Source organism: Gossypium raimondii, chromosome 13, assembly GCF_025698545.1.
Source record: "Gossypium raimondii isolate GPD5lz chromosome 13, ASM2569854v1, whole genome shotgun sequence".
Classification (NCBI taxonomy): Eukaryota; Viridiplantae; Streptophyta; class Magnoliopsida; order Malvales; family Malvaceae; genus Gossypium; species Gossypium raimondii.
In genome coordinates this window covers 48,655,998-48,728,086 of record NC_068577.1, presented here as the reverse complement: position 1 = coordinate 48,728,086, position 72,089 = coordinate 48,655,998, and the positions used below count along the sequence as shown (strand labels likewise).

Below are 72,089 nucleotides of genomic sequence, written 5' to 3'. Positions count from 1 at the left end.
TTTAACCAAATTAGGGCATGTGGTAATCTTGTTATACCTGAATCAACAGGAAAGGGTAGGCAACATTTTGGGGCATCGACAAAGTCCTGTAGATCTCTTAAACACATGTCAAACTCAGAAAGGTCTTCAGAAAGTTTGTACAAAGAAGTTCAAGCTGCGATATCTGGGGCACCTAACCTTTATATTGAATTTGTTGTTCTTGGAATACTTCATTCTTTTTCAAGATACGTGTTCCAATCAATTCCTCTTTTATTCTTACTATCCTTGATAATTTATTTTGACCTTGGCTCCCAAATCAATTATGTTTTATCTATCGTTATGATCTTTTGCAAGCATGTTGCATTGGAATAATGATTAATGGACTAATAATACTTTCACAAGGGAAGTTTTGCATATTACTCTAGAAGTTTCTGAATAATATAGGAACCTGAAACAGGACTATTGTTTAGAAAACACCAAGTTTAAAGGGTAAAATATCTAATAAGGAAGAGTCTAAGTTAAGACTATCTTTTCATATTTTTCTTTCCAAACATTGGTTGAACAAAATGACAAGATGCCGTGTTGGTGACAAAGCTTCAATGAACAAACAAGAAATGATCACCGAGTGATAAGAAGAGGAAGTTCTGCAATTGTGCAAAATCATTTGGTACGACACCTTGGGAACGGTGTAAGGCCAAAGAGATTCAGATCCTGTATCTTTGAATTGCAGTGAGAAATTTGAGAGAGAGCCAGATCTTATACTCCTAAATTACAATAGGAGGAGGATAGTTCAAATTTTATATCCCAAAATTACAGTGGACTTAACCTTGAAGATTACAGCGGATTGAATTTTAAAGATTTCAGTGGGGGCAATCCAGTTAAGTAAGAGATGAATGTTACCAGCCAACCAGGATAGCGCTCTGACGTGTTGGCAATAAAGCCTTATTGAACGATAAGCAATAACAACTCGAACATCGAGGGATCATTCCTCATGACATTTCTGCGTTCATTCAAATGTCATTCATACACGTCTAGATAGGAGCATTTGATTCATTTTGATCATGTCATCCTAATCACTAGGCACAATTAGGTTCATACAGGTCATGTTCCCCAGAGAACAGATCAGTAAAGATAGCAGATCTTGCCTTCCTGTACTGGCAGTGAAGCAGATTGAAGACACCAGCCTTGTATTCCTGTACTGACAGTGAAGCAGACTGAAGATAGGAGATCTTGTCTTCTTGTACTGACAGCGAATCAGATCGAAACCACTGGTCCTATCTCTCTAAGCAGTAGCGGAGTAGGTCGAAGATTGTAGATTCTGTCTCCCTAAGCAGTAGTGGAGCAGATCGAAGATGGCGAATCTTATTTTCCCAAGATAATGGAGAAGCAGATTTAAGCCATTAGTCCTATCTCCCTAAGCAGTAGTGGAATAGGTTGAAGATTGCAGATTCTGTCTTCCTAAGCAGTAGTGGAACAGATCGAAGATTGTGAATCTTATCTTCCCAAGATAGTGGAGAAGCAGATTTAAGCCATTAGTCCTATCTCCCTAAGTACTAGTGGAGTAGGTTGAAGATTGCAGATTCTGTCTCCTTAAGCAATAGTGGAGCAGATCGAATATGGCGAATCTTATCTTCCCAAGATAGTGGAGAAGTAGATTTAAGCCATTAGTCCTATTTCCCTAAGCAGTAGTGGAGTAGGTTGAAGATTGCAGATTCTGTCTCCCTAAGTAGTAGTGGAATAGATTGAAGATGGCGAATCTTATCTTCCCAAGATAGTGGAGAAGCAGATTTAAGCTATTAGTCCTATCTCCCTAAGCAGTAGTGGAGTAGGTTGAAGATTGTAGATTATGTCTCCCTAAGCAGTAGTGGAGTAGATCGAAGATAGTGAATCTTATCTTCCCAAGATAGTGGAGAAGCAGATTTAAGTCATTAGTCCTATCTCCCTAAGCAGTAGTGGAGTAGGTTGAAGATTGCAGATTATGTCTCCCTAAGCAGTAGTAGAGCAGATCAAAGATGGTGAATCTTATCTTCCCAAGATAGTGAGGAAGCAGATTTAAGCCATTAGTCCTATCTCCTAAGCAGTAGTGGAGTAGGTTGAAGATTGCAGATCCTGTCTCCCTAAACAGTAGTGGAGCAGATTGAAGACGGCAGATCTTATCTTCCTATACTATACTGGCAGTGAAGCAGATCGAAAGTACTAGTCATATCTCCCTGAGCAGTAGTGGAGTAGGTTGAAGATGGTAGAGCTTATCTCCCTAAGCAATAGTGGAGCAGATCGAAGATGGTGAATATTACTTCCCTGGCGGTGTAGTGGAGCAGATTGAAGCTACGACGGCGAATCTTGTTTCCCCTACATTGCAATTAAAAAGATTGAAGCCACAACAGCGGATCTTACTTTTCTGACAGTTCAGCAGAGTGGATTGAAGCTACAAGACGTATCTTTCTGAAGTGCAGTGGAATGGATCGAAGCAACAAGACACAGTGAACTGGAATGAAGCTACTTGAAGAAGAGAAGCACCAGAACAAGTCAAGAATCGGTGAGACCGGGCAAAATTGGTCTTTCTTGGTCTTTGCTATGTTCTCGTTACACGACAACGAGCAAAGAGGGGCAGCTGTACAAGCCCAATTTTGACCCAGGCCCATACCAGTAGATAATAATAAAGAGCAGTCCAGATACAGTGGCCCAAAACCCACCTAAACCTACCCGGGCCCAAAACAACCCAGCAAGCCCAAAACAATAACAGAAAAAAACCCTAACCCTGGGTGCGCCGCACTTAGGGCCTTCTGACTCTTCTACTAGTGCCGCCACCGCCGCGCCGCTCGTCACCGTTCACCTACCATTGTCTATCACCCCACTTGCTACCTGCAACAAATAACAAAACCACAACAACAAGTAAAGGGGGATTTTGAAGGGGGATTTTTGTTTTGAAATCGGTATAAAAACCGATTGAAACCATTGTAACAGGTAGAGGTGCTCATGGTAGGCCTGACTAGCCTGAAAAAAAATTTCGGTAGAAATTTTGCCCAGCCCGAAACAGGAAAAATTCATAAGCAAGGCCTGCCCGCTTTTTTAAATAAATACCAAAAATTTATTTTAAAAATTAAAACAAAAATTTTAAAAATTATTTTAAAAATATTTTAAAATTAAAAAAAATTAAAAGTATTTTAAAAATATTTTAAAATTAAAAAATTTTAAAAAAAGTATTTTAAAAGTATTTTAAAATTAAAAAAATTTTAAAAATAAAAATATTTATTATATTCGGGCCGGGCCGGACCCGGGCCAAAAAAGTGGTGCTCGAGGCCCGGCCCGTTTTTTTAATCGGGCCTCATTTTTTTGCCCAAGCCCATATTTCGGGCCTATATTTTTACCCAAACCCTCCCATATTTCGGGCGGGCCGCCCGGCCCATGAGCACCTCTAGTAATAGGGGCCTCTTTTTTTTTCTTTTTGTAATATTTTCACATAAATAAGAAACAAAAATCAAATGTGATTTCTGGGTCCTTGTATTCTGTTTTCTTTTGATGTTCTAACTCCTTTTTATTTCATTTTATTTTTGTTTATTTATTTGCGTATATATATATATATATAATATAAAGCAAAAAGAGAAACTTACTGGGGAAAGAGGCTTCAAAGGCTCGTTTTGACGCATCGCCGACTGTCGGCTATGGCGGTGGTGCGGTGGGTGGATGAACGGCGCGGTGGAGGTTGTGGAACTCGAAAGGTTGGAGTCTGGAAGACTTCAAAGAGAGGATCTCTCTCTTTTTTTTTTTGCAGCAAAAAATGAAGTTTCAGAATTGTTTTTTGATTTTAAAGATTATCAAAACGGTGCCGTTTTGACATGCCCTGACCCGCGCGTCGACCCGATCCAACCCAGAGGATCAGTGTGTTTTTTAAAAAGGGTATAATTGCGTGCGTAGTCCCTCCGACTTTGCAACGCGTTGCAATTTGGCCCTTTTTCATTATTTTCTTTTGTTTTTAATTTAGCCACAAGGTTTTATTTTTATTCCATTTTAGTCCACTACAGTACCGCCTTCTTGGGGATTTGGTTTATTTGCTGTTTGGTCCCCCCTCTTTCGGCGCGTGTCGCAATTTGGTCCTTTTCGTCTTTTTATTTCAAATTTGCCCTGTATTTTTGTTTTTATTTCGATTTAGTCCCCTTTTTAGTAATTTTATTATTATTATTAGTATTAGTATTAATATTATTGTTATTTCCCTTATATTTCTAGTTATATTTACTTATGTAAATTTTAGATATAGGTGTCTTATCATATTATTATTATTATATAATAGCTTATATTTATATATATATACATGCATATACCTTTTTTTAATACATACATAAATACTCCTTTTTATAAACATATCTATACGTATGTATGTCTATATACTTTTCTTTCACGAATATGGATATACTTATTCGTATATATATATATATATATATATATATATTTTATATATTAAAATATGTATATTTTATATGTATATATTATATATTTCTATCTTTTTTATATAATCCACATATATATTTTTCTTATACGTACACATATTTTTATATTTTATAATATTTATACATACCTACATGCATTCACGTTTATATATATTTCATTTGCATAAATATACATACATATATATATTTACTTACTCTTTATATCTTTAAAATACATATCTTGTATATACTCTTTGTTTTATGGATTCATATGTGTACCAATATATACTTCTTATATTTGATGATTGCTATAAAATTATGTATGTACAAACACTTATATAATTTTTATGTATAGTAGTTAAAAAAAAGGATGTATACATGCACATGTTTTTCATGCTTTCATCATTTTATACGTATATATATATATATATATATATGTTTATATATCTTTTATAATTGTACAATTTTGTTAATTTTGTTCACTCATTTATTTACATGTTTATTATTGTTTGTTTTATTACTTTAGCTTCTTATTATTTGTTATTTTGCCCGTATGATTGTTTTTATTGTTTATTATTTTGCTTGTATCATTTTATTTACGTTGTCATCATTATTATTATTTTGCACCCATTTTACTCGATATATCAAAACTTGTTTTAAATAATGGCATTTCGTGTTTAGATGCAAGAAGGTCGTACCCTAACTTACTGGGTTTCGATTTTCACAATAAATCTAAATGCGTGAATGTTCTCGAACTCAAGTTTTAAATGATCTCGGGAATTAAAAAAGATCGTGTCCTAACTTACTGGCATGATCCTTTTTTTTCTCAAGTTCTAAACGATCTCGGGATTTGAAAAAGAGATCGCGTCCTGACTCACTGGTTGTGATCCCCCTTTTTTTTTAAATCTGAGATAGCTAAATATCTTTTAAATAAGTAAATTTTTTTTGGCATTCATTCATGTATCGGGAATTCGAGACGTTGTGTCCTAACTTATTGGATATGATGTTTTTTTCTCGATTAACGTGAAATATACTCACTTTCCCGAAATTTTTAACGTTTTAATACAAGGATCGTATTTTTAAAATTCTTCAAAGTTTTCAATTTTTTAACATTAAGACATTAACTAATCAACTAGGTACCAATTTTGGGTGTTACGAGGGTATTAATCCTTCCTCGTACGTAACCGACTCCTGAACCTGATTTTCTAAATTTCGTGGACCAAAATCGTTGTTTTAATAAAATTAGATCGTTTATTAAAAACAACCACTTTTCAAGGTGATCCAATCACACCTTATCAAAAAGGATTGGTGGCGACTCTCGTTTTCGTTGTTGTTTTTAAAATCCAAGTTGACCCCATTTTCATTAAAAAAATGGTGTCAACAAAGATAATAAATACAAGGATTATGGGGGTAAGACCATAGTTAGACTATGTCAACTATTGGAATCCACCAAGACATTAAACATGAAACCTAATGAGTAAGACCATAGTTTGACTATGGCAACCAATGGAGTTCGCCAAGACATTAAACATGGAACCTGAAGGGTAAGACCATAGTTCGGTTAACCAATGGAGTTCGTCAAGACATTAAACATGGAACCTAACGAGTAAGACCATAGGTTAGCTGTGGAAGTATAAAAGGTCCATAGAGATAATAAACACGGGTGGAAAATCAGAACAAAAATCATGGGACAACCTATAAACAAGTAAAAAGGGTTGTATAAAAATTAGAAGTATGGGCATACATTAAATAGCCAGCGGGATGAAGGAATTCGCCAATAAAAAGGGAAACATAAAGTGAGAAAAGACTACTAGAATAGCATTTATGAAAGCCAGAAAAGCATGTGGGAGGAAAGCCAAAAGGAAAAATCATGGAATTGGAAGCACTAGCGGTGTCTGATTCTAGATAAGGGTCCATCAATAAAAGCTACTAGGGGACGCTCAGAGTAACCCTATATCCTAGTAGGTGGTCTTGGGAACCAGGTTAGAGCTTAAGAAAAAGAAGGGCTAGATAGAACCCATTAACAAAAAAGGATACATGGGATGACGGATAAGTCTGTTAAGACTATTCTTCTTTAAGGCGAAATCATTGAGGACGTATCAACCAAATGGCGAACCATGAGGGGATGTAGTCTGACAGAGAAATCATGAACTCAAAAAACCACACAGTGACATTCAACTGAGTACTAAAGTTCATAGTAGGCCTTCGCAGAAGGGCGTGCTACACTTAAAGGTAAGGTCATGCAACTGAAGTGGATTACAAAGAAGTAATCGAACCACTATTTAAGCTAAGCAGGATTTAGTCTGCTAGGGTGGCATAGGACCTTACCAGTCATGCCAAAGGGTGAAAGGTGACCAAGTGATACGAGATTAAGACAAGGAAAGAGTCTACCATGGACTAAAGAGGTTGAGAATACTTACCAAGGGCCTTTAGTAGGGTAAAAGGCCGCATTAATAGGGCATAATGATGGGAAGAAGAAATCCACACTAGGGATAAGTGGAAGAAAGAATTTAATAAAAAAGAAAGATAGAGTCCACAGCAATGGCAAGACATTTGGAGGAAATGTTAAGGCTGATCGAATGCTGGTAGAATGATCGGAAGGAAATTGCTCAATGATCTATCCGCCAATGGATAGGATCGAGAATAGGATAAGGCCCGCTATGATAATTTCATAGAAATGTTCCAAATGAGCAAGGAGTTTGTTGTATCTATTATTATTTATTTGGACCTCGACAAGGTGGCGAATATTTTTTGTAGTGAAGAAACTCTCTAAGTTCATTTGAACTTATAATGGTTGACTTGTGATTGCAGGGCTTGATAGATAAGGAACTCAGGGAGGGACTAAGCCAAATCGGGATAATTCAAGAGGCATCAAAGGAAAGTGTTATGCACATAGGAAGAGGGTACATTTAGAAACTTCCCTATGGGGACACATATATATATGTGTTGTAAAAATTTAAATCCCTTAGAGTCCGGAGTTCGGACAATGAAATTTATATTGTCACTGTAGTAAATTTTATAACTAGGTAATACAAGATGTTTTTAACTTAGTGAGATCTTAGTATGAACAATAACCTGGTTTAGTTGTGACACCCATACCTGAACTCGACGAACGGATTGGATGAGGGTGTTACAATTTAGGACTAATACAATCAAATAATAAATTAAAATTAAATAAAAAAAAGATAGCTTAAGAATAAAAATAGATGCACATACCTAGCATGTCCCTCTAATATAGAGACTGGATCAGATTAGTCTCTTTATTATTAAATAGATCGATTTAGTTCCTATACTATTAAAATAATCAAATAAGTCCAAATTTCAACAAAGATAGCATTTACTACATAAAAATATAATTTACTCTTTAATAGAGTTTATATTTGTTATGATTCTACAAATGGATTTTTTTTGTTTGCATTGAACTGTAAAGGAAAAAAAACTTCCATGTAATTTTAAACAATAAATGTTAATTCTGCTCCAATTTGGTTTTATTTTATTCTTTTTAATAGTGGAATAATTAAATTGATTCGTTTAATAGTAGTGGACTAATTTGATCCTATAACACCCTTAAGTAAGGAATGTTACATTTATAAAATGATCACTTTAATTTTAGTTCTAAATTATACATTCAAGTTTTAGACCAATTTTCAAGGTCATTTAAGACTTTTCAAACCATTTCTAAATTTTCCATACGTTTTGGCTTTGATTGGGAGTCGTTCTAGGGCCTTTCAAAGAAAAAGAAGAAAATTTCTAGGTGCAAGCCAATGTATCTCGAGACATTACCCTAGAAATATAGAATTTTGATTCAATGTTGCCTTGTCACAATACATAGTCTTAAGACAATGAACTATGTCTTGAGACAAAGCAACATATGTCTCGAGATAAAACTCAATATGTCTCGAGACATACTTCTGGGACTGTAGCATTTTAGCTTCGAAGTTTGTTTGTCTCGAGACATAAGCCCTCATGTCTCGAGACTTAGGATAGAGACCTGGAAATTCTATTTTCAAACATTTACCAACCATACCAATTTTTTCATAATCAATCCAAACATCACCAAAAACTCATAAATTATGTAATACCTTATATATTTCACTCAAAACACAATTAACATGAGTATTGAAACAACTAGACGTTGACTTACTAATTTCATTATTACATTTATGTACATGTCATTTTTTTAAATAAAAATTAATGGAGATGTCATACTCTTCTCCAAGTCCTTGGGATGTGATGATATGTGTTAAGGTCACTACTTCAGTCGAGAGCTTCAAACTGATCTTTCACATACATGTTACGTAGCAACGCGTTAAGCTACATTGTAGCTTAGTAAGTACCCATGAATTCAAATATTACCATTTCTATAATTTATTAAATATTAAAAATATTACTATTATAATCTAACGACTACATCATAGTAATCTAGAGGTTATTCAATATTTACAAAATTCATTATTTTATCACTTTACTACTTAACATGAATTATTATCAGAAATCAATTATCACGACTTTTAGCCCATGTTAGACATGTTTGAGTGGGATGAATATACAAAACATAATCACGATATATGGAGCACATAAGTGTTGGAAACACGGGCATCGAAGTGCATTACCAAAACAGAATGGCACCGAAGTGTAATATCACGATTAACACGGGAACACTTGGGTTCCTATAACATGCCAACTATATCCACGAAGTTCAACACTAGTCACATGGGCGCTTGAATACCACTAGAGTTACATTAGTTATACACGAATGTAATAGTTCACGATTTTCACAATTTCACTACATTTTTGCACTTATTCAATTTAGTCCTCATTTTCACGATTTAAAGCAAAATTGCAAATTACAATTACAATAATCATGAAATTTTATTCACTAAATTCTTGGTCCATAATACATCATATGTTTCGTACTCTCTACATCATTTTCACTTATCAAATAATAACACATAGAACTTTCACATACTTTTCAATTTAGTCCCTTTTGCCACGAAATTCAATATCCAATACTTAGACACTTTAAATAAGTTCTCTTCCATGCAACATTTCAATTTAGTCCTTAACAATATAAAATTAAATAATTATTATAATATCATTTTAATTTCACATTTCATTCAAATTCACTATCACATTAATCAATTAATTCATCATAATATCATATTTCACATATCTATTTTTATGCACTTCACTTCTCTTATTTCAACTATAAATTTCACAAAGTTCACAATTTAGTCATTAGCATCATGAAAATTCAATATTTACTATAATTTCACTTTAACATCCCTTTATGTTTAATTCACTACCATATTACACTTCACTTGAAACCTTCTATAATAACATTTTATTTCGCATATCAAATTACTTTACACTTTATTTTACTAGTTTACCACAAAATTCGTAAAGTTTACATTTTAGTCTTTAAGTAACAAGAGAATTCAAGGGTACTACCTATCTTCCACTTCAAATCACTTGGTTTAATTTCTCAATTTCTTTCTTCGACAACACGTTAAGAACATAAAAATTTTCATGAGAAATCTTTTCTTTAACATCATTTCTATACCTTTTTAGCAAGATTCAACTTGAAAACATGATAACTTTGATATTCTTACCTTGTTCTCTTAATTTCAAGCCTTATCTTGATTTTCGCTCTCCACCAACATGAACATACAATCTTCCTTCTTGAAATCTAAGTTCACTAGATTGTTGAAGGCTTGATTTTACTAGAAGTTTTAAGGATTTCTCTCTTAATTTCAAGGAAATGACCAAATTGCGAAGAAACCAAAATTTATTTTCTCTATGGATGGTGATGGCGTGAACTTGAAAGAAAGATGGAGAGAATTATTTTCTTTTCAACTTTTACTTAATCATTAATCAATATAAAAGATCTTAAAATAAAATAATAGTAAAATAATAAAATATTTTAACTAACAATATTTCTACACCATTCATCCTTAATTATTACACTTAATATTTATCCAAATTATGAAATCACCATTTTACCCTTCATAGTTCTCTACAATTCCATCCTTGAATCACTATTGACTTTTGGAAAATTATAATTTAGTCCCTCATATTTCTCCACTTATTCAATTCAGTCATTGCTTACCAATTTCGTCTCATAAGGAATTTTAGGTTATTCTCACTTTTGATCCTTCAACTTTCCCACATTTACATATCAACTCTTCAAATTTCAAATAATTATAGTTGTCCCAAAACTTTTCACATCTTTATGATTTAATCCCTACCTTAAATTAATATATCATAACATACTTCTTAATTCAACTTCCTTTGGCATCCATCATCATTCTCTTCCATCAATTATGTGCCTTAATTATTTTACTAAGAATTCCACCATTTGTGATCACAACTTTACCACTTTTCATAGCATAGCGATTTTAGGGGTGTTAAAAATCTAGTCCTATAATAGAGAAATATTGCAAATGCATTCAATAGTTAAAAATGTATTTATTTCAAAATAAATGAAAAATATCTTTTTGATCTCACAATACATGTGTTTGAAGACAAAGTCTGGTTTTGAATACATATTGTATTTATCAGCTATTTGTTATTAATCTTATTACATTTGATGAAGGAAGAAAAATATATTAAGTTTATAATTCAGCAACTTTACGAAAGAAATGTTTGACGTAATCTAAATAAAGAACTTGTTTGTAAATTGGTATCTCACCATTTGCGACCAATTCAGGCAATGGTCCTATCATATCAGTAGGTCTTGGATTCACAAAAATGGGGGCTGAAATTCTATTCTTACTTCCATTAGCGACCACACGATGTTCAACACTCCTATACCTTCCATTGCTCATTATTTGTAGTGCATCTCCAACATTGATCACAAGAGAACCTTTAATTGGAGGAACATGGATCCAATCACCTCCCTCGTTTCCTCTTACGAAAAGTCCTCTAATCTCTTCTTGAAGAAGAATTGTAAGAGTTGGGACATCAGAGTGGCGACCTACTCCGACAGTGAGTTTAGGGTTTGGACATTTAGGATAGTAGTTAAGGTTAGTCCTTATTGAACCCATTAGTAATGATTCTTTTGCCTCATAATTTCATTGACATTTAGGCCCTTCATTAGCACTTGTAATAGTTGTTTAATGACAACTTCAGACTTCTTCATGTAACCTAACACTTGCTCCCTAAAAAAGAAAACCAAAAAGGTTTATTAATATATTTGTCAACAAAAGGAATGCATGGCCTGATGTTTAAGGATTCAATAAAATCTAACAATTAACAATTTTTCTACCTGCAGACAGAAGGCCATAGTGCAAAAGCTTATTCTTTAGAGACGTAAAACAAGCTTAGATAATCTTTCCACTCAAAGCCTTTTCTGCTTGAGGGGTAAAACTTGTGCCAAACCTCACATTGTTTTAAGATGAATGTTCCTTGGAATACTTATTTTTAACCTTAGCTAGCAATCTAAAGAAGTTATAAGTAGCGTCTTTAACATTTTCCAACACTTCAACAGGTACATCATGGTTAACAATCTGGAAGAAGCCCCATTTTGAAGCATCATCCCAAATAGATTTCACTACTTTGGGATCTTCCCAATTTGACATATCAATTATGGGAATTGATCCTTGAGGTATGATATTGGTCATGCACATCCTCTCTTCCAAAGGTTGGATATATTGTTTAGGGAGGGCTGTAAGACCCAGTTTAGACAAACCCTTCACTCCATTCCCTTGGTTAATAACAAATTCAGCGAGAGTAGAAGAATCATTGAATGGATCAGCAAGTGTTGGAGCCATTGGTTTGAGTAAAATTTGAGTTAAATGATAGCAAGGTAGTGTTTGTGAAAGGGGATAAGAGTGATACAAGAGAAGGCAATGGTGCAGCTTGATTTCAGTGGAGTGACTATTTATATAGAAAATTTTCGAGGTTGGCGATGACTTTGGTGCTTTAGTCTTACTTTGAATGGGTGTTCAAGGCGGGCTTAGCAACCCAAGTACTTTGCCGCAGTTACTACCAACCTTGGTTGGCACAAAGCCTAATGGAAACATAAAATATTCGCATTACTTTTAATTGTTTCAAGTCCAAAATGGTTGGCTGAATTCAGAAGAACTCCACCCTTGGTATATTACAACACAAAAACTCATAGTAAATATTTATTTATAATTTGTGTAAAATTATTTTATATTTGTTGATTTTGACTCTAGCATCTCATGTAGACCTTATATCTTAAAGTTTTAGTCAATTAAAAATGTCAATTTGTTTTTATATAGTCATAACAATTTATAATTTATTTCTATAAATGTACGAGAAAAGAATAATTTGGCCGAGAAAAGAATCAGATAATAATTTGGTTGCTTTGGTCAAACCTGATTGATTTTTTTCCATAATAAACTTATTTAGTCTGCTAATTTTATGTAAAAATAATTATTTTGAACCTTACTTTAATTTTTCATCTCTTTTAGTCTTTAAATTTATATTTTTGCCAAATTGCTTCAAGATAAATAAAAAATAAATATCTGCTTGACAAGACATCCACGTGTATGTCACATCAATAATTAAATAAAATTTTAAAAATATTTTTATATTTTATACTTGTTAGTAATATTAATAACTTATTTAATTTTAAAATTTTTAAATATAAAAATTAATTCATTACTAACTTGGATGTTACATTAGCAAAGATAATTAATATTAACTTTTTATCCATTTTTCGATTGATAGTGCAAGTTTAAAGACTTAAAAAATAAAAATAAAGGTTAAAATAATTTTTTTTGTAAAGTTGACAGATTAAATAAATTATTATTAAGCCTGTTTTTTTAAATCAAATATCTTCGTGTCTATTTTATGATTTAGAGATAAATTTTATCAAAAATTTTACTACCCACTTGTAATTATTATATCATAATCAGCAAAGACTAATGCTTCTTTAGATATGCAAATAAATACATATATCATTTTCGCTTCTTTTTTGATAAATTTAATCAGTTGTATTGAATTTACATTTATATATAAAAGTAAAACAGGAATGAAAATGCAATGTAAGGGTGACATGGATTCCATTTGTAAGAAGAAAAGAACAAGTAAAATATTACAACTAATTGACATTTTGGACGCCATGACGTCTGACAAAACCTTTTTAATATGGATCTTTTATATAAATGAAGTAAATAACTTCCCAATCCATGCTATGTGTTTGGTCCTCGTCTTTTAATTTTATTTTTTCGTACAATATGGTCACTAAACTATTGTTCCTTTGTTATTTTGGTCACTAAATTTTTTTTTATTTTAGTTACTAAGCTATTCGAAATCAATTTTTTTATCACTGAAAGTTAACAGCCGTGTGAAATTCGATGGAAGTGCCGACGTGGACCTTTTTATTGATCTAATAATAAATTTAACCTTCTAATATTTACACATACTATCTATTTAATCCTAAATATACTATATCAATCACTTTTTCTACAAATTCCAAAGTGCGGGGGCGGGTGAGGAAAAACACCCTTAATGGGCAAATTTTGAACTTGTTTGTAACCAAAGGAAATATGGAATGGCAACCTTCAATCCAAAACCATGCCCATCTTTCCTTTTCTTTCTTCTCTCTCCAAATCTCCATTCCTTACCCAAGTTCCTTATATAAATAGATTTTACAAAATTTCTCATTTACAATTATAAATGAAGAGAGCTAAATTTTTTTAATTTTTTTGAAATTTGAACTAAAATGAAGAATTTTGTAAATATTGAGGGCAAGATTTGTTGAATTTTTTATATTTAGGATAAAATTAACAAAATGTATAAATATTAGAGGACTAAATTTATTAGTAGACTAATAAAAAAGTCCACATTAACACTTCCATTAAATTTCAAATGGCTGCTAATGTTCGGTAACCAAAAACTTTAATTTCGTATAATTTAGTGACCAAAATAAAATGCGGGCAATATTTTGGTGGCCATTTCTATATTGTACCCTTAATTAATTATTAATAAAATGTAAATTTCTCCAACGAAATGATGTAATTAGTGCTGCAAAAGTTAGAACAAGAAAGCACAGGAGAGGCACCCAAAGTATGACGAGAAAATAGATGTACAAAACTACAGATAGCACGAGAGGCACGACACAATTAATAAAGGTTAAATTATGGTTCAAGTCCCTTTATTTTTCATATATTTGAAATTTAATTTTTTTATTCTTATTTTAAAAAATTTATTCTCTTTACTTTTTAAATTTAAAATTCAAATATAATAATTAACGTTGTTAAAGGTTTTGTCGAATTTATAGGTGCAACATTTTAAACTAAAAAAGGTACTCATTCAATACCTATGTAACAAAAAAAAATTTTAATGCATCTAAATTTATTAAAAAATTTAATGATAATAATAATTGAAGTTGCGATTTAAAGTAAAATAACTAAAGTTTAAATATATTATAGGTATAGAGAATCAAAGGATATTTTAGGCTTCTTAAAGCATAGATGTTCAGTTGGTTGCAACTATAAATCATTCTGGTTTAGATTAAGTAGGATACACGATACACGAATATGTCACTATATAAATAAAATTAAGTAAAATATATTAATATTAAATTTTAGAAGAATATAAAATTTTAATAAAAATAAACCCAAATATTAAAGACAAAATATATGAAATAATATTTGGTACAATATTCTTAAAATTTTTCACAAAACAAGAATATTTCATTTAATTTTTTTAGGTGGGATTGATTAGACCTAGTGGAGGTAGATGTTTGCAAAAGAAAAATGAACTATGAAGCCATTGGAAGAAGTTGTACTCTAAGAGCAGAGGCCAAGGTTTGTTTGTACTCTTAAAATGGAAAATTTAAGTTTTAGACTTTTCAAACTTTATTAAGTAAATATATGGTAAAATTATAATCTAACCCTTAAAATGATAAAATTTTTATATAATTTTTTAATTATAATAATATATATTGATACCATAGTAAAATTTATCCAAACACAATAGTTACAAATACTAGCATTCGAAATGATAAATTTTAATATACAAGCATTCCAAAAGTCTCCGAAATCTTAAGCTTTCTTATCCAAGCACACCATTTGGATAAAATTAAATAAAAGAAAGGTTAAGACATTTATTATTATTTCAAATAAATGAATGATTTTTTTATCTTATACAAGATACACATTTTCATGGACAACTGCCAATTCCATACATATTATTTATCTTAGCCATTTTTTATTACAAAATCAAGGGCTTCACTAGATTAGATAAAGAAATAGAAGATGTTTATAATTCGGCAAATTCAACTGTTTTCTTCCCGTCATGTGCTTTACGAAAGAAATGTTTAACGTAATCTGAATAAAGAACTTGTTTGTAAATTGGTTTCTCACCATTTGCGACCAGTTCAGGCAACGGTCCTATCATATCAGCAGGTCTTGGATTCACAAAAACAGGGACTGAAATTCTGTTCTTACTTCCATTAGCTACCACACGATGTTCAACACTCCTATACCTTCCATTGCTCATTATTTGTAGTGCATCTCCAACATTGATCACAAGAGAACCTTTAATTGGAGGAACATGAATCCAATCATCTCCCTCGTTTCCTCTTACGAAAAGTCCCCCAATTTCATCTTGAAGAAGAATTGTAAGAGTTGAGACATCAGAGTGACGACCTACTCCGACAGTGAGTTCAGGGTTTGGACATTTAGGATAGTAGTTAAGGTTAGTCCTCATTGAACCCATCAATAGTGATTCTTTTGCCTCATCAATCTCATTGACATTTAGACCCTTCATTAGCACCTGTAATAGTTGTTTAATGACAACTTTAGACTTCTTCATGTAATCTAACACTTGCTCCCTAAAAAAGAATACCAAAAAGGTATTAATATATTTGTCAGCAAAAGGAGTGCAAGCCATGATGTTTAAGGGTTAAAGAAAATCTAATGATTAACCTTTTTTCCTACCTGCAAGTAGAAGGCCATAGTGTAGAAGCTTCTTCTTCGGAGACATAAAACAAGCTGAGATAATCTTTCCACTCGAGAGCCTTTTCTGCTTGAGGAGTAAAACTTGTGCCAAACCTCACATTGTTTGAAGATGAATGTTCCTTGGAATACTTATTTTTAATCTCAGCTGGCGATCTAAAGAAGTTATAAGTAGCATCTTTAACATTCTCCAACACTTCAACAGGCACATCATGATTAACAATTTGAAAGAAGCCCCATTCCGAAGCAGCATCACAAATTGATTTCACTACTTTGGGATCTTCCCAGTTTGACATATCAATGATAGGAATTGATCCTTGGGGTACGATATTGGTCATGCACATCCTCTCTTCCAAAGGTTGGATATATTGCTTAGGGAGGGCTTTAAGACCCAGTTCGGATAAGCCCTTCACTCCATTCCCTTGATTAATAACAAAGTCAATGAGAGCAGAAGAATCATTGAATGGAACGGCAAGTGTTGGAGCCATTGGTTTGTGTAAATTTGGAGTTAAAAGAGAGCAAGGTGCTGGTTGTGGAAGAGGATAAGAGTGTTACAAGAGAAGGCAACGGTGCAGCTTGATTTCAATGGAGTGCCTATTTATATAGAAAATTTTGAAGGTTGACATTGACTTCAGTGCCTTAGTCTTAATTTGAATGCGTGTGCATGGCAGGCTCACCAACCCAACTACACTGCATGCTGCACGCTGTTACCGTGCACCAACCTTGTTTGGCGCAAAGCCTAAAAGAAGTATGAAGCATTTGCACTACCTCGAGAAAGTTTAAAGCCTAAAATGGTTGGCTGAGGTTAGAAAGAATTCCACCATTGATATAATAAAGTCATAATATATATTAGGAATATTTTATATAGATCAGTGTAAAATTAATTTAAAGTGTAACTCGAAATTATATAATTTTAAATCATAATAAAAATATAATTTAAATATGGATATAGAGTGTAATTTCATCTTTTTATGCCAAAATATGATAATATTTTTTTCTTTTGTGTTAAACAAAAGTAATTAATTTAAATCTAAAATAATTAAATATAAAATTAAATATTTTTATTTATATTTATATTTATATAAATTCATTAAAAATCTTTCAACTTAATAAAAAAACTAGAATAATTATTTTTATAAAATTAGATGAGAAAAATAAAAAGTTTTAGCTACAGCAGCCCAAGCCATGCTAACGTGTTTGGTGGTGGCTCTGTAAATGATTTTTGTTTTTCATTATTAGTTAGTAATAAAATGTGGATTTATGTTGAAATGAAATGAAGAGTAGGAAGAAAGCAGCCAAGCTGAGGCAAGGACATACACACACAGCATGAGACGAACCACACAATTAATAATTGTTCATCTTAATTTGGCCAATTATCTTTCAACTAAAGTTTATTAATATTTCTTAATTCTCCATCTATACTGCATTAAACAGAATATTCCTAAGCTTTCTTTCTAGAACATCTTTCCAACCTCCATTCCTTTGTTTGAGACATGTTAATTCTTCATATAATTATATTTTTAATCATTATTTTCTTTTTAAATATTGAATGTCAGAAAGATTGATATTTTATTTCATAAAAGAATTTTAAAATGAGTTTTAAAAAATATATTTAAAGTACATCAGGAATCATTTTAAAAAAATTAATTTTCTTATACAATATTGGGATGAAAATAAGGTGACAAGATTTGAACTCAGATGTCTAATAATGTATTTAATTAAACTAGTATCACGAATTAATTAGGTAAAATTAATATATCTTTTTTTATTAAATAGTTACTAATATTATTATGATGACACTTTTATCTTTTTATACTTTTATATAATCTTTAAATAAAAAACTAAAATTAACATATCCAAGGATCAAACATATATTTAATAGATTTATAAATAAGTTCTTTACCATTATTGAATAATTTTTTTAAAAATCAAATGTTTTCTTTCACCCATTAATAGGTGTGAAATAATTTATTGTTAAGGCAGTTTTTGCTCAGATCTACTAGTGTTTGACGCTACTTAAACTCATAAACATTCCATATTTTGAAGAGATTAGATTAGATGGAGTAAGCTTAGAATATTAATAATCTTTGATAAAAAAACAAGTTGTAAAAATATAAAAATTATTGCATTATATTAAACATTATGCAACAATTATTAAATGTTGCTTTTAATGTATTAAGCAACATACAATACTTAATAGTAGCACACATTCAATTTATATAATTGCTTAAACTTGTATTGGTAACCAACATAAATAAAAGACCACTGCATATTTTGAAAGTCTAAAATAACAACATGAATTATTGTTGCATAAATTTTCATATTTAAGCAACATTTCACCTTTTTGTAGCCATAATTATTAATTACATGTAATATCATTATTTAGCAACATATATAATTTTTCGTATAAATGCTTTTACATATAACTTGATTTTTTTAATTTTAAAATTCTCAAAAGAGATTTGGAGTAACTCAATTTCAACTAAAAAAAGATGATTTTTCAAAATTCACATGGTACTAGAAATTTAAAAAAAAACCTTACAATGTAATTTTATTTAATTCCAATATTATTTTATCCAACCCTTCTTGGCTAAATGAGAAAATTGCTCTTTAGACTCTCTCCAAATTAAAAGATTCAATTTAGGTTTTTCTAATCTTTGACTAAATGAAAAGAGAGAGATAATTTTAACTCTTTTAAAAAATTAATAATTCAATTTAATCATTTTTACTCAACAAGGAATAAAAGCTTTGGTTTCGGCTCATCGGGATAGAGATAGGGAAAAAAGGGATTTTCATCGTTTCAGAATCACTCAAATAAATGTAATAATTCGCGGAGTGGGGGTATCCAATAATTATAGTAGATTAATAGACAATTTGTGCAAGAAACAATTGTTTCTGAATTGTAAAATACTTGTAGAAATATCTATTCCAAATAGGAATTGTCTTTATCTGATTTCTAACGAGATTAAAAAAATAAGATCGAAAAGAATCCAGCGAAAAGTTTTAAATGAATGGGTTTCTGTCAAGAATGAACTCAAGGAAGGTAGAGTAGAAATTAATATGATAAAAAATTTTATTTTGATAAGGCCATCAAAACAAGATGAACAAATACACTCAATAAAATAACTTTTTTCTTCCTCAACTGGATACTATTCTTTTATTTATTTTCTCAAAAAGATTATGATTTTATCTTGCCCCAAACAAAAATTTATGACTTCGTCCCTAATTTTTATATTTTATATTATTATATATAATTATATATTTTAAAAATCTAATGTTATTTATATTGCATTTTTTATATTATTCATATTAATATCATTATTCTTCTTTTATATTTTTTTAACTTTGAAATCTTAGTAACTTAAACTATTCTTAAAAAAATATCCAAACAAAATAATTACAAATACTAACATTTTGAAATGATAAGTTTTAAAATACAAGTCTTTTAAAAGTCTCCAAAATTTGTCCAGTCTTGAAGGATATGAGTTCGAGTGCGCTTATCCTCCTATTTTTTTAAACTATAAAATATATATTGATACCATAGTAAAATTTATACAAATATAATAGTTACAAATAATAGCATTTTGAAATGATGAATTTTAATATACAAGCATTCTAAAAGTCTCCAAACCTTAAACTTTCTTATCCAGACACCATTTGGATAGAAATTGAATAAAAAGAAAGATTAAGACATTTTTTATTATTTCAAAATCAATGAATGATTTTATTATCTTATACTACTACACATTTTCTTAGACAACGGCCAGTTCCATACATATTATTTATCTTAGTCATTTTTCATTACAAAATCAAGAGCTTCACTAGATTAGATAAAAGAAATAGGAGATGTTTATAATTCAGCAAATTCAACTGTTTTCTTCCCGTCATGTGCTTTACGAAAGAAATGTTTGACGTAATCTGAATAAAGAACTTGTTTGTAAATTGGTTTCTCACCATTTGCGACCAGTTCAGGCAATGGTCCTATCATATCAACAGGTCTTGGATTCACAAAAATAGGGACTGAAATTCTGTTCTTACTTCCATTGGCGACCACACGATGTTCAACACTCCTATACCTTCCATTGCTCATTATTTGTAGTGCATCTCCAACATTGATCACAAGAGAACCTTTAATTGGAGGAACATGAATCCAATCATCTCCCTTGTTTCCTCTTACGAAAAGTCCCCCAATCTCATCTTGAAGAAGAATTGTAAGAGTTGAGACATCAGAGTGACGACCTACTCCGACAGTGAGTTCAGGGTTTGGACATTTAGGATAGTAGTTAAGGTTAGTCCTCATTGAACCCATCAATAATGATTCTTTTGCCTCATCAATCTCATTGACATTTAGACCCTTCATTAGCACCTGTAATAGTTGTTTAATGACAACTTTGGACTTCTTCATGTAATCTAACACTTGCTCCCTAAAAAAACCGAAAAGATATATTAATATATTTGTTAACGAAAGGAGTGCAAGCCATGATGTTTAAGGATTAAAGAAAATCTAACAATTAACTTTTCCGTACCTACAGACAGAAGGCCATAGTGCAGAAGCTTCTTCTTCAGAGACATAAAACAAGCTGAGATAATCTTTCCACTCGAGAGCCTTTTCTGCTTGAGGGGTAAAACTTGTACCAAACCTCACATTGTTTGAAGATGAATGTTCCTTGGAATACTTATTTTTAACCTCAGCTGGCAATCTAAAGAAGTTATAAGTAGCATCTTTAACATTCTCCAACACTTCAACAGGCACATCATGATTAACAATTTGGAAGAAGCCCCATTCCGACGCAGCATCACAAATTGATTTCGCTAAGTTGGGATCTTCCCAGTTTGACATATCAATGATGGGAATTGACCCTTGGGGTACAATATTGGTCATGCACATCCTCTCTTCCAAAGGTTGGACATACTGCTTAGGGAGGGCTTTAAGACCCAGTTCGGACAAACCCTTCACTCCATTCCCTTGGTTAATAACAAAGTCAATGAGAGCAGAAGAATCATTGAATGGATCAGCAAGTGTTGGAGCCATTGGTTTGTGTAAATTTGAGTTAAAAGATAGCAAAGTGGTGTTTGTGGAAGAGGATAAGAGTGATACAAGAGAGGGCAATGGTGCAGCTTGGTTTCAGTGGAGTGCCCATTTATATAGAAAGTTTTCAAGGTTGACATTGGCTTTAGTGCCTTAGTCTTAATTTGAATGCGTGTGCAAGGCAGGCTCACCAACCCATGTACACTGCACGCTGTTACCGTGCACCAACCTTGTTTGGCGAAAAGCCTTAAAGAAATATGAAATATTTGCACTACCTTAAGAAAGTTCAAGTCTAAAATGGCTGACTGAGGTTGGAAGTCCTCCACAGAATGTAAAAACTCGTATGCATATATACATATATTTATTATATATTTGTACTATTGTAAAATTGATTAAAGTTTTACAAGGTTTTATAAGTTTTATATGATATATATTTATTTATTCCAAATGTTTCATCTCACTGTACATATTAAATTTCGAGTAAAGTATAAAAAAAAAGAACTGTTTATTCAATATAAAGAAGTTTAATAAGCCAAGATATTAAAAGAAATATATTCTTAATCGATATAGTCATATAAATATAAAATTGACTGAAAAAGATGACAATAATAAGGTTTAATCTTGGTTTTTTGGAATGCCAATAAAGATTTAACTGTACTGCTTATAAATTTAATTAACTAATGATTAATGAGATATGTTTTGAATTTAAATGCAACGATAAAAATAAAATAAAAATAAAATAAAAAATTATTACTAAGGACATTAAATATTAAAATGTGTATTTAAAATAAAATATCAAAATATTTTATAAATTATATTTAAATTAAATAATAAAATATATCTGGCCAAAAAAATATAAAAATAAATTATATTTGTCCTAGATTATAAATAAAATTTAAAAATGTTTATATTTATTAAAATAAATTATAAAAATATTTATTATATAATAATGTATTAAGATTATGTTATTGAATAAAAGAAATATGCATTGAAAACTCTCTATCACTCTATTTAAACCTAAAACAAGTATAATGTAGCTTATTAAAATGCAATTAATGTAAATATCTAATTTTGAAAAGTAGTTTCGAATATGTGTTCAATAAAGAGTATATTGGTGAAAGTTTTATCGATATCAACTCCCTTGCAGATCAAATCTTTTGATCCTTTTAAAAGTCTTTGCTTAACTTAGATCCTTGCTAATAGTCAAAGCTCTAATAATTTTGGTCAAGATATGCTAACAAAATAAAGTAAGTTATAATGACTTGTGATATGTTGCTTGAGTTGCATCTACCTTTTATAGCTAGCATTAACAATCTTTCTTATTAACATTTTTGAATAAAAACATAACAATACATCAAGTAAAGTAATTTAATCCAGTTATTCAACTAAGAATTAATTATGAATGTCATAACAGAAACATGAGACCATTCCCCAAAACATGAAGGGATCATCCAAAGTACACAAAAATTAAAGAAGAAAAACAGAACTTCAAAAAACTTCGGTAGAAAGAACCCCCAAAAATGAACTCACTTCCTACTATCTGCCGTCATATGGGATCTTTTTAGGAAACTGATTTAATTTTTTTAAATGACATTTTCTATTATTTGTTTTTTGTTTTTTATGATGAAGCTATTCTTAAAACACTAAATTATCATTTTCAAATTTAATTTTTCATTTTTTTAGGTTGGATTGATTAGACCTAGTGTAGCTAGATGTTTGCAAAAGAAAAATGAAGGCATTGGAAGTTGTACTCTAAGAGCAGGGGCGAAGGTGTGTTGGTTCTCTTAAAATGGAACTTTTAAGTTTTAGATTTTTCAAAGTTTTTTAAGTAAATATAGAGTAAAATTATAATTTGAACTTTAAAAATGATAAAATTTTTATTTAGTTTTTTTAAAACTATAAAAATATATATTGATACCATAGTAAAATTTATACAAATATAATAGTTACAAATACTAGCATTTTGAAATGATGAATTTTAATATACAAGCATTCTAAAAGTCTCCAAATCTTAAACTTTCTTATCCAGGCACACCATTTGGATAGAAATTAAATAAAAAGAAAGATTAAGACATTTTTTATTATTTCAAAATCAATGAATGACATTTTCTTAGACAACGGCCAGTTCCATACATATTATTTATCTTAGCCATTTTTCATTACAAAATCAAGAGCTTCACTAGATTAGATAAAAGAAATAGGAGATGTTTATAATTCAGCAAATTCAACTGTTTTCTTCCCGTCATGTGCTTTACGAAAGAAATGTTTGACGTAATCTGAATAAATAACTTGTTTGTAAATTGGTTTCTCACCATTTGCGACCAGTTCAGGCAATGGTCCTATCATATCAACAGGTCTTGGATTCACAAAAATAGGGACTGAAATTCTGTTCTTATTTCCATTAGCGACCACACGATGTTCAACACTCCTATACCTTCCATTGCTCATTATTTGTAGTGCATCTCCAACATTGATCACAAGAGAACCTTTAATTGGAGGAACATGAATCCAATCATCTCCCTCGTTTCCTCTTACGAAAAGTCCCCCAATTTCGTCTTGAAGAAGAATTGTAAGAGTTGAGACATCAGAGTGGCGGCCTACTCCGACAGTGAGTTCAGGGTTTGGACATTTAGGATAGTAGTTAAGGTTAGTCCTCATTGAACCCATCAATAATGATTCTTTTGCCTCATCAATCTCATTGACATATAGACCCTTCATTAGCACTTGTAATAGTTGTTTAATGACAACTTCGGACTTCTTCATGTAATCTAACACTTGCTCCCTAAAAAAAACCAAAAAGATATATTAATAAATTTGTCAGCAAAAGGAGTGCAAGCCATGATGTTTAAGGATTAAAGAAAATCTAATGATTAACTTTTTTTTCCTACTTGCAAATAGAAGGCCATAGTGCAGAAGCTTCTTCTTCGGAGACATAAAACAAGCTGAGATAATCTTTCCACTCGAGAGCCTTTTCTGCTTGAGGGGTAAAACTTGTGCCAAACCTCACATTGTTTGAAGATGAATGTTCCTTGGAATACTTATTTTTAACCTCAGCTGGTAATCTAAAGAAGTTATAAGTAGCATCTTTAACATTCTCCAACATTTCAACAGGCACATCATGATTAACAATTTGGAAGAAGCCCCATTCCGAAGCAGCATCACAAATTGATTTTGCTACTTTGGGATCTTCCCAGTTTGACATATCAATGATGGGAATTGATCCTTGGGGTACGATATTGGTCATGCACATCCTCTCTTCAAAAGGTTGGATATATTGCTTAGGAAGGGCTTTAAGACCCAATTCAGACAAACCCTTCACTCCATTCCCTTGGTTAATAACAAAGTCAATGAGAGCAGAAGAATCATTGAATGGATCAGCAAGTGTTGGAGCCATTGGTTTGTATAAATTTGGAGTTAATAGAGAGCGAGGTGCTGGTTGTGGAAGAGGGTAAGAGTGATACAAGAGAAGGGAACGGTGCGTCTTGGTTTCAGTGGAGTGCCTATTTATATAGAAAATTTTCAAGGCTGACATTGACTTTAGTGCCTTAGTCTTAATTTGAATGCGTGTGTATGGCAGGCTCACCAACCCAAGTACACTGCACGCTGTTACCGTGCACCAACCTTGTTTGGCGCAAAGCCTAAAAGAAATATGAAATATTTGCACTACCTTAAGAAAGTTCAAGTCTAAAATGGTTAGCTGAGGTAAGATGTCCTCCACAGAATGTATAAACTCTTATGTATATATGCATATATTTATTATATATTTGTATTATTGTAAAATTGATTGAAGTTTTACAAGGTTTTATAAGTTTTATATGATATATATTTATTTATTTCAAACAGGGGCAGAGCCAGGAGGGAGGGATCCGGTCCTCCTAAAATAGAAATTTTTTTATTTAGTCCTTTTACAATTTATAAAATTTTAAATTGGTAATGGTAAAATTATACTTTGGCCATCAAAATGATAAAATTTGATTTAATCTCTTAAAAGTTATAAAGATAATAGACTATTAAAATGATAAAATTATATTTTTATTGTCGTAAAAATATATATATAATCTACTTTCGAACCCTAAAGAAATTTCTAACTTCGTCAGTGATTCCAATATCGCATCTCTCTTTTATTTAGGTTGTGTATATTAAATTTTGAGTCAATTAAAAAACGAACTGTTTATTTAATTTAGAAAAGTTTAATATTCCAAAATATTAAGAGAAAGATATTCTTCATCGATATAGTCGTATAAATATTAATTTTTCTAGAAAAAGATGACAATAACAAGGTTTAATCTTGGTTTTTTAATGCCAACAAAGATTTAATTACTTTTTACAAGTCTAATTATTTTACTAAATTAATTCAATAATTAATTTAATATATATAATACTTATTGTATGGTATAATATTACATATTCAACCAAACAAAGGAAGTGAGATTAAACCTTAAAAGGCTGGAATCAGAGAATGAGTTTTCACTTGAGATTAAACCTTAAAAGGTTGGAAACAGAGAATGAGTTTTCACTTCGTTAATTGAGGACTGATTCAAAATCTTTTATTAATTATGAAAATGATCCATTTGTAAAATCATGTAAAAAATAACCTGTTTGTTACAGTAATTTCGGTGCCGTTATTATTATTGGCGGCACTAGTAAAAATACATGTACATACCAAATTAAAATACTCGTATTCTAAGAAAAGTATTATATTTTAATAGGTGTTTCCGTTGTCATTGGTGGCATCAGCGTTTTTATTGAAAAAAATTTTGGGTCAGATTTTTTTTGGTGTTGTCCTTGGCAGCATCGGTGTCAGTGGGTGGGTTAGAAATTTGAATTTTTTTTTGTCGGCCTTGAAATTAGTAGTGCAGTAAAAAGAATAAGAAAATAAAACTGATACCTTCGTCATCGAGTGAGGAAGCATGAGGATAAAGAACAAAATTTTGATATACACCTGGCTAAAAACAAAAGCTCCAATGATGAGAAAGATGAATGTAGAATGAGAGAAAGATAGAGGAGAAAGAAATGATTGTTTTGGTGGTTAATCCAATAGTGAGAAAAAGTAAAAAGTTATGGGGTGAGATTGAAGAAAAGTTAATGGTTAGGTAGCTGGATTAAATAGCATTTATCAACCTTTTTTTTTTCTTTCCAAAAATAATGGGTTAATTAATGGGTTAAGAACACATTAAATACAAAATATATATATTTTTTATGGAAAATAGATGAATTTTATTCATTAAATAAACGGTTAAGTATGCAAACACAATAAATGATAATAAAACCAAGAAAGTAAAAAAGGTGCTTGGGGAAATAAAATGTTCCCTCAAGAACTAATGAAAATACTCTTTAATGATTTTCTATTTGCTTTATTGCTTTTGTCTGTCAGGGGAGAAGAAAGCTTTTGATAAGTTTTTGTCTTGTTTTAATTTTCAGTGTTTTGACTGTTCATTGCTTTTGTAATTTTTAATGCTCTTTTTCTCTTTTAATGGAAGTCATTCATTATCATTCCAAAAAATTTTGGGTCAATTTTTTTAAAAATTCTGCTAGTTGACTGTGAATAGTGAGCAATATTATATTGAGCAAGTTTTATAAGAAATAACTAAAAGAAAATATCAATAAAAAGGGAAAATATTCTCATTGTCATATTTGTTAAGGAGCACAAGACCTCAATATATATACAAGTAATGTACCAGGATTTTTACTGTAAAGGAATCATTTTGTAACAAACAAATGGTGAATGGTGAATCAGTTGAGAATTGAGCTAAGCTTGGCCATTCTGTTTTTTATTCATTCCTTCTGATATTCCCTCTACAATTCCTTGCTGAAATTCTTCAAGTGCAATAACATTCAGTTGATTTTGAAATCTGGAAAACACACTTGCTGTTAGTGGCTTTGTTAAAACGTCTGCTACTTGATCATGCCCTGGAACATAGTTCACTTGAAGCTTGCCATTTAACACATTGTCATGCACAAAGTGCACATTGAGCTCAACATGTTTGACACGTGCATGTAAGACTGGGTTTGCTGCCAAGGCTACAAAGCAGGAATTATCATACCACACCACTAGAGCCTGTTGTAAAGAAATTCCTATCTCACTGAGAAGAGACTGAAACCAAGTTATCTCTACAGTAGCATTTGCAAGGCTTTTGTATTCAGCCTCAGATGTGGACCTGGACACAACCCCTTGTTTCTTAGACAATCATCCAATCAAGTTGTTGACTTGCAGTCTTCAAGTGAGCTTGCCCAATCAGCATCAGAGAACCTTGTCAGATGGATTGCTAAGGGTTGGAAAACCAGACCATGATCTAACGTGCCTCGAACGTACCTTAAGATTCTTTTTACTGCAATCCAACGCACATCATATGGCAAGTGCATATACTGTGAGACTTTATTCACTGCAAATGTAATGTCAGGTTGAGTTAAACAAAGGTATTGAAGGCCCCTTACGATCTGCCTATATTTGGTCCCATCTTGGAAGTGTGAACCAACAAGAGAGGACAACGTTGGTGAGCTGACCATAGGCGTAGCAACAGATTTGGCATTCCACATGTCTGCTTTCTCCAAGAGCTCTTTTGCATACTTTATTTGTGATACATGCATTGTATTACCACAGTGAGCTACCTCAAGTCCAAGAAAGAAATTAAGCTCTCCTAAATCCTTCAGAGAAAATTGACTATTGAAAGATTGAATAACTGATTCAATCGAAGAATTAGAGTCACTAGTAACTATGATATCATCGGCATAAACAAGAAGAAACACATTACTACTAATAGGGTACTTCTTGAAGAACAATGAATAACCAACCTTGAAAGACTGAAATTGCAAGTCCTGAACTACTAAACCATGAAGTTTTTAAACTAAGCTCTAGGAGCCTGTTTAAGCTCATATAAAGCCTTGTTAAGTTTACAAGCTAGTAGATTTCCATGAGCATCGACAACCTCGAACCCTAGTGGTTGTCTCATGTACACCTCCTCAGCCAAACTCCCATTCGAGAATGCACTGTTGACATCCGCTTGTCTTAACTTCCACCTGTTAGAAACAGCCAAAGCAAGCATGTGCGCACTATGTTAGCTTTAATAACTGGACTAAATGTTTCATGATAATCCATACCGCAACTTGAGAGAAACCTTGTGCTACGAGTCATGCCTTGTTTCGAACAATTGAGCCGTCAGGATTCTTTTTTATTTTTGAGCAACCACTTAAACCCAATAAAGGGGGGCGATTTAGAGGAGGGAGAACCAAATCCCAGGTGCCATTAGGAAAAATCAGAGCCTGTAATTCATCAAGAACAACATCTTTTCATGATAGGATAGACAAGGCTTCATGAATGTTGGAGGATTCCATTGTACTAACAGTTGCAACATATGCTTTAGGTTTGAAAAGCCATCTTTACTCCTTGTAACCATAGAATGGATGTTGCCAAGAGGAGGTGGATGAGGATCATATTGTGTAGCACTTGTTAAAGAATCAAGAGACAACGGGTTGTTAACAGAATCAGATGAGACTAATGGAAGCAAAGTATGGGAGCTCTCATGAGAAGTAGCAGTGGGGAGAAGCAATGGAGACTCAGATAGAATAGAAGAGACCACAATATGTGGTGGTGCAAGGATAAGTGGTAGTGTACACATAGAATCATTGGTGGTGGAGCTATTGACTGGAGAGGCTGTAGATAAATCAGAACGATCAACGTGAGGAAAAACGGCCTCATCAAACTATACATGTCACAAAATGTGGATCTTGCCATGTTTGTCGACACACTTGTACCCTTTATAACCTAGAGCATACCCCAAGAATGTGCACAGAGTGGATCGAAACTGGTGCTTGTATTTGTTATACGGTCTTAGATGAGGGTAGTAAAGACAGCTAAACACTTTTAGGAATTTGTAATCAGGTTGTTGGTTAAACAACTTCTATGCAGGGGATACACTATATGGAGTGCTTTTGTAGGCAGTAAATTCATTAAATAAATAGCAGAATTGAAAGCATCAACCTAATATGATAGAGGTAATGATGCTTGAGCAAGAAGGGCTAAGCCAGTTTCAACTACCCGTCGATGGCATCTTTCAACCAGTCCATTCTGCTCAGATGTATGTGGGCAAGAAACACGATGTTGAATGCCAAAATGTTGGAGAGGAATGTCAAAACTATAAAATTCCCCACTTCCATCACTTTGAATTTGTTTGATCTTAGTTCCTAAATGCAACTAAACATTCTGTTTAAAAAGTAAAAATGATTGTAAGGTTTTTGACTTGTTTCGAAGAAAGTATATCCATGTCTGTCGAGAGAAACAATCCACAAATCAAATATAATATTTATAACCGTTAGAATAATGAGCAGGGCCCCAAAGATCCATAACAACCAGTTCAAGTGGTGTAGCATAGACAGATGTTGAAGACTTAAATGGCAATTTGTGACTCTCGCCAAGTGCACACGCGTTACAAGGAAATTTGATTCATGGAACAATGATATTACATGATTGTAACACATTAGCTAAAACTTCAGTGGAAGGATGACCCAGACGTTGATGCCACCGAGTGAGTTGAATTGTGCTTTCGAGAGCCATAGACTTGCTAGTAGACGCGTCATGGACAGAGAAACTAGATATAGTGTTATTGAAAGCAGCAAATTGTTTTGTGGAAGGTGTAGGTAGCAGTTGATATAACCCATTTGACATAGTAACATGAGGGATGAAATTGTGAGTCACTAGATCCTTAACATAGTAACATGAGGGATGAAATTCAAAGAACACGTTGTTATCTTTTGTAAACTTAGAATCTGACAAAAGATTTTTGTGTATTACAGGAACATATAGCAAATCGGTGAGAGGCATGTGAATGGAACCAAAAGAAATATACAACTCACTAATATGAAAAATAGAAGCAGAATTACCATTCCCCACAATCACTTTACTTGAGCCAATGTAAGGGTTACAACTGGAAAACTTGAACGGATCCTTAGTCATATGAGCTGCGGCGCTACTATTAGGATACCAAGTTGCATCAGTGACAATGCTTGTGACAATGCTTGTGGTAGTAGGCTTGGAAGTAGTGGATGAAGACACATGAGTAAACAGTAGAGTGGAAAGAGGGCTTGTAAGAATTACTATGAACAAAATGGGCTTCAGGATGACAATGCCCAATAAAACCATTATCTATGAAGCACATGTGGGCTGAACAAGGGCCAAAACTTGTGCGAGTGATAGGACTAGAAGAAATTGATCCCATATAGCCAGATCCAAAGTGAAAAACAGCACCCACTGAATCTTCATAGGAATTGTCATAGCAATAAAAGCACTGACAAGCCATATGGCCAATTTTGCCATAGATTTGGCATTGTGGTCGAGACGTACCACCTGAACGATCATGGCCATGACCTTGACCGCGACCACGAGCAAACCTAGAAACTTGATTGGAACGGAAAGACTGTGATAGAGGTTGACTATTATAGGCAGGAAGCAATGAAGTGTCTTTCTTAGTTACAACAAGATTTACAGTAACAGGAACCTGAGAGAAATGAGCCTGGTGTCGAGCCTCGGCATCCAATAAGGCTATTGTAATCCCTTGTAAATCAAAAGGCATTTGACGTGTGGTGATAATGGACACAACGTGATCGAACTCAAGTGAAAGGCCGTTAATAATCGCTGACTGATGTTCTTCAAGAGACACATAGTGGTCGCAGCTTGCAAGAGAATCGTAGAGATGTTTGATGCCTGATAGATATGCTGACATAGAGAAGTCATTTTTCTTAAAATTGTGAAGCAGAGATCAATACCTCATTGCCTTGGTAGTGGACTGTGTACCAAAGATTCAATTCAATGCCTACCAGAGCTCAAATGCAGCAGAAGAAGAACCAATAAGTTGATTATGCAAAGAAACACTAATAGTAGAAAGAAGCCATGTCGAGAGAGCAGAATCTTGTTGCTCATAGTGAATAAATGTCGGATTCTCCGCAGCTATATTGTCATCGCCAAGATTCTCCTAAGGTGGTACAACAATTGAGCCATCGATGTATGACTAAAGACGATGGGTCTTGATGATAAGTAGCACATGCCACTTCCAAGCAAGAAAAGTACTGTCATCTATAAGAGTCGCCACCTTTTGGGTAGCAAAGGTAACCGAATTAAAGGACTTCCCAGGTGTCGGATCTGTAGATCTAATCTCCATGATCGGAAGCGAAAAAAATCTGCTACTCTAATACCATACCAGAAAATATATATAAAAGGGAAAATATTCTCATTGTCATATCTGTTAAGGAGCATAGGACCTCAGTATATATACAAGTAATGTCCCAGAATTTTTACTGTAAAGTAACAAACAAATGGTGAATGGTGAATCAGTTGAGAATTGAGCTGAGCTGACCATTCTGTTCGTTGTTCATCTCCTCTAATAATAACTTACAAATTTCAAGTGAAGCTTGATGATTTTGGTTGTCAGATGCAAGTGTTTGTGGGATGGATACATCTTTGTTAGGACGAGAAATTAAGATTACAATTGAAGTGAAGTTCGTTGGCATCTCAATATAGACCTAATACTTTATTATGGCTTGGGAATATTCTCTTATTTATTGAAATTATTTTAAAAATGATTCTCTTATTTAATACTAAACAAATGCTTGAACAATACTTGCAATCAAATTCACCTATAAAACATGCCATTAATAACAATGAAAACTAAAAGGAAATTTATATAACAACATAACACATCTTGAATTTAGGCGCATGCCAAAGCAAATTTCAGTGGGAATCTTTGGTTTGGAGTTTGATTGTTGCATTGTCGTATGCCATCTCTACTTCCTTTTCTTCAGCTTTACAAGATTTTCAAGATTTGGAGAAAATGTGAAAGAGGATGGTAATATATGAATTTGTTGAATTTTTTTTCCAGATTTTTATTTAGATGCAATTGGTTTAATTAACAACTATCAAATAAGAAATTCAGATGCAATTGGATTAATTAACAATTATAAAATAAGAAATAGCACCTAAGTTTAATTATGTTGTTCAAAAACTTCTTACATCTATAGGACTTGTTGAGAGAATAATCCATTAAAAAGGTGCAATATGTGATTTAGGTTGCAACATCACTCCTATACTCCTATATAAGCCATGCTTTTACCAAGTCTTTTCCCTAAAAACTTAGTTGTAAATTGATGAACAAAATGGTTTACTTGCACAAATATGCACTGAAAATAAGTTCCTCCATGAACAAGTGTTCTTTGTTACTCTACTTAAACCTAAAATAAGCAGTCTTTTAAATAAATATAACGTAACTTGTTAAAATGTAATCTATGCGAATATCTAACTCTTGAAAAGTAATTTTTAAATATGTCTTCGAAAAAGACGATATTAGTAAAGGTCTTCTCAATATCAACTTCCTTGCAAATCAAATCTTTTATATAAGGAGACTTTTGATTATATCAAGTCTTTTAAAAGTTTTTTTGCTTAACTTGATTCTTGCATGACTAGTCTTTGGTAAGAGTTGCTAATAGTTTTTAAAGATATGCGTATCAAAGTTCTAACAATTTTAGTCAAAACATGTCAACTAAATAACAACACATCAAGTAAAATAATTGAATCAATATAATCTCGACACTCCTTTCAATCCAACTATTCAACTAAGAATTAAAATAATAGAATTAATTGTTAATGTAAGGTAAGACAAGCATCAATAACCAAAATGTTGAGTAATTTAGTATCATAGCAAAAACATGACAAGGACAAAAACATAAGGGGATCAAATAAGGCATCATCATCCAAACTAAACAAAAATGAAAGAAAGAAAAATGAACTTCAAAAAACTTCAGTAGAAAGAAGCCAAAGAAAATCCTACCCCCTGTTTACTTTATGAACTCACTTCCTACTATCTCCCCTTCTTTAATCTTTTCTCTTGGATTTTCTTTTCTTTGCTACTTAACCTCCTACATATTAGTATTTTGTATTTCATATGGGATTTTTTTTAAAAAATTGATTTAATTTTTTTAACTGATTTTTTTATTATTTGTCTATTTTTTATGATTAAGCTATTCAAGAAAAATTTAAAAGATTGAATTATTATTTTCAAATTTAATTTTCACAAAAGACATATTTTATTTTATTTTTTAGGTTGGATTGATTAGACCCAATAAAATTATCAATTTTCGAGGTGTTACACCATATGTTAAGGTTTGCCTTAAATTCAACCAAGATGCATTATTGTATTAAATGATTGGCGTTTGACATCCATATGGACTGCAAAATATAATCATAAATTTCATTAGAAATATTGAAGCTTAATAAATTTTTAATGCTTACGTTATTATTTTGTAACTGAAATAAATTAAAGTTTACCTCGTCTTTTGATCGTTAATCTAATACTAATTGGATCTCTTCAAGCTCACTCAAAATATTGCAATGGCTTGCTTCGTTGTTCGACCTGTTCAACAAAAATATTATTCTTGAACACTTATTTTATATAAAGAAAATAATTTGATGACTTAATAAATAATATTTACCTTATCATGAGTGGAAATTGGTAAGGAAAATTTACTTTTGGCCATAAAATTGATAATTGATATCACGCTCACGAATGCATAATTTTATTTCCGGAGTTTTAGTCGCATGAGGCATCTCTCATTATAATGTTGCTAAGACAATTGAACCCCAACTAAGCCGCCTGTCTTCTTTAAGGTTAATTAGTTGTAGGAGCCATCTCAAATGTACATTTGTCTAGGATTTATCTAGCATTAGAAGACTCCCTCTGCTAAACCTCAATATAAATGACCATGTGAATTGTTGCCTTTCCATCTTGGTAGAATGTTTATCGAGTTCCTTGAAATTTTCTTCTAACCATTTGATTCTAATTTGACCACCACTAAACTTGTCAAATACCTTTCCCAGTAGGTGTTGGTAAATTGTACTCCAATCCTTAACATGTGTTACACTCGTAACGATTGATCCATCCACCAATAAATTAAGTTATAACACCACATCTTTGAGTGTAATTGTACATTCACCGCATGATAGATGAAATGTGTGAGTCTCGGGTCTCCATCTAGCAATGCAATGATAATAGTAGGCTCCAATTTACATCCACTGAGCATACGAGACGTATGCAAGAATCTGACATAATTCAAATATGATTCCATCACCTTTGGTGCCCTTGATGGCAAATTGCATATATTAGTTTGAATAATACGATCTTCGACCTATTAATATCAATACATAGCACTCTCAAATTACTATATAATTATATTAATGAAATTCATTGATTTAATAATGATATTCACAAAATAAAAATTTAACAACATTTTCTTTCCATTTATAGTTGATTGCTAGAAATGTGCTTGTGATCCAATTGTATCAATGATGTTACCATTTTTAAATATATATTTTTATAAAAATTTATATATTTTTTAAATAAAATGTATTACTATATAAATCTTTGACACAGTAGTAAATTAATAATTTATTAAAATGTCAATATAGATTATAACAAAATTTAGAATCTTTTTAACATATCATTTAATTTACTATAACAAAATAATAGACGTAAGCAACCTAAAATTAAATTAATCTAATATTAAAAATACATGGCACTTGAAATGACATAACTTACCTTAAATTACTTGATAAAATTTTGATGGTGAAAATCAAACCAAGAGAAGAAAACAAACTTTGATATTTATTTAGAAAATGAAATTGATAATTGAAGGATAAATGTTTTGTAAAATAATGAAATTGGGAGAATTAATTTAGAAGATTGCTTTGATGATGAGATGAATGATCTGTAAAATAATGAAGGGTTGGGTATATATACGGGAAATAATTACATTTTTATCATTTTTTTCATCGTTGGAGATTCAATAGTCATATTTGCTGAGTTGGATGTTGTCGTGGCAAAACATGCCTTATAGAACACATTTTTGCTGAAAGTACATCCTATGGGACATGCTTTTGCCACAATGAAATTCGATTAAGCAAAAATAACCTATTTCTCTAATTAATCGAATAACCATCCTTTTTTTTTTTTTTTTTTCCAAAATCAACCTTTTTCAATAATTTGACCCTTTTGTTTTCATTGTCCTACAAAATGTGAAATTACCAATAATTAGAGTTAATTGCACTACATATATCCAAACTATGATCTTCATTTTAAATTGGTCCCCAAATTTCAAAATGTCCTAATTACATCCCAAACTATTAATGTTATATCAATTAGTCACTTCTATTATTAAAATCGTTAATTTAACCATTAAATAACATGTTAAATCATATGTGGTATAATTTAAAATGAAAATTTAAAGAACAATAAAAATTACCACATAACTTTTAAAAGTTAAAACTAAGAATAAAGTAAAATAAAAAAAGAGTGAACGATAAAATTTTTTGTAAAACTTGAAACCTCAAACTCAAGATTTTTACATTTTTTTCACAATATTCATTTTTTAAATTTTCATTTTAAACCATGACACATAAGATTTGACATCTCAATAAACGGGTAAATTAACGATTTTAGTAATGGAAGGACATTATTGATAAACCTCGATAATTTAGAGATATAATTAAAATATATTAAAATTTAAGGACCAATTTATAATAAAATTATCGTTTGAGGATGTGTGGTGCAATTAACTCCAATAATTAATAATAAGGTTCAAAATTTTAAATCCAAAACCATTTTTACTGTTAAAATGGTTTTACTGTTAAAATTTAATGTTGAGGGAGAATATATTTTTAGTACTTTCCTCTTAACTATATCATCTTTTAATAGTCGAGTTTTAATTTGCAATATATTTTATTTTTGCACTTTATTACTTGGTCGAAGAAAAGTATTTTTTTGAATAATTTTATATTTATTATTTACGAAGCAAAGTATGTTACAAATGTACAACAACACACGATTAACATGCTGTAATTTTGAACGTTAGAAAGTTTTCTAACTAAGTTTACATAATAATATAATTACCGCTGTCAAGAAGCTCTCGTAGCTCAGTTGGTTAGAGCACCCGTTTAGTAAGCGGGAGGTCTTGAGTTCGACTCTCAACGAGAGCAAATTGTTGCCTTTCGATAATTTTAAGTTTTTAGGATTGGAATCGATTTTCCAGGAAAAGTTTTCTTTTTCTTTGGTAACAACCGTTTTTGCCTAGTCCAAGAATCCCATCCACACAAATAAAAAACTAACACTCTCAAACTCCCTCTAGGCCAACAAACAGAAGAATCATGTCAGACATATGATTTTTTTTTTTAAAACCTGAACATGCCCTTTGTTACATCTTCATCTTCATCTTCATGCCAATCCCAAATCCATTCCAAGACAATGTTTCTTGTCCACAAAACTTCCCCTCTTTTTCTCCAGAAGTTCTATCCCCAAACTGCTAGTAAGTTTAGATGTATTCCCAAGAAATTCACTGTTTCTGCTTCCCTTAACACCATAGCTGCTGCCGCTGCCTCTGGCTCTGGTGCCACCATCCATGGGGCCGTCTCTTCTGCGATTACCCAAGTAGCTGTTACTGCCTTTGCTATAGCCTCCGGGGCTTGTCTTTCCACTAAGGTTGACTTCTTGTGGCCCAAAGTGGAGGAGCAACAAGGTACCCTTCTGTTTCATTTCTTTTTGCTTTGGAATTATATGCAGTTCTGGATATTACAATATTACTTGATTTTGTGCTTCTATATATTAGAAATAGTTTTGTTACATTCCATTTTAGGCAATCCTCTAGAAGTTGGTTTTTGCAGTTCCAGATTAGGGAGTACTGAGTGTGTACTTTCTTCACGATTGGCTTATTAAGAACCTCCTCACGATCTCAGACTATGTTATTTTTTGTCTTTTTAATTTTAACAGTGTTTTCAAGCCTCCTGTTGGGGTGTGTCTGTGTGTATACTTTTTCTTCTCTAGTTCTTACAATTGTGCATATACTAAGTACTTTCTTGAATTTTCCAAATAAGCTTCTATCCTTCTATTATTGCTTTTGTCTGATTGAACCTTATTTGGATGTAAACCGTTAAAATCTGTTTTCTTTAGCATCTACATGTCACAAATGTTTTACATATTTCTAAGCTTCTTCCTGAGGTCTTGTATTACATATTTTGAGCCTAGAGGATTCTGCCTTTGATTCCTCTCAAAATTATGAAATCATGGTTGAGCATATTGAAAAGGATATAATTTTCATTAGATACCTTGTGTTCCTTCTTATTACACCAATTGTTGATTCTTGATTGTAGCTTATTAGCAAGACCATGACTGTGATTTATCCTCTTTACAGTTTACAATCACAATCTCCTGCTTTCTTTTTCTTGTTAGATGTCAAATCATTCACTGTCTTCTTACTGAATCATTTTCTTCATATTTTCTGCTCTCAATTTTCATGTTAACAACGCCAGTCAATATGGTGCAGGTTCTTTTACAGTGGAAGGAATTGATGTGACTGGCTATCCTATATTCAGTGAGGCAAAGGTTTGCCATGTCTCGTTGCCTCATGAGTATGACTTGCATATAGTCCTCTTCTTCCACTAAAACACTGAATTTGTGAAGGCAGGTGCAAAAAGCTATTGCATTTGCAAAAAGAGCTCACAATGGGCAGTTTAGGAAAACAGGAGACCCGTACTTATCGCATTGCATTCACACAGGAAGAATATTAGCTATGTTGGTTCCATCAACTGGCTTACGAGTATGAAACTGTATAACCAACTACTATTAAGTTTATTATATTATGCGTGTCTTTATTATGCTGTTCTTCTGATAATCTTCCATCAGCTTACCATATGCCTGCTATTTGCACTCACAAAAATTGCATGTATGCAGGGATGGCACTACATATATGGTAGGGGCGAGCACAACCCACTTCTTAGACCCAATTAGAGCCAAGCCCAGTTGCAAGATTTAAACAACTTAAGTTTTCTTGTAAAAAAAAGAACAAATGGCTTAAGCTTCATGTTAAAAAAAAAGTTTCAAACCCTTCCCAATTAACTTAAGAAAAAAAAATAAACTTTCTCAATTCAAAATAAACTCTAGGCTCTGCAAGTATTAGGTATTGAGAGCCAAAAAGGCTACGACAAACCGTGATTTCAATTTATATTTGCTGACCCCCCAAATGTTTTATCCTGGTTCCATCCCTGCATGCATGGTGTATTTATTTCATTCTTCAGCACATCAGCCTAGTGTTTTCTTTCATTGATCCATCTTTATACTTGTAGCCGTAGACCAGTATAATATGATCATTACTCTCTTCCAGAGAAGTTAGGGGACCATTACAAGTATTACTCAGTGTTGTAGGCTAGGAAAACATCTTACAGTAAAAGCAATAGCCATTGTGATGTTTTAATCAGTATTTATCTACAGCCATTTTGATGTTAATGGTTAGCAGTTGGTCCTTATGTACCAATGATTACATGGGTAGATAGTTGATTAAACTCAATTGATGTCAGTATGGAAACTTATTTCATATAGTATTATGCTTACTAAAATGCATTCTTTCTTATTATTACTAAAAGGAGCACTTAAGAGTTTCGGGGTTGCTTAAGAAACTTGCTTCACTTTCAGTTAGTTCCTTAACTAAGGCTGGAAAGTTTGCTGCAGGCTGTTGACACTGTTGTGGCTGGGATATTACATGATGTGGTTGATGATACATGTGAACGTTTGTTCAGTATAGAAGCAGAGTTTGGTGATGATGTAGCAAGGTTGGTAGCGGGTGTTTCTAGATTAAGTTATATAAATCAGGTAAAGCTCATTTTTGTTTGTTCTGTCTGTAGGATTATCTTGATAATATGAATCATTTTCTCTTGTATTTTCAACAGAAAAATTTACATGGCTATTTATACTAAAAGAGTAGGCCTAACGAAGCAAACATAATCAGTACATTAAATCAATAATCCTATTTTTAAGCTAATCTAAACCCTAAAAATTAGTAATGAGATTAGCTGAGATAAGCTGTCAACACTCCCCCTCAAGTTGGTGCATAAATGTCACACATGCCTAATTTGCACACCAAATTATGGTAGCTTTTGTTGTTAAGTCCTTTAATGAACACATCAGTTAATTGTTTGTCAGAGGCTACATGACTTTTTCTTTGAAGTGTCGATCAATTTTTATGTGCTTTGTTCGATCATGTTGTACTGGGTTTTTAGCTATACTGATGGCAACCTTGTTGTCGCAATATAAGGATAATTTTCCTTTATTTGACAACTTTAATTCCTCCATAACTTTTAATAACCACAGTAGCTCACAAACGCCTTAGCCATGGCTCTGTATTCTGCCTCAGCACTTGATCGAGCGGCCACACTTTGCTTCTTGCTTCTTCAAGTGACTAAGTTTCCTCCCACAAATGTGCAATATCCAGATATAGACCTCCTATCATCCAGAGATCCAACCCAATCTGCATCTATAAAGGCTTCTATCTGGAGATGACCATGTTTAGAAAAGAGGAGACCTTTTCCTGGGGTAGACTTTAGGTAGCGTAGAATGCGAAAGACAGCCTGCATATGAGACTTTCGAGGATAGTCTACCAACCAAACTTTGATATCTTTCTTTATCCACTGACTCTCCTATTCTAGCTTGAAACTTATGATTGCTTTCTATAGGTGATTTTTCAGGTTTGCATCCTATCATACCTATCTCAATCAAGAGCTTTAAGATGTATTTTATTTGAGATCTGAAGATTCTTTTCTTTGATTTGGCAACTTTAATTCCCAAGAAATATTGTAACTTCCCTAGATTTTTTATTTCAAATTCTTAAGCCAAACATTGTTTCAGTGGAGCCATTTCTTCCTCATCATCTCATGTCATTACTATGTCATCAACATATACAACAAGAAGAGTAATCTTATCCTTGTGATGTTTTATAAAAAGGGTATGATCAGCATTGCTTTGTTGATAACAAAAAGTGATCATAACTTTGCGGAATCTGTCAAACCATGCTCTTGGAGATTATTTTAATTCATACAAAGCTTTCTTCAATCTACATACTTTGCCTTGCGTTTTTGCATTATTAAATCCAGGAGGAATCTCCATATATACTTCCTCTTCTAAGTCGTAAGAATGCATTCTTCACATCAAATTGTTATAGGTTCCAATCAAGGTTGGCTGCACAAGATAACAAAATTCTAAAAGTGTTTATTTTGGCAACAGAGGCAAACGTCTCTTGATAGTCTACTCCATAAGTTTGAGTGAAGCCTTTAGCAACCAATCTGACTTTGTACCTTTCAATTGAACCATCAGACTTGTGTTTCACAGTAAACACCCGTTTGCATCCTACCAAATTCAAACGTCTCTTGATATTCTACTATAAGTTTGAGTGAAACCTTTAGCAACCAATCTGGCTTTGTACCTTTCAATAGAACCATCAGACTTGTATTTCACAATAAACATCCGTTTGCATCCTATCAAATTCTTGTCTACTAGAGGAGTTACTAGCTCCCAAGTCTCATTTTTTGCTAGTGCTTTCATTTCTTCAACCATGGCTTCTTTCCACTTGGAATCTTCAAATGCTTCACGCCAATCCTGTGGAATAGACACAGAGGACAAAGAAAAGAAAAAAGCTTTATAGGGAAGGGATAATGAGTCATAAGAGATAAAGTTGGATATAAGGTCTCTAGTACAGGATCTAACACATTTTCTTTGGATAGTTGGTTTATCTAAATCATTAGGGGTAACTCACCAGAAGAGGAAGATTCTAGGCACATAGTAGGTTGCATGATCTCTTTTTGAATGGTAGTCTCCCCTTGAGCAATTCCTCTTGAACAATGGTGTTTTCTGGAACAATAGTCTCCCCTTGAACAGTAGCTTCCTCTTGTACAGTGGTGTTTTTTGGAATAAGATTTTCAATAGTTAGTCAGGTATGACTTATTCTCTTTCATTGTTCTCCCCCTGAAGAGGTGATTGAGTTGTACGGTAATAGGGCTTAGTTTCTCTAAATGTAACATCCATACTAACGAAAGTTCTTCATGAAGGAGAATGATAAAACTTGTAACCTTTCTATGTTAGAGAATACCTAATGAACACGCATTTAAGGGCTCGTCAATCTAATTTGCCTACTTTTCGATCATGGATATAACAGACATCCAAATATCCTGGGAGGAACAGTATAATTATTTTTACCTTGTAAAATTTTCAAAGGACATTTGAAATTAAGGGTTCTGAGTGACATTCTATTAATAAGGTAGGCGGCTATAAGAATTGTGTCCTTCCAGAATGATTTTGGAACGTTCATGGAAAACATAAGAAATCTGGCGACTTCCAACAAATGCCTGTTTTTCCTTTTAGCAATCCCATTTTGTGAACTAGTACCGAAACAAGTTGTCTGATGGATTATCCCATAAGACTCCAAATAGGTATCAAAATTGTACTTTGTACCATTGTCAGTTCTAAAAAACTGTATCTTAGCAGCATCAAATTGAGTACACACCATTTTATGAAAAGATTGGAAGCATGTAAACACATTATTTTTCGATTTTAGCAAATACACCCAAGTCATCCTAGTGCAGCAATCAATAAAAGTAACAAACCACTGATTACCAGATAATGACGTATGTCAAGTTGGTCCCCATACATCAGAATAAATAGTCATAAAAGGAGTATTACTTCTATTATTTCTTTCGAAGGATAAAAATTTTTAGAGCTTCACAAAACAATGACTCAAACCGAGTCTTTGAAAATAATCAGGAATATAACTTTTCCATAACAAAAAATGATGGGTGTCCTAACTGTTTATGCCACTTCATTATTTATTGTTTGATAACCTTACTACCTCCAAAAAAGGCTTGAATAGATTCACTACTGCTCTCCAGCAATCTACCACTGCCAATCTTCTTCCCTGTTTGAAGATCCTGGAATCCACTGCCAGATTTTTGTGATGTCACTAACAAATAAAATGTTAACCGGAGAAACATGTAGTATAGAGGATAGTTTAATATTGGGTGTACAGTTGACAGAACCCGATCCAGTTACAGGAGTAAAAGACCCATCAGCTATCCTGACACTTTCTTTTGTTTGACTTGGGAAGTAGTTTAAAATTTTTTTAGAAGAACCTGTCGTGTCTATTCGCACCAGAATCAATAACCCATGAGTCAATATTAACATGAGTATTAAAGGCATTACCTGACTCTACAAAATTTGATGTTGGATTCTTTTTTAATTCTGCCATTTTCTTCTAAAATAAAATGCACCACAACAGCCAATAACAGCAAGGAAGGTCAGAGAAACGACAACAAAGCCAACGATGGTGGTTAGAAAATCAAACTTAACCGGATTTTGAGATTTTGCCGGAGATGAGACTGTGACTCTGTTGAAGGGGGCGGTGAGAAAAAAAATAGGCCAAAAAATGGAGAGTACCAAATTGGCATTTTTAGGGTTTGGAAATTTTGAAAAAATAGGCTCCCTAAATCTGGATTCTCAAGCTCTTGATACCATGTTGTTAATATGAATTCTTTCCTCTTGTATATTCAACAGAAAAATTTACATGGCTATTTATACTAAAAGAGGAGTCCTAACTAAGGAAACATAATCAATACATTAAATGAGTAATCCTAATTTTAAACTAATCTAATCCCTAAAAATCAGTAATGAGATTAGCTGAGATAAGCTGTCAACAGATTATCATCCTTAAATCTTTATTTCATTAAAAAGTATTTGTAAGCAGTAAGCTTACTTATGTGGTATCTTAGCCCTTTAATAAGGATAGCTTATTATTGCACCTTTTCCTATGTTGGTGACGCACTGGGGTCTTGGAGAGCTGACTCCAGTCTTCAGGGGTGAAGCTGGAAACTCATTTTTGGGGCCAGAATTGAATTATAATTTTTTGGAGGGTCTAACAGCATGTTTTAAACTGGAAAGGAAAAATTAAAGCTGAAAGACAAGAATAAGAGAAGAAAATAAGTACCTTATTGATGGTTGTGTTATATTTTCATCATAAAGTATGCTTATGTTGACATGTAAAGATCCAGCAACTTATCAGTTTTATAACTCATTTTTAATTGAAAAATGAATTGTTGAAAAATAACGATTTCTGGAAATTTGAGATGGTATTCACCAGAAATTCCTAGGATGTGTCGATCAACTCTTTGACTATATTATAAACTCCATAAAACAAAAGCATTACTTAGGCATGTTTTTCTTCCATTAGATCTTTTTTTTTTCAATTGGAAATCGGATAAATTATCGGGAAACAACTTCTTTCAAAGTAACTCTTATTTTTTTCCTTTGCCTTACTACAAAATGCAGAAGGGGTTTTACATCTGATATCTGATATGTTATGTACATGAAAGATATGCCTCATCAATTGATAGCAATGATAGGAAACCATAACGATCTTGCCGTCAGTTTTAGAAAGTTTGAATTATGAATTCTTGTCCTTTCTTCTTATTGTTTTTCCAGCTACCTTAGTTAATATTTGCCATCTTTGCTTTTTCTCCCCTGAGTTGCTTCAATTGCCTGACGCCTGTGTGGTGCAATATCATGGTCATGCTTTTGTTTTTTGGATCCTCAGATTGTAATATTTAATGCCTTCCACTATATAGACAGTCATGCGATTAATATATCGTTTGCAGCTTCTACGGAGACATCGAAGGATAAATGTTAACCAGAGTACCCTTAGTCACGAAGAGGTATGTGGTTGGAGAATCTCCACTATAACAGATAAATGTAATGTTTTACAAACTAATTTATAATCTAAACCTTAGGTGAAACTTCATAATTTATATGGCTGCACATTACAATAAGGTAAAACATCAGCTGAATATTTTGATATGACTAAATTGTATATTCAATGTATAAGTTAGTTTTGTTTTGTGTTTGTTGTTGGGAGGTCAGTTGAAATGGTTTTGTGTGCTTTCTCTAACATGCACTGAACTTAAAAACCATAGTTTTACACTTAAAAGAAGTGGTCAAAACGTAAATATTAATACATAAGGGAAATTGAAAACAAAAGTAGGAAAATGTACAAATGCATATTGCAAGGATCTAAGTGATAATAGTTACACGTAACTGTGATATCTCATAAGGGTCTTGGGAGCAATTGTGTGGAGTCCTCTAAGGAAGTGTCAATTTCTGTTATGGTTCAAAGCGCTCTGTTTGCTCTTGTGGTCATCTTCAAGAATTATCTGTGTGTATGGATGGGGATGGTATGCGCTTAAAGAACTAGCTGGGTAGGAAACTATAATATATGGTCATAGAAAAATGAATAACTTAAGTTGTACTTAACAAGCATTAGAGGCTGTTGTATTCTGATTTTTGTATTGTTTTCTTTTGATTCTAAGGCTAATAATCTACGTGTCATGCTCTTGGGAATGGTTGATGATCCAAGGGTGGTGCTTATCAAACTGGCGGACCGTCTTCACAATATGAGAACAATGTAATGTCTCTTAAATTTACCTATTTGATTTATTATAAGATGAGAACAGATTTCCTTTTTTAAAATTATCTAGTTCATTTGAAAAAGCAACTAAAATTGGTCTAGTTGTCATTAACCTTCCCAAGGAGGGTCAAGGAAGTTTTAAATCTGCCATCCCATGTATCAAGACAACTAATTCATAGAAATTAAGAAAAAGAACTGTTTTTCGAATCTTTTGGATTTAAAATTGTAAAGCCCTTTACAAATCTTGCAGCTTGGACACTTTCTCCATCCTATGAAGAAATACAAGGAGATTGTTCCACAGTATATGAAGTTCTGGGATATTTATAACAAAATCTTTGGTGCTATAATTCTTGAATGTTTTTAAGGTTAATCTTCATGATATTGTTGTATGAAGTGCACTCAAAGATGTGATCATTCTTTACAGTTATGCCCTGCCACTAGCTAAGGCTCAAGCTGTTGCACAAGAAACCTTACTTGTTTGGTGTTCCCTAGCTTCCAGATTGGGTCTGTGGGCATTGAAGGCGGAGCTGGAAGATCTATGTTTTGCAGTTCTTCAGGTATAGAGCTGCCATTTCAGTTCATGGTAGAAGTGAGAGCTCAGTCTTAATATTATTAAAATGTTCATTGCATTTCATAATATTACGTTGCAGATTTAGTCCTTATTCTTGTACTCCATTCGTCATGTAGGTTGAGGATGATTTATTCTGTTAGTGGCACATATATTTCATTCGGGCATGCTTGATGTATTTTGTAATGTTAGTTTTAAGTGATATTATGTTCAAGTTTAGGGTTTAGTTTGGCCTTTCAAGTTGGTCTTTCTACTTATTTCCAACTGGGTTTAGGTTGGATGTTTAACGTGATATTACAGCCTTCTTTCTCTCTACTTCTTCTTCTTCTTCTTTTTTTTTTTTCAATTTTGTGGTATTATATTTATGACTCCAAAACATTAGAGCCTTCTTTCTCTTTTCTTTTTCTCTCTAGTTTTTGTTGAAGTACTATAGTAAATCTAAACTAATTTATGTGAAAGTGGGATGCATATATCATGCACGAGTTTTTAAATTGGCACATCTCAATCATGAAAGCTTCACTTGATTTTTTTTCTATATGAGAAATATATTTCTCTTTTCCCGATTATAGTCAAAAAATAAAAAAGAACGTATTTATTGAATACTTAAAATTTGGGTCCTAACACTTAAAACATTTTAAGATCAATTATAGCATGAGTTAATGGATTCTACTTTCATGATCAGGCATTGCTATATGGAACTGCAATTCAATGTACTTGACGGTTGTGTTAGATAGCCTTCTTATTGCCTTTTTAGATCCATGCAGTAACAGCAATATTTTGCATTGACTTTTAGGTCCATGTTATCAACACACTTAGGATGAATGCGCCGTTAACCATATTGCATATAGTGTGATTAAGATTGTCAAGGATAAAGAATTAGAAAAAAATGGCACTCTTTGATTTTTGGGGGGGGGGGGGGGGGGAACCTGTATGCCATAGTGTTATTGTAATCAATGTCATGAATTAAAATTCTTTTATGAAAAGCTACGATAGCTTCTTCTTTTTTGGTCGGAAGGTACTATTGTTAAGTTCTAACTAAAAATGGGAAGTCTTTTGGATTATGTATTTCAATAAATTTTTTAATCAATACTATGATGCAGCCTCAAATATTTAGAAAGCTACGAGCTGATCTGGCTTCAATGTGGAGTCCTAGCAATAAAGGAACATGTCCTAGACGAATATCTGCGAAAGGAAGTTGGTCCTCCATGCAGGGAAATGATTCAGTACATGAGGTTGAAGCTCCTATGCATGATGAAGATATAACTAGCATAAAGGTAACCGTGTGCTGTGTCTGGATGCTCTCTAAACTCTCTGTGGTTGGCTAAAAGCTTGCTTCGATATATTAGGATTGTGCCAATCTTAATAATTACCCATTGATAGACGGTTTTTAATGCATAATGTTGTTTTTTCCTTCCTGCCAGAAAATGGAAAAAGAAAGAAAAACTTGGTCATTTTAGCCTTCATTTTATATACTAAATACTCGTGTTATTCTTAGTGAACCATTGACAGTGTGAAAATATTTAATATGTGCTGCCGCTGGCTACCTTCAGCATGTAATCTTCAAAAGTTATCTCAGTTTACATCTATATTGATTAGTGAACATCATAGTTTGCTTCGATTCTTTAGCAAAGAACATGTGGTAGTTTATTAGCTGTTGTCAAGAATTTCTGGCCAAACTAGGCTTGTCAAATTCTTGTGAGTGTTGCATTTTGTAGTTTAATTTTTTGTCAGATTGTTTGTTTGTGCTTTACCAAATAATCTGCACAAGATTCATACTCTTCCTTGACTATATTGGAAACCTTTTGTTTAATACAAAATAAAATTTGAGAAACAAATAGGAGATGAATTTGAGAAACCCGATGTTAAAAGGTCGTAATTGAGGATCTGAACTTCTAATGTTTCATACTCGTTATATCATTGCAATATATTAATTTTGAGGAATTTTCCTTTCAAAAAGTACCAGGCAGTCTTTATTTCCTACGGCTTAGATGCATTGGCTGGCTCTAAATTCAGTTTTTTTTTTTTTAAATGTTTGTAATAATTATTCTCACAGCATGTGAGCTCGTCTGGAAGCTTCAATGCTGAAGAAAAAGTGTTGGACCGTTGGAGGGGGTTGAGTCAGTAGGAAGAGAAGCAAGTGATGTAATGTAACATTGGGACCTTAATTATAAGTAATTAGTTCCAGTTGTTTTATTCATGCAGGATCTTTTGGAAGCAGTGGTTCCTTTTGACATCTTATTGGATCGTAGAAAGCGGGTTAACTTTCTTAATAATCTCGGGAAAAGTTCAGAGATGGAACCAAAACCAAAGGTTGTGCAGGATGCTGGAATTGCTCTAGCATCTCTTGTTGTTTGTGAGGAGGCACTTGAAAGGGAGTTATTCATATCAATTTCGTATGTTTTGCTTGTCTTATAATCTGTTCTTACTTTTTTCTAACAAAACTATTTTGGTTTATTTATTAGTTTTAATTCCTGTGTATCTAGGAGCAACTATTGTTAGTTTGGTCATTTCTTCTACATGCTTTCTCATACTGCTCTTTTGCGCTGCAGTTATGTCCCAGGGATGGAGGTTACTTTGTCCAGCCGATTAAAAAGTTTGTATAGTATCTACAGCAAGGTATGAGTAACAATTAAGGTATTTGTATTGACTTTTGGATTCTTTGTTTCTTAATTGTAAAATGATATAACAGTGCTTAAGGGTATTGTTAGAATCATATGTAGTCAAAGCTTAGTTTAAAAGTTTGCTTGGGACATGGTTAATATTGTTGGAGTAAAACTATTATTATGTTGTAGCTGTGGCTTGTAGCTGTAGGTTTTAGCAATGTAATGAGACATCTAAGAATAAATGAAGAATCCTGAACCTTCTATGCTTGTAAACACTTATCAACATGTAGTATACTATATAGGAGACTTTATGCAGTCAAAATGTAATGATTCATTGGATCCTTGAAGCATTAATTTTGGCCTTTCAGAATTATATTATGAATCAAGCCAGAAATAAAATGTGATTCTAAAATCTTTTAGTAAAAATAAGCAAGCAGTCTGAGCTGAATTCTGGTTCAGAAATCCCTTTGTAATATCTGCCCATGTTTAGTTTGTTTTTTCATCTTCCTGTAGATGAAAAGGAAAGATGTCGGCATCAATAAAATATATGATGCACGTGCACTGAGGGTAGTTGTTGGAGACAAGAATGGAACCCTACATGGTCCGGCAGTTCAATGTTGCTACAGTCTTCTCAACATTGTACATAGGTATTTCAATGTGTTTATTTGGTTCTATTTTATTTAATAGAAAATTTTTCAATGATTAGCATTGTAAAAAAAAAGAATGTCGATAATGGCAAGAAAAGAGAGAAAAAAATAGAACACATAGTAAAAAGGAAACCATTTTGGGAAAAAATCATGGGAAGAGGAGAAGAAAATTCACTATATCGAATTCGGATGATACAAGAGGAGAGACGATTACGTCTATTTATATTTGTAAAACCTATTCTAATCAAAGTCAAATAAGAGTAATGCAGTAAGGTTAAAACACTTTATTCTAATCAACATCAAATAGAGAAAACATACTTCTATACGGATTTCACTTGTGTAGCCTGTACCGTACCGGGGTGTGGGGGCCGGAGATTCTCCTATCTTACTACTTGTATTTTTATTTTACAAGAATTTGGGGTCACATATCTTTAACAAGTATAGTTTGTTTAGGATTACTTTTAGTTTTTATGTCATGGGTTTTTGGAAAGATATATATATAGTAGAAAAAACATAATATATAGTTTATGTTTGTGGATAATTTCTTTGGCTTATGGTAGCAGTATTTATACAAATGTAGAAGTTCTCAGTTTTAACATATTCATAAACCGTATTTCTCAATGATGATGTCGTTTTCTTAAAGAAATAAGAGTCGAACTATCCTTTATCTGCAGGCTTTGGACTCCAATTGATGGTGAATTTGATGATTACATTGTTAATCCAAAACCCAGTGGCTATCAGGTAATATTTTGCAAATGTTCATAGATTTTTGAAGAAATGAATATATCAACATAGTCCTCCACAGATGTAAGGCCAAACATGTATTTAACAAGCTTCACATCTTATGACAATTAATGTATGTATCAAGGTTCTGCCTTTTGATACTCCATTCTAGGTGGTAGCTGTAAAGTTGTTTGTGAGAACTAATACAGTCTTATTTAGTCTCTTAAAGTGAGTTGAAGAACGTTTCAGGGATGAATTGTGCTTTGGATGGTTCGTTAACATCAATTTTGCACCAAGAAACAGTGTAAAATTTTAACTTAGATTCATAGAGTTGATTAAGCTGTAAATCCTCCTTATTTTCTCAAAGTTAAAATAGGAGCATGGAAACAGTTTATCTACCAATCATTCGATTGAAAAGTCTTTATCTTGCAAGAAACAAATTTTCTACTCAAGCATAATTAATTGACTTAATCAACATAATGCAATGCCTGATGTGTAATTATGAAACAACAATGACTAGGTTGTATTTTTCTGTTTTTTAATCAATCAAAGGGAAATTGCAAGAAGAGCTCTCCACATACTTGGAGCATAAAGCAAAATATATTTCCTGCCTATATTTTGGGTCTCATTTCTGACAAATTTTCCATTGCCAAATGCAGTCTTTGCACACTGCAGTACAAGGTCCTGATGCCTCACCTCTGGAAGTTCAGATCCGTACACAGGTTCAGAACTTATTCCAGGTTTATTTGATGTCACACTTGGGTGAGATTGAGATTCAATTATCTAATAGTAGTGCTAAACTTTCTCAGAGAATGCATGAATATGCTGAACATGGACTTGCTGCCCACTGGCTTTATAAAGAAACTGGAAATGATTTACCTTCCATAAGCGTCTTGGATGAATCTGAAATAGAAGAATCATCCTATCTCCCTGAAGATCTGGATGATCAAAATTCCATGGACTATGAGTCGTTTCAGAGGTATAGCTCCCTGAAAGTGGGACATCCAGTCCTCAGAGTGGAAGGAAGTAACCTACTTGCTGCAGTTATAATCAAGTATGTTATAACTCTATACCTAATGTTCTATTGTTTGTACCTGCTAATCTTCACATTTAATAAACTGGTGCTTGAAATTGCATCCACAGAGTAGATAAGGAGGCTAGAGAGTTGCTTGTTGCTGTGAGCTTCGGATTGGCTGCTTCTGAAGCAGTAGCTGACAGAAGGTCTTCTTTCCAAATAAAGCGATGGGAAGCTTACGCTAGGTTATACAAAAAGGTGCTTTGCTTCGCTGCTTATCTTTGTTTTCAGTCAAGTACATTGCAATGGATAATGCTATAATCACTTCCCAGAGGTAAACATATGTCACAGAATGGGCCCCATTTATCACTGTGCTGTTTCCAATGAGAGGTGGCTGGGAGATAAATAAGGATTCTTCATCTATTATACAAAGTTGGACTTGATCTTGCTGCTTTTATTTAAAAGAAAACCAGGCTGTTGAAAATCCATCTTTGAAATGACTTAAGAGGAGAACCTCGCAAGTTGTATTCTGCTAGAACTTTTAAGTTCTTATTGGAGCTGAAAAGCTGGTGTTATGTGCAAAATGATGTGGTATTGAATGATGACTAAGGTTTTATAGTATATGAACAACACAGTAACTTTAGGCCTCTAAAATCTAAATCTTCAGAATGCCTTGAGCTTTGATAGGCTTTCATGTTCTGATAGTCGAATAATCGAAAGTGGGATGACTTGTTAACTTTTAAAACTACTGACTTGCTTTGCTGATATCAACTTTGGCTTACCAGGTTTCGGATGAGTGGTGGTGTGAACCAGGACATGGGGACTGGTGTACTTGCCTTGAGAAATATACACTTTGTAGGGACGGAATATACCATAAGGTACATCTTCCAAGCACTTATTGAGGAAAATAAATGTCTTCAATCTTGCTTAGTGTGTTTTTGCAATTTGGATGAGGTATTTGAAAATTCCATGGACTCTGGAATAAGGAAATGGCGCAATCTAGAATCCAAGAACTTTAAAATCTATTTTTGGGTAATCATTTGAGACATTATTGAAGAAAAGGAACAAGTTTTTATTACCTGATTTTATTTCTCTTTTCTTCTCACCTGCTTCTCTTCGTTTCCATTTTTGAATGTTTGTATCAATGGCACGTCCCTTGTCTTGTGAGCATCTCAAAAATTTCAACAGCAAACATATTTAATAAACCATTAAGAACTTTGCACATCAGTGAACTTTGCAAACATATTTAATAAACCATTAAGAACTTTAACTGATCAGTATATTGGTCTACTGTGAGAAGATTTGCTTACCTCATTAAAATTATTTCCATGCAGCAAGACCAGTTCGAACGTCTTTTGCCGACCTTTATTCAAGTGATCGATTTGACTGATCAAGAAGAATCTGAATATTGGACTGTTATGTCTGCTGTTTTTGAAGGCAAACCAGTTGAATCTATTGAATCAAGGCCCAACCTAGATTATGTTGCTTCCAATTCAATTGAAGCTAGCATCAACCGCAAGGTTAGGTTGCAATAACATTTATAAAGACATTTTTCAGTTGTTGAAGTATGACTTCCAGTTTCCAAGCATGCAATTTCCAGTTGAATACATGCTTATATCCCTGAATTTGCATTCAGAATTATTTAATTTCTTTTTCCCTGATCGTATATTTATTTTCCTTTTCTCGTTAACCTTATCCTTTTCTCGTTAACCTTATCCTTTACAGCATTGCTAATATAGAATTGGTGTTTGTGATTTCTACTATCAATTGATCGAATTTTCCTAGTTCTAGCAAGACAGTACTAATAAGCTTTTTTATTTTACTTTGATGTGTTAGCTATGGGACCTAGAACTCTATTTGTTTGGGACTTGAACCTAAGACCATCAATATGAACCTGTATTCAACTATTTAACTACTCAAATCATGCATACATTTTAATTTCTTTACCACTTGAGTGATTCTAAGATCCTCATTTTATGTATTGCTTCCCCTTTCGTACACTTATACAATACAAACTATTTTTCTCTAAACGCAATCATGTGGCAATGGGGTAGTATTTTTTTTCCTGAACGGTTCACCTCTAATTAGAATGAAATGTACTGAGTTCTGACTTTAATTATATAGGTACGATTGTTAAGGACCATGCTTCAATGGGAAGAGAAACTACGGTCGGAATCAAGTTTTGGAAGACAAGATGGTGGTGCAAAATCAAGAAACAACGCTGATTCGGTTGTTCTTGGGGAAGTAGTTATTATATGTTGGCCTCATGGTGACATAATGAGACTGAGAACTGGCAGCACTGCTGCAGATGCTGCAAGAAGAGCAGGGCTTGAGGGAAAGCTAGTTCTAGTTAATGGTCTACTGGTATTGCCTAGCACAGAGCTCAAAGACGGCGATGTTGTAGAAGTAAGATCGTAAAGAAACATGTATATATGACGGGGTAAACCAGATTTCATTGCCATTGGTAAATATATGGGCTTAGTGGGGCGAATTATGCTGCACTGCAAAGCAATTGATTTCCATATTCAATGTAAATACAGAAATTTGTAGAGAGCATGAATGAATGACCAAATTTCTCTTCTTGTATCCCTTTCTTTAAAATTAGTTTATCATCATGGAAGCCTTTGTCAAACGCCAGAAGAATTGAGCTGTGGTAGTGTATAATAGATAATGATCACGCTGGGATGTTCTTTTATCTCCTCAATGGCTTGTTGAAGATGATAAACTGAATAGTTATTCAACTCATTTAGATAAAAGAAAAAATTATAATCTATCTTTAGTAATATATGAAAGTTATTTCTCAATTTAATAAATCAAGTTCTAGATGTTATATACTTGTACAATATTTCATACGTTAATTTATTATCTTATGTTTTAATTTTTATGTTGTATGTTACGTCGGAAGTGCCAAAGTATGGCTATCACTCCCATAATTTTGTCATAATTATTTGAGATTTTATCATATATTTTATTTATACAATTTAAAGACTCGTAGTAAATTTTAATTTCAATTGTGAAATTAAACATTTTACAAAATAATTATCTATTTATTTATTTATAGTTATTTTATTTAAATTTCAATGCATTTGGTTATTTATATTGTATATATTTTTATTATTGAATGTTGGGTTTAAAATCCTACAAATAAAACACACAACTTTTATTTAAAGTTAAATGCAAATTAAGAATCATAAATTTCAAAAATAAAATTCTAAAATCAAAGTGCATAAGTTAATTTACTTGAGGTGTAAGCAGAGAAAGGGGTACAAATGATCCCAACATAAACGGAACATTAAGCAAAACATATGAAGAATGAATGTGTGGCCAAAGTGAGGCAAAACCGATCGAAAACAAGAGTGCAAGTGAAACACTAGTAGCAAAATCCTAAAGTATCTGAGGTATAGCCAGGGTGCAAGCAAGGCCTTGCCTCCCCTTGTTAAGTTCTTCTCAAATATTAATAATTTAATTTAATCCATTTTAGCTTTTTTGTTAAATTAAAAGTTAAAAATTGAATCTCAGTCATTTCAATACAAAATCTCAAATTTAGCCCTTAAACTTCTTTTTAATTTTATCCCAGCCACTAACACAGTTTCAATCTTCACTTTTGCAGAATATCAAAGCAAAACATAACATGGTGTCAGTAACACTACAAAATTAAGGACTTTTAGGAGAGACGAAAATATCAAATGTCCCTAACATCATATAATGGACAGATGTTCTAAGATTTCGTCTCATAATCACTAACCTAATCATTTTTGGAGATTGACGATAAAATGATAATCTCTAGAAAGTTTTAAATTTTTGGAGATGACGATGGCAAATGGGGGTGTTAAACTGCTCGGAAACTATAAGTAATGCTTTTGCTCTTCAGACTTGATGAGGTTGTATATCCCCTTTGAAACTGGTATAGTAAGCCTAAGTACGTTCTTTTTCTTTCATGTTGTGATGTGAAACTCTAACGATTAAGATTAGGCTTGCCATTACCATGATCCATATCAGAGATTTAAATTGCGGTCGCAGCCGTGTTTTCGGTCACGTTGTGTTTATCGCAGTTGCTGACATAACGGATGCTATTGCGGTCACTGTGGGTATCGCGGTCGTGAATTTTTTTTAAAATTCGCACAACTTATTGTAAAATATAATAATTATAATTATAATTATAAAAAGTCACTTTTAATGATTTTTAGAGTGTTTTTTAACACTTAGGAACTTTTATTAATATGATATGAGAACATAACTTTTATAATCATTAATTATTCTTACATTTATTTACTTAATTTTCTAAGAATGTTATATTAACTTATAACAAAGTAAAAAAATATTAAACATTTATCATATTTAATAAGTTTGAAAGTTTTATAGATAAAATAATTGAAAATTCATACTTGAGAGATGTCTTCAATATTTCTTGACACTTTGAAGACGGTGAATATATAAACATTCTATGCTACAAAAGGAAAAAAGAAGATAAATGTATAGATTCTCATTAATTATTCCTATTTCTTACCACTTATTCTCACTCTCATTCTACTTTCATATATAGTTTAATATGATTCGATTCTTAATTATCTTTTCATAAAATATACTCTATTCATTTATCTAAAGATATATTTTAAATGTTTTAATATCATCAAAATTAAGAACATTAACAAAAGTTTTCTTTTAAAAAAAACATACCTTACAAATAATGGTAGTGGTACGATTTAGTTTTCACCAATTAATGGAATGATGAGGAAGATCAGATCCTTCACATTCACTTTGAGAGCGTTCTTGACTTGATTCTCTCCAAAAAAAGTAACATTTTCACCTTGGTTTTTATATAATTGATATGGAGGATATATTTGAGGAGGAGGATACATAAGAGTTGGAGGTGGGTGATACATTGGTGGTGGAGGATGCATTTGAGGCTATTATGGCACACCATAATTAGGAAATGGTGGATAATAACCATATGGTTGTGGATAACCATGTGAAGGTTGAAAATATGAAGGTTGTTCTGGTGGATAAAAACCTTGAGTGCTAGTAGATGAATCACTATACCCAAGGTTACTAGAACTCGATCTCCTACCAGATGACGAGCCTATAGAAGTATGCTTCTTGCCTTTTCCTTTTGATGGAGCTCTAGGGTCACTTCTATCTCTCCTAGGTTCAGGAAACATATTTCCATCAAACTCTGATCTATCACAGAAATATCCACTAGTGGTACCAACCCCATATTCTCCTCCATACTGACTAGAAGACCTAATTTCACCTCTATCACCACTATATCCATCATCCTTATCAATTGGACTTAAACCACCACCATCGAGTCTACCGCCACTCTGACTTGGCATTGAACTAGAACTTGAATGAGACAAATTTTGTTGTTGAGATTGATCAACATCTATTTCATCATCAGAGGTATCCACAGGCAACCACCGGCATTTTCACCATCTAAAAATGGATTCTCTTTCTCAAGAAGCCAATCTGATAGTGGATCAACATCTTCAAAGATATGATCGAGGCTGATAGGATTAAAACTAGTGTTTATATCATCAATGCTAATTCTTTTTTGATGCATTATCTGAAGCCCCGTATTATAATAGGTAAACACTAGTTTCTCAAGTTTTTTATACTTTAACCTATTTCTTGCCTTGGTGTGAATATAACTAAATGTGCTCCAATTTCATTCGCAGTTTGATGCTGAAGTTGTTTGACTAAGCGCTTTAATTGCTAATTTTTGTAATTCGAGAACACATGTGCCGTATATTATCCACCACTCAGCTGCATAATATTATTTAAATTTCACAATAACTTCAAAATGTACAATATAATTAAATAATATAAATTAAATTAAATAATTTAATTAACTATTTACCCGAATTCATTTGCTTCCAAGCTCTTTGTGATTGTGAAGTACCGAATGACTCATGTTTATCTCTAAATAGTAACAACTGCATAAATAAAAGATAGAGTAAAATAAAAATAAAAAAAATTCTATTTCAAATTATGTAACTAAGTTACAAATAATAGTACTTGAATCTAAACTGATTAACCATTCTGACTTGAGTATCAAGAGAAGGTTCTAATCTTTCAATTACTGATCGTGTAGCTTCTAATGTTTCTATTAGTACATTCTCAGAATGCTCCACCCCAAATTGAAATTGAGGATTGAGAAAACAACCTAAGTATCATTTATAAGAATATCATCAAATAATAATCTAAAGCTTAAAATAATAAAATATAAAAATAGTTCTTAATTATATGAAACATTTTATCTTACCAGCTGAATACAAGTCGGAATGCATAAAATTCCATCTATTGTCAATAATCTTTTCGTACTCAGTGAAATATCGACAATCTTATTGAATTGCTCGTTTAGCTCTACCAACAACCTCATAAATAAAGCCCATTGTTGGTTTTTCATCGCTATCCACAAGTCTCAATACTTTTACTAGGGCTCGTAAAATTTTATGAGATCATTGGATTTTTTTCCAAAAATCTTTTCCCAAAACAATTTTTTTGGCTTCATAAGTAGGCCCTAACTTTTGCTGTCCCCATATTGATTCCCTAAATTCCTACATATTCATAACAAAAAATTTAAAATAATATAATTTAAATTATTTGGAACTAATAAAATCATTAAAGGTTGCTATATTTAAGTAATTATATTAACTAATTATAAAATACTGACCTTTGAATTAAACATTTCTCTCAGACCTTGCTTTTGTCTTGTTATCTCTTCAAGTTGAATGAAATGAGTTGCAAATCGAGTAAGAGCGGGTTGAAGTATTTGTTTCCCTTGTGTATACTTCTTCATCAAATCAACAGTCCAAATGTGATTGTATATAAAGCAAGTCACTTTCTTTGCCTCATCTAACACTTTTGCTACATTGGGCTTTTTCCTAATATCTTCAAGGCATAAATCTAAACAGTGAGCTACACATGAGGTCCAATATAGATGTTTTTTTTTTAACATTAAATTTTTTCCAGCAGCTTTCATTGCTGCCTCATTATTAGTCACTATTTGGACAATGTAATTTTCTCCAATTTCTTCTACAACTGAATCTAACAAACAGTAGTAGAATTCAGCATCTCTACTACGGACACTTGAGGCATCTATCGATTTCCAAAAAATGGTTCCTTTACTGTTATAAACAAGGAAATTAATGATGTGCATTTGATTCAAACTGTTGGTCCAGCCATCACACGTTAGAGTTGCACCCAATTCTTTACAATGAGTATTTAATCCATTTACCCAATCACGAACTCGCTGATACTCTGACTCCAAATACAAATCTGAAACCTAGTGTTGGGAGCTTTACACATTGTCCAACTTTTGCTAACACTTGAATTAAGTTATACAACCATGGAGAGCTTGCTAATTGAAAAGGAAGTCTTTCATATATTAAAAATTTAGATACCGCTTCACCTATCTTCCTTCGAAAACTCTTTAAAAAAGAGTCATTGACCTTTGGTTGCTTTGAACTTTTGCTTCTAACCAATTAAGGTATAGCTCTCCTTAAGGTAAACTCAAACTTACTTGGGATGGATTTACTTGTTCTTTCTTTATGATATTCTCTAGCTGATCCATTAGAAGATTGCCCTTCTTCATAAATGTTATCCAAACCACCAGTACTTCGTCTGAATTCTTCCCTTCTATGTCACTCGTGTTGTGATTGGATACTTTCTCGAGTTGCTTGCCTTATAGCAGAAACCTCATCAATGAATCCCTCGTGTTCATCCTTCTTTTCTATTAATTGAGATAAGAATTCATCTTTTCTCCTCTTTTTGTCTATTTTTTTTTGTGTTGCTTTCTTTCAGTATATTTATCATACTTTCTCTAATGACACCTGTTAATAAAATAAAAAAAAATTCACACTTTATATTATTATCAATTATATACAATCTTTATTGATAAATTTACAATAACATTTAAAAATAATAATAAAGTATCACATACCAGTAACATTAGGGCATGGTGCAACATTGCCGACTTTATGAGCAATGTGCTCTTTAAATCGTGTTATTCCTCCTTTCACAACTTTACCACAATGTTTACATACGATATTTCCTTTCACATTTGGCACTGGAGTTCCAAAGTGCCAACCTATATCATTACTTGGTGCACCCTCCAATCCTTTAGTCGGGAACTCTTCACGTGGTGACAAGCTTTACTTTTATTTATATATAAGAAACATAAAATTATATTTAGAAATACAAACAACTCACTACTTATATTATCAACAATATAATACAAAAAAAAGTAAACAAAATTATAGCTAAAGACCTAATATTATAGAAATAAATAAATATTGTGTAAAACAATTTAAGAATAATAATATTAATAATAATAATGATGGTATTAATAATAATAACAATAATAAAAATCTAAAAATTAAAAATTATATAAAAGGATATAAATAAATAAAATGATATAATAAAATAAAATGTATTTAGGTAAATAAATATAAAAAGAAATAATAATGCAAAACTAATTAAATTTTAATAATATGATAATAATAACAAGTAAATAAATAATAAAATAAAAAAAGAAAAATAATAATAGTAATAGTAATATTAAATTAATTAATTTAATAATAAAATAGTAAAAATAACAAAAAAGGGACCAAATCGAACTTAAAACATAAATTTGGGGCAAATCAGAAATAAATAAAAAGGAAAAGGACCAAGTTGAATGCTCAAATAACAAAAAGGGACCAAATGGGAAATAATCCCCCACCCTCCAAAACGAATAGATTCAAGGTGGACCAAATTGAAAGCCAAAATAAATTATAGGATAAAATTAAAAAAGAAAGAAGTTTGATTGTAAATAATAAACAAGTGGAATGGCTAAAAGCGCAATTAACCCTTCCGTTCAAAAACACACGGATCCTAGGGAGTGGGTCGGGTCGGCGCGCGGGTCAAGCCAAAACGACGTCGTTTTGGGGCCTAAGAGGCATGCCTAAAACAGTGTCGTTTTGGAGGCCTATTTAAGTCAATTTCTTTAAAAAAAAACTCATTTTAGCCCTTATTTAGAAAAAAATTCCTTTTCTCTCTAGGCATTGCCCAGAATCCGGCCATCGGCCATTATGGCGGCCGCCGGTCACCAGCGATGGCGCCGCCGTGCACAGTGGCTGAAAAATTATCCCAAAACCTTTTAAACCCCTTTTTTTGTGTAGAACACGGATCTAGGGATAAAAATCTCGAAAAAGCACTTCGTACTGTAGATTCAAGACATGCAAGCTAGAATCAACACAAAATTTTAGGTACTTACTTGAAATTATCAATCTCTGAATGTGCAAGTGATCAGGGCAGGGTTTTGTTTTCAGATTCAAGTTCTCGCTTTCATCTGCTGCTGTGTTGTTTGCCGAAATATGAGAATGTTGAAGCCCAAATTTGCCTGGGGCCCAAGAACCCAACTACCCAAACCTTAAACCAAACAAATACCCAATAGCCCAAGGCCTAAAATCTAAAACGGCCCATTGGGGCCCAAAACTAACAAAGACAGGAACCCTAGGGTTCCCCGCCTTTCTCAGCCTTGCTACCCATGTGCGTCTTGGCCAAGCACCACGCCCGAGGTCTGCCACCGCCAATGCGCCTTGCACCAAAATGGAAGCTTTCGTCTCGTTGACTTCATCAGTCCTGCAAACAACAACAAAAGCAAAAAACAGCACAAAGAATGAAAAAGAGAGTGTAATCGGCTATAAGAGCCGAATCAAACAAAAGGAAAAGGGGCTTCAATCTTTCTTTGTAAAACGCATATCGAGAAGTAAAATAAAAAGGTTGCTGTTTTCTTCTTCTTCTTTTTTGATTCATCTATTTATTTTATTTATCTTTGTTTTTTAAAGAAAAACTATTAATAAAGAGGATAAAAAAGGGGAAGGATTAAAATCACCTGAATTGGCCCCTGAAGCCGTCGTCGTCGTCGGCCCCTTCGCCGTCGTCGGATGCGAGTTTAGAAAGGGGCAGAGGCTTTCCGTTTTCCCCTCGTTTCACCATTTCGGAGCCTTGGTCTCTTAACGCGCTCCAAAGCGTTGGTGGGAGACGCCTCCATGACGGCGACCGACCCAAGCAGTAGGGGCGTGATGGCGGGGCTTCTAGCCTTGGAACCCTAGCAGAAAAGGGATTCTCCCTTTTATTTTTTTTATTTTTTTTTTGTGTTCTTTGAGCAAAATGAAACCAGAAAGAAGTAATTTTTTAGCTTTATGCTTCATTAAACGACGCCGTTTTGAGGCCCCTGACCCGCGCGTTGACCCGATCCGACCCGGAGGGTCCGCGCGTTTTGCTCAAAGGGGATATTTGCGCCATGGGGCCCCCTCCCTTTGTGGCATGTTCGTTGCGATCCTTTTTTATTTTGATTTTGGCTACATAATTTTGCTTCTGTTTCGAATTGGTCCTCAGACCATGCGCTTGTATTCCGCTAGAACGGCACCGTTTCAGTGACGTGGGAATATTTCGTGTTTGGTCCTTATCCTTTTGTAGCGTGTTTTAATTATTCTTTTTTATTTATAATCTGAGCCCTTAAATTTATTCCTGATTTCGATTTAATCCCTTCCGTTTTATTTTATTTTATTTCTCCTTAATTATTAATTTTTGTTTGTTTATATTTTCATTTATCTTATATATATGTGCTACGTTATTTTAATGTGTGCTATTATTATTATTATTATTATTATTATTATTATTATTATTATTATTATGTATTCTTGTACACCTTTTGGTTCCACGTTTACTATATATACACACATATATTTTTGTAATGTACTTAAATGCATGCACATGTTTTACAGTCCGTATATATACGTATATATATCCTTTATGTTTTATAATTTTAAGATTGACATGTACATACATATGTTTTTATATATATGTTAAAATATATATGCATACATCTTTTAAAATACATGTACGCACATAGATGCTTTTTATTCTATATATATATATATACATACTTATATATTATTTATGCTTTATACTTTATACCTTATATGTACATATATATACACATATACATACATATTTTTATTTATACATATATATATATATATACATATATATCCCTTCACATTTTTAACCTTATTCATTTTCTTTATTGCTATTTACATGCTCATTATTATTTTAAAAGAATGTTTTGATTTTATTTGTTTATTTACTTGTTATAATATGATTGACTTATCTCTTATATTTATTCATTTCATTTTTGAGGATTGTTCGTATTATTCATACTTACATTACGAATTCATTATTGTTTTGTCATGTGTATCAACATCGTGTTTCATTTCTACTATTTAGTGTTAAATTGTTTTTATTCAATTTATGAATTATGGCTTTTGAATAAACAAAATTTCGTGTTTAGATTTGAGAAAGTCGTGCCCTAACTTACTGGGTTTCGATTTTCACAATAAATCTAAATACGCGAATCTTTTCAAACTCAAGTTTTAAACAATATTGGGAATTAAAAAAGGATCGTGTCCTAACTTACTGGTCGTGATCCCTTTTCTAATCCAAGATAGTTAAATATCTTTTAAATAAGTATTTTTGATTCGCGTATCGAGAATTCGAGACATTGTGTCCTAACTTACTGGATATGATTCTCTTTTTCGAATAACGTGAAATATGCCCTTTTCCTGAAAATTTTCAACCTTTTAATACAAGGATCGTATTTTTAAAATTCTCCAAAGTTCTCAATTTTCGACATTAAGACATTAAGTAATCAACTAGGTACCAGTTTTGGGCGTATCGAGGGTGCTAATCCTTCCTCGTTCGTAACCGACTCCCGAACCCATTTTTCTGAATTTCGTGGACTAAACTTGTTGTTTTACTAAAATCAAACCGTTTATTAAAAACAACCATTTTTCAAGGTGACCCGATCACACCTTATCAAAAAGGATTGGTGGCGACTCCCGTTTTCGTTTTCATTTTTCAAAACCCATGTCGACCCCGTTTTCATCAAAAAAATGGTGTCAACAGCTTGGCGACTCCACTGGGACGTCAATAAGTGAGTCAAGCCATGTGTTGATTATTTTTGTCTTTTGTCGAAGATTGAAAACTTGACGCGATCCTTTTATGGCATTTCATTTGTCTTTATTTTGGCCCTTATTATTTTTTTTAATTACTGCCTTATTTTGAGTTAGATATATATTTCTGCACATTGCATTGCATGACCGTTGGTCACACCCTTTTAAGTGGGAGTGAGAAACTACGCCTTCGTGAGGTTTTCACCTCCGCATGGGATAGTGAATCGCTTTCGGGATACATCCGTACCTATGTCTTCGTGAGATTTTCATCTCCGCATGGCCATAGGGAAATGTATTCCCCTGAACCGAACTCAGTCCGTATGAGCCTATAATGGGTGAGGATCGAGGAATCTGCTGGTTCAGGTACCCTTACTTTAGAACCGAACCGCATATAATGAGCCTTAAGAGCCTACCCTAAGTAGAACCACACCGAATGCCTAGAGGTCACCCAAAAATTTGGTTTAAATTTACGGTCATTTTGTTTGTCCGTTTTTGTTACGATTATCATTACTTTGGTTTGCAATTGCTCTATTGGTTTGAATTTTTGATATATTTCTGCATATTGCATTACATAATAGCTCGATTGTTCCCTTTTAAGTGGGAGTGAGAAACTACGCCTTCGTGAGGTTTTCACCTCCGCATGGGATAGTGAATCGCTTTCGGGATACATCCGTACCTATGTCTTCGTGAGATTTTCATCTCCGCATGGCCATAGGGAAATGTATTCCCCTGAACTGAACTCAGTCCATATGAGCCTATAATGGGTGAGGATTGAGGAATCTGCTGGTTCGGGTACCCGTACTTTAGAGCCAAACCTCATATAGTGGACTTCAGAACACATCCTAAGTGGAGCCACTCTAAATCCCTAGTGACTACCCGACTAGGTACTTTTGTTTTCCTTGCTTACTTCTGTTTTGTGCTAACCCCTCTTGTTGTGTTTTGGTTATGATTGCATTGCATCTGCATCTTAGGAAAGAGATATTGATTCAAGTTTGATTACTAACTTAGAAAGCTTGTCGTGGAATACGAATTCCTTGATAAAGTGGAAAACAATACGACTGCCTGAATATATTCTGAGAAACACAAGAATGGCGATGGAAGAGTTCGTGACCCTGCTTCGTGGCCTGAGGATTCAAGGCAATTGTCTAAGAGCCTTCAACATTCCACCCCTTAAAGAGCCGGACGAGCCTTATGAGGACGGGCAGGTGATGGATTGCAACCAAGATCAAGAGTGGAGCTAGCAATGGCATCTATTAGCAAGATTACCTCAAGCATGCGGGTGAAGAAAAAGACCGATGTTGTTTCTTGGAATATGAAGGTGAAGCCGTACATGTATCCATTTTATGTAAGGGAATTTACTTTCTGGAAAAGTTTTCTAAATGTAATTGAATCAGAATCAACGTCTCTTTAGGCATTCATTTCATGCATTTGCATTACATTGCATTACATGCATTAAAATCTATTGAAAGAGTCTAAACAAGTAAATTTATTTCAGCTAACCTGGAAAACCAACCAACCAAACACCCTTACGATATCCAAACAAAGGTTAGAAAAATGGAACGAAGGTTGGAAAAGTTAGAGCGAATGCAGATTCAGATGCAGAAGCAATTGACTGAATTTCAACAGGAGATGAGAGATCAGATGCTAGAATTACGGAGAACTATGATAAACTAGTTCAACCGATTGCTAGCTAGAAAGTCAAAAGAAGTGAATGACCCGGTGGTTTACTTTGGGGTCGATAATGAGGATCTTGTCTATTCCTTAGATTGTACTCCGACAAGTGTCCAAGTTCAGCCAGATGGGCGTCCGCAAGGAGCACTTTTTACTATCGGATCCCAACACTATCAGACTGGTACATCGACACCAGTGAATTACCTAACAGGCTTAGGATCTAATTTGAGGAACGATTTAGTTAATCTTGTTGCTAATCTAGCTGAAATAAAGCAGATAAGAGTAGAGTACCCAGACACTACAAAGTCCCCAAGGAAGAAAGGGAATAAAAGGGATAATGTAGGCGAATATAACAAGGGCCACTCAAAACCAATCACTGTAGGCAGGCCAAAGACAGAGACCACCAGCCATCAGAGCCCTTTAAAGCAAGAACCTGGAGTGAAACCAGGTACTGAGAAGCTCCAGTTCACACAAATTCCGATGTCATATAAGGAGCTGTATCAAAGCTTGTTCGATGCGCATGTTGTTGCATCTCGTTACTTGACCCCTTTACAACTTCCTTATCCCAAATGGTACGATATGAATGCACAATGCGACTACCATGCGGGAATTACGGGGCATTTAATAGAGAATTGCACTGCCTTTAAAAAGTTGGTCGAAAGGTTTATCAATATGGGCATTGTCAAATTTGATGATTCAATCAGTACAGAAAACCCGCTGCTCAATCATACGAATAATGAAGGGAATGCGATGAATAAAGAAATGTTGGGAAATGTTCACATCAGTGCCGAATATGAAGAAACAACTGAAGAAGAGATCTTATTAGATGTTCGCCTTTCTAAACTTGAGAGTGTTCTGAATAATTAGACTGCAGAAGAGACCCCTGTAGTATTTAGAGCTTACTCAGAGTAATATTCAGAACACACTTGTTGCTTTTAGCCTAGAGGTAATAAGAACTCTTTTGTGAAATAGGCTCATGTCTGAAAGTCATTATTCTAATAAAATACATCTTTGCATTCCTTTTTGAGCTAATATTCTTTCATTCTTTTTGAACAATTATTTCTGAATATCTCATTCTTTTGGATTTTCTTCCACATCATTCATTCATTCATAATCATATTGTATAAATAATTATTCATAAATTTATACATTCCTTTTGTATATTATTTGGTGCTTATTATGAGTCCTCAAATATCAATGACATGAATGAAACTGCTGCAAACTCAGATTTTCTTTTTGAGCGGGGCATGTGTTCAGAGGGATCTCAGGGCTTTGAAAATGACAAAGATTGTAGTTTATCTCCCGACTTGTTAAAGATGGTTGAACAAGAGGATAGACAGATCCTACCTCACAAGGAATCATCAGAAATTGTGAGCTTGGCGAAGATTAGAATTGACCTGACCGCAGAGACGAAGCAACACCTTATTGAGGCACCTCTAGATTTCGAAGATATCTTTGTAGGATCATACCAGGATATGCTTAGGTTAAACGCCGATAATGAAATCTGCACAACAGCACGATGTCAGAAATTTGCAGTATGAACGATGTAATTCTTTACCGGGGTAATGCCCTTCTCGTGGAGTCAGCATAGTTTTGCCCAATTGAAGTCAAATTTCTATCTCTTCAAGTTGTTGTTGGGTCCATCCTGATTAAAGAGGAAGATCCAAAGTTTTTGTCAAAGTTGCATCCCAAAAGGCTCAGATCAAAAAAGTGAAGAAAAAAAGAAAAATCAAAATCAAAGTCAAAATGAAAATGAAAATGAAAAATTAAAAAACAAAAACAAAAAGAAGAAAGAAGGAAAAAATCAAAATCAAAATCAAAATCAAAATGAAACTAAGAAAAAGAAAGAAGAATGAAAAGAGAAATCTAGATGAAAAATCGAATGAAAAGAAAAAGAAAAATAAAAGGAAAGGCCAAAGCGAAACCCGCAAAGGGCGCTTTGTGACCAAATGAGGTTTTGAGTTGAAAACCCGAAAAGGGCGACTCAAATTTTGAGCACAATAAGGCATGGACATCACCATTATCGAAGACTTCTAATGGGCATTGCTTCATTTTGAGAGGCTACTTCATGAGCCAAAGTCATCGTATACCGATACAGAATTTCAGAGAAGAGGGTATTGGAGAATGCATTGAGCTTAAACAATAGCACGATCGCTGAGGTCTCAAATTAACTCAGAAGTGGACACCACGATTCGTCACTGAATTGCCTAGAGTTGAACATCGAAAATTGAAGGAAAATGACTGAGACTTACAAGGATTGGCATGAGAAATTACTATTTGCCTTCCTTGCTTGACGAACATCTGTACCGGGGCAATACCTTTCTCTTTGGTTTGCGGGGTTTAGGTAGTTTTACCTATTGAAATCCTTTCTCTCCGGGTATTAGTTGAGCTAGAATTGGATGAAGCAGAATGGATCCAATCGTGATGCGATCAGTTGAACCTAGGAAAAAGGTTAAAAGCTATTCTTCAGGGTCGGATGTACCAGAAACAAATGATACGAGCCCATAATGAATAGTGTCATCTCAGAGAATTCCATGAGAGGGTTGGATGTAGAAAAAGATCATTCCTCTCCAAAAGGATTCCAGGGGGAAATGAATGCCAAACCAGGAATGTCCTTACGTTGTAAAGAAGACATTCTTCAAGAGCACCGATCCCGAGTGAGATTGCTAGTCCTATAAACTCGGATCCACCAAGAAATACTTCGTTTAAAGAAGGAGAAAGGACCAAGGTGAAAACCCGCAAAGGGCACTCTGAAAAAATGAAAAATGAGAATGAAAATTGAAAAAAGAAAATGAAAATTGAAAAATGGAGAAGCTAAGGGGAAAACCCGGAAAGGGCGCCTTAGGCAAAAAGGGATTTGAGTTGAAAACCTGAAAAGGGCAGCTCAAATATTGATCAGAATGGGGCATGAGGTGATCAGAGCAATTCAAATCTTGACCAAATTAGGCATGTGGCGATCTTGCTATGCCTGAATCAACAGGAAAGGATAGGCGACATCTTGGGGCATCGACAGAGCACTGTAGATCTCCTAAACACATGTCCAACTCAAAATGGTCTTCAGAAAGTTTGTACAGAAAAGTTCAAGTTGCGATATCTAAAGCACCCGATTCTCATATTATTTGTTGTTCTCAGAATACCTTTTATTCTTTTCCAAGATATACATTCCCAATCAATTTCTTTGTCATCATTCTTTACTATTTTTGGATAACTTGTTCTTTCGAGCTATGCTCAGAACCAACTTTATTCTTATCCATTGTTATAATGATTAATGGACTAATAAAACTTTCACAAAGGAAGTTTTGCTTATTACTCTGAAAAGTTTCTAAATAATATAGGAGCCTAAAGCAGGACTATTGTTTAGAACACACCAATTTTAAAGGTTGGAAATTTGAGAAGGAATAGTCTAAATTCAGACTTTCTCTTTGGATTTTTGTTTTCAAATGCGTTGATTGACAAGGCGCCATGTTGGTGGCAGAGCTTAAATAAACAAGCAATCAATGATTATCAGGCAATAGTAAGAGGTTACCTCGGAGAAGAGATCCTTCATTTGCACATGAGTATGACACCTTGGGAATGGTGTGAGGAACTAGAACGATTCGCGTCCTGTATCCTTGAATTGTGATAGGAGAAGATTGAGGAAAAGTCACATATTTCTACCCTTGGATTGCAGTGGGAGAATGATGGTACAAATTTTGGCGTCTCAATGGATTAAACTTTGAGGTTTACAGTGGGGGCAACCTGGCTAAATGTTTCTTCAGAAAAACCAGTCAAGTGAGAAGGCGTTGTAGCACATCAGTCACAAAGCCTTAATAAACTTCGAGTAATAACAACCTAAGCGAGATCATTCTCGAAAATATAAAATTTTGCATTCATGCAAACACCATTCACACATGTCTAGTTAGGAGCATTTGATTCATTTTGATCATGCCATCCTAATCATTAGGCATAATTAGGTTCATTATACAGGTCATGTTCCCCAGAGAACAGATCAGTGAATATGATAGATCTTGTCTTCCTGCATCGACAGCGAAGCAGATCAAAGAAGCCAGAGATCTTATCTCCCTGAGATTACAGCGGAGCAGATCGAAGACACTATCCTATCTCCCTGAAGTTATAGTGGAGCAGATTAAAATAAAGGATCCTATCTCTTTGAAGTTACAGCAGAGCAGGTCGCATAAAGCCTTATCTCCCTGAAGTTACAGTGGGGCAGGTTAAATATGCAAGTCTTATCTCCCTGAGGTTACAGTGGAGTAGACCGAAGAATTTCAGATCTTATCTCCCTGAGATTACAGAGGAGCAGATCGAAGCCACAAACCTTATCTCCCTAAAGTTACAGTGGGGCAGGTTAAATATGCAAGTCTTATCTCCTTGAGGTTACAGTGGAGTAGACCGAAGAATTTTAGATCCTATCTCCCTAAGCAGTAGTGGAGCAGATCGAAGACGGCGAATCTCATCTTCCTAAGCTGTAGTGAAGCAGATTTAAGCCACCAGTCCTATCTCCCTAAGCAGTAGTGGAGCAGGTCAAAGATGTTAGATCCTATCTCCCAAAGCAGTAGCGGAGCAGACAGAAAAAACACAAACATCGTCCCCCTTGAAGTTGCTACGAAGAAGATTGAAACTACAAGTTAGAACTCTCTGAAGTGCAATGGAGTGGATTGAAGCGACAAGACGCAGTGGACTGGAAGGATGCTACTTGGAAAAGAGAAACACTCAAAGAAGTCAAGACTCTGCAAGACTAGGCAAATTTGGTCTTTCTTAGTCCTTACTCTGTTCTCGTTACACGACAACCAGCAAAGAGGGGCAGCTGTTGAAGCCCAAATTTGCCTGGGGCCCAAGAACCCAACTACCCAAACCTTAAACCAAACAAATACCCAATAGCCAAAGGCCCAAAATCTAAAACGGCCCATTAGGGCCCAAAAAACTAAACAGCACAGGGAACCCTAGGGTTCCCTGCCCTTGCCTCGCGCTGCTGCTACCTATGTGCGTCTTCGGCGCGCACCACGCCCGAGGTCTGCCACCGCCAGCTGCGCCTTGCACCAAAATGGAAGCTTTCCGTCTCCGTTGACTTCATCAGGTCCTGCAAACAACAACAAAAGCAAAAAAACAGCAACAAAGAACAGAAAACAGTAGTGTAATCGGCTATAAGAGCCGAATCAAACAAAAGGAAAAGGGGGCTTCAATCTTTCTTTGTAAAAACGCATATCAGAGAAGTAAAAATAAAAAAGGTTGCTGTTTTCTTCTTCTTCTTTTTTGATTCATCTATTTATTTTATTTTTATTTGTTTTTTAAAGAAAAACTATTAATAAAGAGGATAAAAAAGGGGAAGGATTAAAATCACCTAAATTGGCCCCTGAAGCCGTCGTCGTCGTCGGCCCCTTCGCCGTCGTCGGACGCGAGTTTAGAAAGGCGAGGCTTCCGCTTTCCCTCGTTTCACTGTTTGAGCCTTGGTCTCGAACGCCCCAAAGCGTTGGTGGGAGACGCCTCGACGGCTCCGCCACCGGGCAGTAGGGGCGTGGCGGCCATGGGCTTCTAGCCTTGAACCCTAGCGAAAAGGATTCTCCTTTATTTTTTTATTTTTTTTGTGTTCTTTGTGCAAAATGAAACCAGAAAGAAGTAAATTTTTTTTTAGCTTTATGCTTCATTAAACGACGCCGTTTTGAGGCCCCGACCCGCGTTGACCGATCCGACCGGAGGGTCCGCACGTTTTGCTCAAAGGGATATTTGCCATAGGGCCCCCTCCCTTTGTGGCATGTTCGTTGCGATCCTTTTTTATTTTGATTTTGGCTACATAATTTTGCTTCTGTTTCGAATTGGTCCTCAGACCATGCGCTTGTATTCCGCTAGAATGGCACCGTTTCAGTGACGTGGGAATATTTCGTGTTTGGTCCTTATCCTTTTGTAGCGTGTTTTAATTATCCTTTTTTATTTATAATCTGAGCCCTTAAATTTATTCCTGATTTCGATTTAATCCCTTCCGTTTTATTTTATTTTATTTCTCCTTAATTATTAATTTTTGTTTGTTTATATTTTCATTTATCTTATATATATGTGCTACGTTATTTTAATGTGTGCTATTATTATTATTATTATTATTATTATTATTATTATTATTATTATTATTATTATTATGTATTCTTGTACACCTTTTGGTTCCACGTTTACTATATATACACACATATATTTTTGTAATGTACTTAAATGCATGCACATGTTTTACAGTCCGTATATATACGTATATATATCCTTTATGTTTTATAATTTTAAGATTGACATGTACATACATATGTTTTTATATATATGTTAAAATATATATGCATACATCTTTTAAAATACATGTACGCACATAGATGCTTTTATTCTATATATATATATATACATACTTATATATTATTTATGCTTTATACTTTATACCTTATATGTACATATATATACACATATACATACATATTTTATTTATACATATATATATATATATATATATATCCCTTCACATTTTAACCTTATTCATTTTCTTTATTGCTATTTACATGCTCATTATTATTTTAAAAGAATGTTTTGATTTTATTTGTTTATTTACTTGTTATAATATGATTGACTTATCTCTTATATTTATTCATTTCATTTTTGAGGATTGTTCGTATTATTCATACTTACATTACCGAATTCATTATTGTTTTGTCATGTGTATCAACATCGTGTTTCATTTCTACTATTTAGTGTTAAATTGTTTTTATTCAATTTATGAATTATGGCTTTTGAATAAACAAAATTTCGTGTTTAGATTTGAGAAAGTCGTGCCCTAACTTACTGGGTTTCGATTTTCACAATAAATCTAAATACGCGAATCTTTTCAAACTCAAGTTTTAAACAATATCGGGAATTAAAAAAGGATCGTGTCCTAACTTACTGGTCGTGATCCCTTTTCTAATCCAAGATAGTTAAATATCTTTTAAATAAGTATTTTTCATTCGCGTATCGGGAATTCGAGACATTGTGTCCTAACTTACTGGATATGATTCTCTTTTTCGAATAATGTGAAATATGCCCTTTTCCTGAAAATTTTCAACCTTTTAATACAAGGATCGTATTTTTAAAATTCTCCAAAGTTCTCAATTTTCGACATTAAGACATTAAGTAATCAACTAGGTACCAGTTTTGGGCGTATCGAGGGTGCTAATCCTTCCTCGTTCGTAACCGACTCCCGAACCCATTTTTCTGAATTTCGTGGACTAAACTTGTTGTTTTACTAAAATCAAACCGTTTATTAAAAACAACCATTTTTCAAGGTGACCCGATCACACCTTATCAAAAAGGATTGGTGGCGACTCCCGTTTTCGTTTTCATTTTTCAAAACCCAAGTCGACCCCGTTTTCATCAAAAAAATGGTGTCAACAGAGAAATAGAATTTTTTTTATTTTCTATTGCTTATGAGTTGTGAGTTTTGAACTTTTGATAGCTTTTTTCTGTTTATTTGGAGTTTTGGACTTCTTTTTATTTTTTTTGATTAAAAACTCTCTGATTTTGCAGGTAGATGAATAAATTCCCTTTTATTTTATTGTACATCTGTTGATTTTCTTTTAATTTATTGTAACGAAAAATAACAGGAATAGCATCCCGTTATTGTCTCAATTGGCCGTTACCCGTTAAATTACGGCTGCGATCCACCCTATTGGTGTGACTCCACTTCACACCGCTATTTTCAGCACTAGCAGTTTCGGACGGCGCCGCTACAGCTATATAACGACCGATATTTCGATATCGTACCGCTATTTAAATCCCTGATCTGTATCACTGGCAGTGAATCCATTGTAAGAAAAGATATTCATGATGTTTGCTTCAATTTATCGACCTTGAAAGGGCTTAAGACATTGGCTATTACTACAAATGGAATTGCCCTTGCTAAAATGCTTAAACAATGTGGGATTACTTATTCTTTCAAAATGAGTGATATGGCTAGTTGATTGTTCATGGTAACTTCGAGTTACGGAAGAATCGATCTAAGTCTTCTTTAGTTTCCTTTCCTTGACTCATACTATATACATATGCTTTTTTTCTTCTTTAGTTAAGGTAAAAAGGAAGAAAGCTCTACTTGTTGTATGTTTGACATTGCAAGGTTTAATATTGCAAATTTATTCCAGCAGTTACAAACTATTATTTCCAGTAATTACAAATCATTTTTTACAGTTGGGAAAAT

At 33.3% G+C, this 72,089-nt stretch overlaps 4 protein-coding genes, 2 non-coding genes and 1 pseudogene across 8 annotated transcripts; 3 read left to right on the top strand and 4 right to left on the bottom strand.

Moving 5' to 3' along the window:
- Positions 1 to 11,017: 11,017 nt before the first annotated feature.
- Positions 11,018 to 12,185, bottom strand: LOC105781647 (feruloyl CoA ortho-hydroxylase F6H1-3-like; annotated as a pseudogene).
- Positions 12,186 to 15,549: 3,364 nt separating this feature from the next.
- On the bottom strand, positions 15,550 to 16,893 carry LOC105781207 (feruloyl CoA ortho-hydroxylase F6H1-3). Its single transcript, XM_012605751.2, has 2 exons — positions 16,319 to 16,893; positions 15,550 to 16,212 (listed from the first exon to the last, which is right to left on the bottom strand). The coding sequence occupies exons 1-2, from the start codon at positions 16,822 to 16,824 to the stop codon at positions 15,639 to 15,641; spliced, it is 1,080 nt and encodes a 359-aa protein (XP_012461205.1). The 5' UTR covers positions 16,825 to 16,893; the 3' UTR covers positions 15,550 to 15,638.
- Positions 16,894 to 19,998: 3,105 nt separating this feature from the next.
- Positions 19,999 to 21,435, bottom strand: LOC105781174 (feruloyl CoA ortho-hydroxylase F6H1-3). The gene is made up of 2 exons (XM_012605727.2): positions 20,863 to 21,435; positions 19,999 to 20,760 (listed from the first exon to the last, which is right to left on the bottom strand). The coding sequence occupies exons 1-2, from the start codon at positions 21,366 to 21,368 to the stop codon at positions 20,187 to 20,189; spliced, it is 1,080 nt and encodes a 359-aa protein (XP_012461181.1). The 5' UTR covers positions 21,369 to 21,435; the 3' UTR covers positions 19,999 to 20,186.
- Positions 21,436 to 23,419: 1,984 nt separating this feature from the next.
- Positions 23,420 to 24,828, bottom strand: LOC105781216 (feruloyl CoA ortho-hydroxylase F6H1-3). The gene is made up of 2 exons (XM_012605765.2): positions 24,254 to 24,828; positions 23,420 to 24,147 (listed from the first exon to the last, which is right to left on the bottom strand). The coding sequence occupies exons 1-2, from the start codon at positions 24,757 to 24,759 to the stop codon at positions 23,574 to 23,576; spliced, it is 1,080 nt and encodes a 359-aa protein (XP_012461219.1). The 5' UTR covers positions 24,760 to 24,828; the 3' UTR covers positions 23,420 to 23,573.
- Positions 24,829 to 36,304: 11,476 nt separating this feature from the next.
- TRNAT-AGU (transfer RNA threonine (anticodon AGU)) lies at positions 36,305 to 36,378 on the top strand. Its single transcript has one exon. It is a non-coding gene; the product is annotated as a tRNA-Thr (tRNA).
- Positions 36,379 to 36,447: 69 nt separating this feature from the next.
- Positions 36,448 to 52,811, top strand: LOC105783196 (uncharacterized). Of its 3 annotated transcripts, none has more exons than XM_012608498.2 (18): positions 36,448 to 36,914; positions 37,719 to 37,777; positions 37,860 to 37,991; positions 38,900 to 39,040; positions 43,864 to 43,920; positions 44,572 to 44,666; positions 45,094 to 45,226; positions 46,338 to 46,511; positions 47,440 to 47,630; positions 47,787 to 47,853; positions 48,354 to 48,487; positions 49,162 to 49,228; positions 49,870 to 49,932; positions 50,020 to 50,264; positions 50,354 to 50,483; positions 51,011 to 51,103; positions 51,560 to 51,745; positions 52,350 to 52,811. In XM_012608498.2, exons 1-18 carry the CDS (start codon positions 36,584 to 36,586, stop codon positions 52,641 to 52,643), a joined length of 2,592 nt encoding a protein of 863 aa, XP_012463952.1. In that variant the 5' UTR covers positions 36,448 to 36,583; the 3' UTR covers positions 52,644 to 52,811. The 3 variants fall into 3 exon arrangements, with proteins under 3 accessions (XP_012463952.1, XP_052482290.1, XP_052482291.1); XM_052626331.1 differs by having other exon boundaries at positions 36,831 to 36,914; positions 37,856 to 37,991; XM_052626330.1 differs by lacking the exon at positions 43,864 to 43,920.
- Positions 52,812 to 54,039: 1,228 nt separating this feature from the next.
- On the top strand, positions 54,040 to 54,151 carry LOC128036471 (small nucleolar RNA snoR77). Its single transcript, XR_008193266.1, has one exon. It is a non-coding gene; the product is annotated as a small nucleolar RNA snoR77 (small nucleolar RNA).
- The last annotated feature ends 17,938 nt before the right edge of the window (positions 54,152 to 72,089 follow it).

What these genes read in the sequence shown, in the direction of transcription:
- LOC105781174 (XM_012605727.2), bottom strand. Translation starts at nt 21,368, where the DNA reads ATGGCTCCAACACTTGCTGATCCATTCAATGATTCTTCTGCTCTCATT. An exon ending in CTATGGCCTTCTGTCTGTAG is followed by an intron (nt 20,761 to 20,862) that starts GTACGGAAAAGT and finishes CGGTTTTTTTAG; the next exon opens with GGAGCAAGTGTTAGATTACA.
- LOC105783196 (XM_012608498.2), top strand. Translation starts at nt 36,584, where the DNA reads ATGCCCTTTGTTACATCTTCATCTTCATCTTCATGCCAATCCCAAATC. An exon ending in GTACCCTTAGTCACGAAGAG is followed by an intron (nt 43,921 to 44,571) that starts GTATGTGGTTGG and finishes TTTGATTCTAAG; the next exon opens with GCTAATAATCTACGTGTCAT. An exon ending in GAGTTATTCATATCAATTTC is followed by an intron (nt 47,631 to 47,786) that starts GTATGTTTTGCT and finishes TTTGCGCTGCAG; the next exon opens with TTATGTCCCAGGGATGGAGG.
- LOC105781216 (XM_012605765.2), bottom strand. Translation starts at nt 24,759, where the DNA reads ATGGCTCCAACACTTGCTGATCCATTCAATGATTCTTCTGCTCTCATT. An exon ending in CTATGGCCTTCTATTTGCAA is followed by an intron (nt 24,148 to 24,253) that starts GTAGGAAAAAAA and finishes GGTTTTTTTTAG; the next exon opens with GGAGCAAGTGTTAGATTACA.
- LOC105781207 (XM_012605751.2), bottom strand. Translation starts at nt 16,824, where the DNA reads ATGGCTCCAACACTTGCCGTTCCATTCAATGATTCTTCTGCTCTCATT. An exon ending in CTATGGCCTTCTACTTGCAG is followed by an intron (nt 16,213 to 16,318) that starts GTAGGAAAAAAG and finishes ATTCTTTTTTAG; the next exon opens with GGAGCAAGTGTTAGATTACA.